The sequence below is a fragment of the Triticum urartu genome, chromosome 6 (genome assembly GCF_003073215.2).
Source record: "Triticum urartu cultivar G1812 chromosome 6, Tu2.1, whole genome shotgun sequence".
Taxonomy (NCBI): Eukaryota; Viridiplantae; Streptophyta; class Magnoliopsida; order Poales; family Poaceae; genus Triticum; species Triticum urartu.
The window spans coordinates 487,200,793-487,271,837 of NC_053027.1; the positions used below are offsets into that span (position 1 = coordinate 487,200,793).

At 47.6% G+C, this 71,045-nt stretch overlaps 3 protein-coding genes across 4 annotated transcripts; 2 read left to right on the top strand and 1 right to left on the bottom strand.

Moving 5' to 3' along the window:
* The first annotated feature begins 27,983 nt into the window (after window positions 1-27,983).
* On the top strand, window positions 27,984-30,900 carry LOC125514444 (nucleotide-sugar uncharacterized transporter 2-like). The gene is made up of 7 exons (XM_048679783.1): window positions 27,984-28,422; window positions 29,097-29,248; window positions 29,353-29,561; window positions 29,639-29,732; window positions 29,987-30,153; window positions 30,228-30,398; window positions 30,498-30,900. Exons 1-7 carry the CDS (start codon window positions 28,287-28,289, stop codon window positions 30,766-30,768), a joined length of 1,200 nt encoding a protein of 399 aa, XP_048535740.1. The 5' UTR covers window positions 27,984-28,286; the 3' UTR covers window positions 30,769-30,900.
* A 1,651-nt stretch (window positions 30,901-32,551) lies between these two features.
* LOC125514443 (26S rRNA (cytosine-C(5))-methyltransferase NOP2B-like) lies at window positions 32,552-38,037 on the top strand. Of its 2 annotated transcripts, XM_048679782.1 has the most exons (17): window positions 32,552-32,973; window positions 33,167-33,330; window positions 33,438-33,501; window positions 33,877-34,010; window positions 34,194-34,277; window positions 34,407-34,481; window positions 34,565-34,636; window positions 34,727-34,800; window positions 34,999-35,051; window positions 35,174-35,283; window positions 35,585-35,653; window positions 35,786-35,860; window positions 36,341-36,433; window positions 36,504-36,583; window positions 36,663-36,762; window positions 37,039-37,706; window positions 37,791-38,037. In XM_048679782.1, exons 1-17 carry the CDS (start codon window positions 32,607-32,609, stop codon window positions 37,828-37,830), a joined length of 2,322 nt encoding a protein of 773 aa, XP_048535739.1. In that variant the 5' UTR covers window positions 32,552-32,606; the 3' UTR covers window positions 37,831-38,037. The 2 variants fall into 2 exon arrangements, with proteins under 2 accessions (XP_048535739.1, XP_048535738.1); XM_048679781.1 differs by having other exon boundaries at window positions 35,585-35,860.
* An 854-nt stretch (window positions 38,038-38,891) lies between these two features.
* Window positions 38,892-43,532, bottom strand: LOC125514445. The gene is made up of 5 exons (XM_048679784.1): window positions 43,118-43,532; window positions 41,034-41,119; window positions 40,607-40,912; window positions 40,390-40,476; window positions 38,892-39,619 (listed from the first exon to the last, which is right to left on the bottom strand). Exons 1-5 carry the CDS (start codon window positions 43,421-43,423, stop codon window positions 39,205-39,207), a joined length of 1,200 nt encoding a protein of 399 aa, XP_048535741.1. The 5' UTR covers window positions 43,424-43,532; the 3' UTR covers window positions 38,892-39,204.
* Window positions 43,533-71,045: the final 27,513 nt, after the last annotated feature.

Here is a 71,045-nt window from a genome sequence, read left to right on the forward strand (position 1 = left end):
AGTCCTCCGGCAAGGGAGAGTTCTCCGGCAAGGGACAGCACCGGCGTCCCCCGGTGGCGGAGACTATGACTGCCGAACCCAGTACAGGTAATCTTCCCTTCAAAGCTTCCCTTGGGTTCTTCTTCTTTTGGGGTATTTGCTTGACTTTTCTCCCTTTCCCGGCCGTCAGACCCATCTGCTGCGGAGCCGATGGAGACCGAGGTTGCCGCCGACGACGCCGCTGCCACCGAAGAAGCAGCCGGTGCTGACGATCCCGCCGGCGCAGGGGCCGCCAAAGCTGCCGCCGCAGAAGCAGGCGGGGGGTCTGGCGATCGCACTGACGGCCCTGAGGCCGCAGGAGCGCCAGGCGCTACGCCGACCGCCGATCCCTCCGTCGCTGTCGCAGCGTCAGGCTCTGAAGAGCCCCAGCCAGGCGTCTACTTGAAGGCCGGCGATGGCGTCTTCATCAACCTCCCCTGGGCGTCGAGCTCCAGGGAGCCGGTCGAAGGAGAGAGCTTCAACGGAGAGGTGCTCGCCTCCACTGGGCTGACGCTGGTTGACGCGCCGAGTAGTAGCAGCAGCAAGCCTGAGGAGGAGCGGCTGCTGCGGAAGCTGGTGTCGCTCTATCGTGCCCGGCAAGCCAAGCTGGAATCCCGCGAGGCACTTGTTGCGAAGGCGGGAGTGGACATCGAAAAGCGCGCGGAGGAGCTCCGGGGTCTCAACCAAGAAGCTCTCCGGTCCCTGGCAGAGGAGCGGGAGCAACTCGCCGAGGAGCAGAAGGCCTTCCTTCTCGAGAAGGCTGAAGTCGAAGAGCAACAGCGGCATGCCGCTGAAAAGCTGTCTGCGCAGGAGGGCGAGCTGGTGCAGCGGAAGGTCAACCTTGACGCCCACGAGGAGGAGCTTGCCGCGCGTGAGCGGACATTCGGCGGAGCCCTCAAGCAAGCGGAGGATGCTGTCGCAGCCGCCGAGGCTGCCAAGAAGGAGCTGGAGACGAAGGTGGCGCAGCTGGAGGCCGATCTCAAGGCGAGTGGTGAAGAGCTTGCCGCCGCCAAGGACTCCAACGCAGATCTTGAGTTGAAGCTGACCACTTTGACCAAGACGCTGGACGGCGCCAGGGAGCAGGAGGTGGCCTTGAAGGAGGAGATCAAGGCCGACAAGGCGCTGCTGGCGAGTGCTGCCGCCGCCCAGAATGCTTTTAGGGAGAATGTGGAGCACTGGACGGAGGGCCTCGTGAATGTTGCCGCAGACATTGACAGGGAGCTGGCGCAGCTGGGGATGGAGGATCTCGGGTATCCCTCCGACGAGAACCTCCAACCCAGTGCCAAGCTCATCTTGTTCTTCAAAGGCGTGGCGACGGCCCTCCAGCGACTCCGGGAGAGGATCCCAAAGCAGCTGGCCGACGAGTCGCGCAAGATCTGTGCGGGAGCTCTTCAAAAGGTGTTGGTGAAGGTGGCCTTCCGCAACCCGGGCCTCAACCTCACCAACGTCCTCAAGACCCTGCCGCCGGATGCTGATCTGGAGGCGCTCAAGACCCTTGTCGCACCCATTGTGGACAAGGTGAGCGGGATCAAGAGGATTGAGGGCGATCGCGTAGACTAGGCCGCCCGTTTTCTTCTTTTCTTGTCGTTGCTGGTCATGTTATGAGAACAATCTGTTAGAGCCGCGACAAGGTACCTTGTAATATAACTCTATTCCGGGTAATGATTGCAATGTTATTCCCTTTACTTGATTCCTCCCTTTGTATGTTTTTGCCCTACGCTTTTAGGGAACTTGCCGGTGCAGGCACCTTAGCCGCGAGCGCTGAGTGCGGGACGTCAGCAGCCTGCTGGCGGTGCCGCTACGACAAGAAACCTTGTCGCAACTAGTCGCAGCTCACTTAAGTTGTTGAGCGGACTCGAAACAAAGTAAGGGCGCAACTAGCTACGAGTTGGTTCCTCCGCGCACAGGTTTTCCATACAAAGTGCGGTCGTTCAAGGGAGATAACTTAAAAATTTTAAAAATCTGATTGCTCAAACTTTGGCAACTTAGCTTTTCTGTTGTTTGCTTCCCGGTAAGGCGAAACTTTCTTGAACGACGCCTGGTCCATACCGTTATCTTCTCCTTTCCCCCCGGCAAACTTGTGGGCGAGGGAAACTTCCTTTCCTTGAGAAAAATGAAAGAGGGAAAAATAAAGATATGGAGCCTTACGGCTCGTTATTGCTTACCGGGGAGTAGGTGCTGCACAAAGTGTCAGATCACATATGCAAAAAATAGAAAGCATGAAATTGACAAGATGTGCGGAGCATATGAGCTTTACTTATGCACGGGGTCTACGCCCGGCTTTGTACAAAGGATTACATGCAACAGCGGCAAGACTTGTACAAAAGGTGGTTGCCGGAACAGGTTCCGGCAACCGCGCCTTACGGGTAAAACTTACGAAGATGCTCAATGTTCCAGGAATTGCTCACCGGAATGCTGTCTTCGGTCTCAAGGCGGACAGCGCCAGGCCTAGTGACTCATTTCACCCGGTAAGGGCCTTCCCACTTCGGCGTCAACTTGTTGGAATTCTTGGCGGACTGAACACGCCGAAGAACAAGGTCGCCTTCCTCGAGACTTCTGGCGTTAACTTTGCGGCTATGGTAGCGGCGCAAAGCTTGCTGGTAGCGAGCAGCTCGTACAGCAGCCTGAAGACAGTCTTCCTCAAGGAGTAGCGCGTCATCTTGTCGCAGCTGCTCTTGCTCAAGCTCATCATAAGCGAGCACTCGAGGTGACCCGTATACGAGTTCCGTGGGGAGAACTGCCTCTGCTCCATAGACTAGAGCGAAAGGTGTCTGGCCAGTGGCTCGATTTGGCGTCGTCCTGATCGACCAAAGAACCACCGGCAGCTCCTCGATCCAGTTTCTTCCGCACTTGTGCAGCCTGTCGAAAGTCCTGGTCTTGAGCCCACGCAGCACTTCAGCATTTGCCCTCTCCGCTTGACCGTTGCTTCTCGGGTGAGCAACAGAAGCGAAGCAGACCTTGGCGCCAAGATCTTGGACGTACTGCATGAAGGTGCGGCTCGTGAATTGCGTACCGTTGTTGGTGATTATCCTGTTAGGGATCCCGAAGCGGCAAACAATCGACCTGAAGAACTTGACTGCTGACTGTGCTGTCACCTTCCTCGCTGCTTCCACTTCTGGCCACTTTGTGAACTTGTCGATTGCAACGTACAAGTACTCAAAGCCCCCGACTGCTCGGGGAAAGGGGCCGAGGATGTCGAGCCCCCAGACCGAAAATGGCCAGGATAAAGGGATCGTCTGGAGAGCTTGAGCTGGTTGGTGTATCTGCTTGGAATGGAACTGGCACGCTTCACACTTGGTTACTTGTGCAGTTGCATCCTGGAGGGCTGTCGGCCAAAAGAAACCTTGCCGGAATGCTTTGCCAGCAAGTGCTCTTGCGCCAATGTGGTGACCACATATGCCTCCATGTATCTCTGCCAACAGCTTTTGTCCGTCTTCCCGGTGAATACACTTCAATTTCACACCATTGAGTCTTCTTCTGTACAGTGTGTTGTCGACAAACTGGTACATACTTGACTGTCGGGCTACTCTTTCCGCTTCTTCTTGCTCTTCGGGAAGTTCTCCTGTCTAAAGGAAACGGACAATCTGCTGTGTCCATGCTGGAGCTTGTGGCTCGACAGCAAGGACTAAAGGCAAATCTGCTGTTGCGGGAACATCCGCTTCTACGGCGAGAACCTGCGGCTCTGCCGGAGCTTGACGTTCCCCGGCAAGCTTGCCGGAGCAAAACTTGTCGGGATTTTCTGCTTCAACGGAACAAACCCTAGGGCTTGCCGGAGCAGACTGCTCCTCAGTGCTCTTGGCGTTGATCTTGGGGACCTTCTTGGCGGTAGCTTCGGGAAGCTCTGCCGGAAAATAGTCACCAGAAATCAACTTCCTCTTCTTGCTCTGTCCAGTTGATGGCGTTACGGACGGTTGAGTCAGCTTGAGCACAAAGATCCCTGGTTCCACAGGTAACTTAAGTGCGGCGCACTTTGATAGGCCATCGGCAATGGCGTTCTGAGCTCTTGGAACATGCTCCATCTGTAGGCCATCAAAGTGCTCTTCTAGCTTTCTCACTTCGTCGACGTAGGCTTCCATCAACGGACTCTGATAGCTCTTGTTCACTTGGCGGACGACAAGCTGCGAGTCACCCCTGACAATGAGCTTCTTGATCCCAAGGTCTGCCGCGATCCTGAGACCGGCAAGCAAGCCTTCATACTCTGCAGTATTGTTTGTTGCTTGCTCCTTGGGAAAGTGCATTTGGACTACGTACTTGAGGTGCTCTCCGGTGGGTGCGACAAGCAGCACGCCAGCGCCGGCGCCTTGCAGCGAAAAGGCACCATCAAAGTACATCAGCCATTCTTTGCTTGCTTCCTCGACGGGGATGCTCGTTTCTAGAATTTCTTCATCTGGTGTTGGCGTCCATTCTGCTATGAATTCTGCCAATGCTCTGCTTTGGATAGTTGAAGTACTCTCAAACTTGAGGCCAAAGCTTGACAGTTCCAGTGCCCACTCAACAATCCTGCCTGTCGCTTCTGGATTCTGTAGTATCCTCTTCAGCGGAAAACGAGTGACAACTGTGATATCATGTGCTTGGAAGTAATGGCGCAGCTTTCTCGAGGCCATGAGAAGGCCGAAAAGCAATTTCTGCACGCCAGAGTACCTTGACCTAGCCCCCTGCAGAAGGGAACTGACAAAGTAAACTGGGCGCTGTACCATTCTCTTCTGTATCTCCTCGCGCGTCTGCGTAGATCCATCCTTGTCGGGACCAGAGCTTGTCGGGGAAGCCCCCTGCTTGTCGTTGGATGCGCCTGCCGTGGTTGCTGGCTCATCATCTGCCTCCCTCTCTGCTACTAACGCAGCACTAACCACTTGATTGGCTGCCGCTATATACAGCAGCAACTTCTCTTGTGGCTTAGGTGTGACAAGTGTTGGAGTGGAGGACAGGTATCTCTTCAAGTCTTGCAGTGCAGCCTCCGCTTCCGGAGTCCATTTCATTGGACCTGCCTTTTTCAATATTTTGAAAAATGGCAGGGTGCGCTTAGCAGACCTAGAGATAAACCTGCTGAGAGCAGCCACGCAACCGGCAAGTCTTTGTACATCCTTGACGCGCTTTGGTGCTTCAATCTGCTCAATGGCCTTGATCTTGTCGGGATTGGCTTCGATTCCCCGCTGAGACACGAAGAACCCGAGAAGCTTGCCGGAGGGGACTCCAAACACACACTTCTCGGGGTTGAGCTTGAGGCTGATCTTGCGCAGATTTGCAAAGGTCTCGTCTAAATCTTGAATCAGAGTTGCCTTGTCCTTACTCTTGACCACTATGTCATCCATGTAGGCTTCCACATTTCTGTGTATTTGTGGCTCAAGAGCGACATGGACTACCCTTGCAAATGTTGAACCAGCATTTTTTAAACCGAAAGGCATCCGTATGAAACAGTACGTGCCACATGGAGTGATGAATGCGGTCTTCTCCTCATCCTCTTCTGCCATGAAGATCTGATGGTATCCTGAGTATGCGTCAAGAAATGAAAGCAAGTCACATCCGGCCGTGGAGTCAACAATATGGTCAATGCGCGGCAAAGGAAATGGGTCTTTGGGACAAGCTTTGTTAACATCGGTAAAGTCGATACAAAGTCTCCATTTCCCGCTCGCCTTGCGCACGACTACAGGATTGGCCAACCACGTAGGATGGAGCACTCCTCTGACAAGGCCTGCTGCTTCCAACTTCTTGATCTCTTCTGCGATGAATTCTTGGCGCTCCACTGCTTGCTTCCTGACCTTCTGCTTGACGGGCCGCGCATGAGGACAAACGGCAAGATGGTGCTCAATTACTTTCCTGGGTACACCGGGGATGTCAGACGGTTGCCACGCAAACACGTCGACGTTCGCCCGCATGAAAGCAATGAGCGCGCTTTCCTATTTAGGGTCGAGAGTGGCACTGATGGTGAAGGTACCACCAGTGCCGTCCTCCTTGGCGGACACCTTCTTGGTCTCTGGCGGAGCTGCCATTGTCTTCTTACACTTGTCGGTGGAGCTCGATGGTGCGTCCTCGACGGCAGCGCAGCACTCCGAAGAGGTGCGCTTGCCGGAGTGGGTATCAGAACTCTTGCCGGACTTGGTCTTCTTCTTCCCCCCGGGAGCTTCAACGGCAGGTGACTTGCGATCTGTTGCGGCTGCCGCTTCCCGGTAGATCTTGTCGGCGCAGATAAGAGCATCCTTCTTGTCGCCAGGGACAGAGATGACGCTTATCGGGCCTGGCATCTTCAGCATGTTGTATGCGTAGTGAGAGGCTGCCATGAACTTGGCAAGTGCTGGACGGCCAAGTATCCCATTGTAAGGCAATGGGATATCGGCAACGTCAAAAGTGACCCTCTCAGTCCTGAAGTTCAACTCGCTGCCAAATGTTACTGGCAACATGACCTTCCCCTTCGGCTTGCTCCTTCCCGGGTTGATTCCTTGGAATGTGCCGGTCTCTTCAAGCTCGCTGTCAGGGATCTGGAGTTTCTGGAGTACAGCGGAGGAGATCAGGTTCAAGCCGGCCCCGCCGTCAACTAACATCTTAGTGACCTTGAGGTTGCAGATAGTTGGTGAAACCAACATCGGCAAGCACCCGACCGCAGTTGTGCGATCAGGGTGGTCCTCAATGTCAAAGATGATAGGCGTGCTGGACCATTTCAGAAGCTTGCGTGACTCGACAGGTGGTTCCGCCGCATTGACTTCCCGCACCCACTGCTTGAGTTGGCGGTGCGAAGTATGCAGAGAAGCACCGCCGTCAACGCACAAGACCTCTGTGGCTTTCTGGAACTCCTGCTCACTGGTCTCGACACCATCCATGTCTTCGTCGTCGTCGTCTTCATCCTTGTCGCGGTCGCGGGGAGGTCTGTCTCCTTGCCGCTGCTTGGCCTTGCCGTGGCGTCCTCCCCGGCCGGCGCGCTTCTTGCCGGATTCTCCAGCACCTCCTTGGGCCCTCTCCTTGTCGCGTCGCTCATATTCAGCCTTTTGCTGCTGGACAAGCTGTTCGACCTTCTTGCAGCTCTGGAGGTCATGGCCCTTGGTGCGGTGGATCTTGCAGTACTGCTTGTCGGTGCTGTCCTGCTTGTTGGCGACCGCCACAGCCTGGCAGTTGGTGCATGCGGCAATCTCCTTGCCGGAGCTACCAGCTTTGGCTTTCTTGGCGCCACCTTCGTTGCCGGACTGCTCAATGACTAGCACATCTTTGCCTTTCTTCTTCCTGTTGTTCCGCCGCCGGTTTTTTTTTGCCGGGGCAGCATCCTCGCTGTCAGATCCTCCTGCTCCTGTATTCTCTCCGGGGAGTTTCCTCCCTTCCTCAGCACGTGCACACTTGTCGGCCAGGGCATACAGCTCACTGACGTCTCTGATCTTGCACATCGCCAACTCCTCCCGCATCCTGCGGTTACGCACGTTCTGATGGAACGCGCTGATGACCGCGGCAGGGTGGACATCTGGGATGTTGTGTTGTACACGGCTGAATCTCTGAATGTACTTGCGCAGGGGTTCTCCTTCCTTCTGGGCGAGCAGATGAAGGTCACTCTCTTGGCCATGAGGTTTGTGGCCGCCTGTAAAGGCACCGACAAACTGATGGCATAGGTCTGCCCAGGAGGATATGGAGTTGTCCGGCAAGTGCATGAGCCAGGACCTGACGTTGGGCTTGAGCACCAGCGGGAAGTAGTTGGCAAGGATCTTGTCGTCCCGCCCCCCGGCAGCCTGCACCGCGATGGTGTAGATGCTGAGGAACTCCGACGGATGCGACTTGCCGTCGTAATTCTCTGGTACGTCTGGCTTGAAATTCTTCGTGCTGGGCCACTGGACTTGCCGCAGCTCACGAGTAAACACAGGGCAACCTCCCGCGTACGGCAAGTCGCCTGGTTCCCCTGGCGCATGCATGTCGACAGAGGGCCCAGCGCACTGGTCCGATTGACGTCGCGCTTCTCTTTGGCGCTCGATGCGAGTACGAGCGTCTTCTTGCTGCCATTCGTGAAGAACTTGGCGCTGATCGCGACGAGCTCGTGGATCCGATGACGCGGTGGAGTCGCTGTTGAGGTGGATCCGGCGAGTCGGCGATCTTGGCCTTCGGGGCGGAGAGTGCACAGTGGTTGCACCCCCACCGGTCTTGTCGCCACCGGCTCGTGCCTGGCTGACTTGCCGCGGCTGCGACGTGCTCGGCTGCCGTTGAGTGTCGCCGTTGGCGAAGCCGATGAGACTCTGAATGGTGGCCCTCCAGTCGTCGATCTTGTCTGCCGTTGGAGGGTAGTCCAGGAGCAGTTGAGCTCGCGCCAAAGCTTCTGCTGTAGTGGCGGGTGGCGGTGGCGAACGGTGCGAGGAGCGGGATATGCTCGGACTTCTAACTATGTTAGAAGGAGCAGTATCCCGTCCAGGCGACCGTGCCTCGCTCATGCCAGCATGTTGGCGTGCATGCTGGTCTTGAGCACTCCGAGATCCACCAGCTCGATCTTGGTCCAGCAAACGCATGGTACCGTGAGTACCATGACGCTGCCGGTCCCGCGCCTCCTGAGATGGGCGCGGTGCATGTACGGATGCCGAGGTCTTGGAGTGCGCCCGGTCGTTGTGGGAGCCGGCTACGCCGCCGATGGGCAGCGCAGCCTTGTCCTTGGACCTGGCAGCACCGTGAGCTCCCTCGTCGACGCCCGTTCTTCCGCCGGCGTCTGCCCCATCAGCCGTTTGCTCCGGCGGTGGTGGGTTCGGCGCGGACGGAGCAGCCGCCTCCGAAGCCTTCTTCTTCGGCGGCATGTCGATGAAGATGATGAAGATCTAGCTCGCGTGAACGCCGGATCTGGTTCACACAACCTCGACGCCCCCTACCTGGCGCGCCAAAGATGCCGGGGGACTAATCCACGAGCACCTATGGGACCGGCGGACCGAGTCCCTTTCGGTTCGGTGGGGGCGAGGGTCGCACGAAGAGCGGATCGAGGCGAAGCACACGAGCAGTTTACCCAGGTTCGGGCCGCACGGATGCGTAAAACCCTACTCCTGCTTTATGGTTTGTATTGAGTTCTTGCTCGGGAGCGCGGAGTGCTATAGTACACCCCAGCAGCTAACGAGACTGAGCGTGAGTGTTCTCTTTTTTTCCCTTCGTTGCGCATGGGCCTCCTTTTATATGCTCAAGGGGTCACCGACAGGTGGCAACGTAGACAAGGGTAAAAATGGAAAGGTGTTGCGGTTGGTACAGCTACCTGCTACAGTGTATCATACCTAACCCTGACGGCAGGGGACAAGGGCATTAAATGCCTGTCTGCGTCGCCTAAATAGTGCAAAAGGGACCGTCAGGGACGCCACCGCTCGCCATGATGGCAATCTTGTCAGCGCCGCTTGCCACCGCGCACTGCTGGCTGCACAGCCTCCCGCCACGTACGCCTGGAAGGGTCCCAGAGCGACACGTTGGTGGATGTGCTGGAGCGCGGGCACAGAGTGGTGGCTTGCCGCGGCAAGCGCCTTGCCGCGGTCGTTGTCTTGTCACGTCCGGGAGCTTGTCTCTCACCGGGCCTTGCCGGGACGCGTGGCGCGTCGCGGCAAGTTCCTTGAGATGCCTTGGTTGGCCTTCCCGGCAAGCTCCTCTTGCCGGGGTCTTGAGATGCCTTGGTTGGCCTTCCCGGCAAGCTCCTCTTGCCGGGGTCTTGTCTCCTTGGCTTGGATACTTTGTCCTTGAATGGCTCCAAAGGAACCACGGAGGACCTTGGCGGTCACCCGACAAGCCTTGCCGCGGGATGCTGCAACCGCCCGTGCACAAGTTCGGGATACTAGGGTACCCCTACTCTAGTACACCGACAAGAGGATAGATAAATTATTTATTACTAAACAGGAACAAAAAGCAAGGAATAAAAATAAAATTGGGTTGCCTCCCAACAAGCGCTATCGTTTAACGCCCCTAGCTAGGCATAAAAGCGAGGATAGATCTAGGTATTGCCATCTTTGGTAGGCAATCCATAAGTGGCTCTCATAATAGATTCATATGGTAATTTAATTTTATTTATAGGGAAGTGTTCCATGCCTTTCCTTAACGGAAATTGGAATTTAATATTCCCTTCCTTCATATCAATAATTGCACCAATCTTTCTAAGGAAGGGTCTACCAAGAATAATAGGACATGAAGGATTGCAATCTATATCAAGAACAATGAAATCTATGGGCACATAATTCCTATTTGCAACAATAAGAACATCATTATTTTTTCCCATAGGTTTCTTAATAGTGGAATCCGCAAGGTGCAAGTTTAAAGAACAATCATCAAATTCACGGAAACCTAGCAAATCACACAAAGTTTTTGGGATCGTGGAAACACTAGCACCCAAATCACACAAAGCATAGCATTCATGATCTTTAATTTTAATGTTAATTGTAGGTTCCCACTCATCATAAAGTTTTCTAGGGATAGAAACTTCCAACTCAAGTTTTTCTTCATAAGATTGCATCAAAGCATCAACGATATGTTTAGTAAAAGCTTTATTTTGACTATAAGCATGAGGAGAATTTAGCACGGATTGCATCAAGGAAATAAAAACTATCAAAGAGCAATTATCATAATTAAATTCCTTGAAATCCAAGATAGTGGGTTCATTGCTATTTAAAGTTTTGACCTCTTTTTTTTGAAAGCTCACTGACAGTAGGAGAGGCTCCTACTGACTTTTAAATTAACACAACACCTGGATCAGGGGAGGTGTGGCCCCATAAATACAAGATAAGCTCTGGGGTACAAAAGGCAAGTTACAACTACAACAAGAGGTAACAAAACAGACTAGAAGAAAAGATTAGGGAGGGGTAGAGGTCAGATGGCCGCCACCAATGACCTCTTCAATCCCATTTTTATCAATTTTTGCATCAAGATCTAAAAACTCTGAATCATTGGGACGCCTTCTAACTAAAGTTGACTCATCTACAGTCCCATCATTATCAAGATTCATATTGAAAAACAAGGATTTAATAGGGGACACATCAATCACTTTTAGATCTTCATCTTTATTATCATGAAAACTAGAAGAACACGCTTTCACAAAGCAATCTTTTTTAGCACGCATCCTAGCGGTTCTTTCCTTGCACTCATCAATGGAAATTCTCATGGCTTTGAGAGACTCATTGATATCATGCTTAGTTGGAATAGATCTAAGTTTCAAAGAATCAACATCAAGAGAAATTCTATCCACGTTCCTAGCCAATTCAACAATCTTAGACAATTTTTCTTCAATCAAAGCATTGAAACTCTTTTGCGAACTAATAAATTCTTTAATATTAGATTCAAAATCAGAGGGCATATTATTATAATTTCCATAGGAATTATTGTAGGAATTACCATAATTATTAGAGGAATTACTAGGAAACGGCCTAGGATTAAAATTACCTCTATACGCGGTGTTACCAAAATTGTTCCTACCAACAAAATTCACATCCATAGATTCATTATTATTCTCAATCAAAGTAGACAAAGGCATATCATTAGGATCAGTAGGAGCACTCTTATTAGCAAACAATTTCATAAGTTCATCCATCTTTCCACTTAAAACATTAATCTCTTCAATTGCATGCACCTTTTTACTAGTAGATCTTTCCGTGTGCCATTGAGAATAATTAACCATAATATTATCTAGGAGTTTGGTAGCTTCTCCTAAAGTGATTTCCATAGAAGTACCTCCCGCGGCCGAATCTAAAAGATTTCTAGAAGCAAAATTCAATCCGGCATAAATTTTTTGTATAATCATCCATAAATTCAAACCATGTGTAGGGCAATTACGTATCATTAATTTCATCTTCTCCCAAGATTGTGCAACTTGTTCATGATCAAGTTGCTTAAAATTCATAATATCGTTTCTAAGAGAGATTATCTTAGCGGGAGGAAAATACTTAGAGATAAAAACATCTTTGCACTTATTCCATGAATCAATACTATTTTTAGGCAAAGACAAAAACCAAGCTTTAGCACGATCTCTAAGCGAAAATGAAAATAGCTTAAGTTTAACAATATCATTATCCACATCTTTCTTATTTTGCATGTCACACAAATCAACAAAGTTGTTTAGATGGATAGCGACGTCTTCACTAGGAAGGCCAGAGAACGGATCTTTAATGACAAGATTGAGCAAAGCAGTATTAATCTCGAAGATTCAACATCGGTAAGAGGAGCAATCGGAGTGCTAATAAAATTATTATTGTTGGTATTGGCAAAGTCACACCATTTAGTATTATCTTGAGCCATCATGACATGAAAGTAATCCAACACACAAGCAAACAAGCGAAGAAAAGGCGAACGGAAAGAGATGGCGAAAGGAAAAGAGGGCGAATAAAACGGCAAGGGTGAAGTGGGGGAGAGGAAAACGAGAGGCAAATGGAAAATAATGTAATGCGAAGGATAAGAGTTGTGATGGGTACTTGGTATGTCTTGACTTGGCGTAGATCTCCCCGGCAACGGCGCCAGAAATCCTTCTTGCTACCTCTTGAGCACTGCGTTGGTTTTCCCTTGAAAAGGAAAGGGTGATGTAGCAAAGCAGCATAAGTATTTCCCTCAGTTTTTGAGAACTAAGGTATCAATCCAGTAGGAGACCACGCATGAGTCACCTCGTACCTACACAAACAAATAAGAACCTCGCAACCAACGCGATAAAGGGGTTGTCAATCCCTTCACGGCCACTTGCAAGAGTGAGATCTGATAGAGATAATAATACTAAGATAAATATTTTGGTATTTTTATGATATAGACTGAAAGTAAAGATTGCAAAATAAAAACTTGTATGATGGAGAATAGACCTGGGGGCCATAGGTTTCACTAGTGGCTTCTCTCAAGATAGCATAAGTATTACGGTGGGTGAACAAATTACTATCGAGCAATTGATAGAGAAGCGAATAATTATGAGAATATCTAGGCATGATCATGTATATAGGCATCACGTCTGTGACAAGTAGACCGACTCCTGCCTGCATCTACTACTATTACTCCACACATCAACCGCTATCCAGCATGCATCTAGAGTATTAAGTTCATAAGAATAGAGTAACGCCTTAAGCAAGATGACATGATGTAGAGGGATAAACTCATGCAATATGATATAAACCCCATCTTTTTATCCTCGATGGCAACAATACAATATGTGTTGTTTCCCTTTCTGTCACTGGGATCGAGCACCGCAAGATTGAACCCAAAGCTAAGCACTTCTCCCATTTCAAGAAAGATCAATCTAGTAGGCCAAACCAAACTGATAATTCGAAGAGACTTGCAAAGAAAACCAATCATACATAAAAGAATTCAGAGAAGATTCAAATATTGTTCATAGATAAATTTGATCATAAACCCACAATTCATTGGATCTCGACAAACACATGGCAAAAAGAGTTACATCGAATAGATCTCCAAGAGAATCGAGGAGAACTTTGTATTGAGATCCAAAGAGAGAGAAGAAGCCATCTAGCTACTAGCTATGGACCCGAAGGTCTGAAGTAAACTACTCACACATCATCGGAGAGGCCATGGAGTTGATGCAGAGGCCCTCCGTGATCAATGCCCCCTCCGTCGGAGCTCCGGAAAAGGCCCCAAGATGGGATCTCTTGGGTACATAAGGTTGCGGCGGTGGAATTAGGTTTTCGTGGTGCTCCTGGATGTTTGCGGGGTATGTAGATATATATAGGAGGAAGAAGTAGGTCGGTGGAGCAACGAGGGGCCCACGAGGGTGGAGGGCGCGCCCAGGGGGTAGGCGTGCCCCCTGCCTCGTGGCCTCCTCGATTGTTTCTTGACGTCCACTCCAAGTCCCCTGGATCACGTTTGTTCCAAAAAAACACTTTCGAAGGTTTCATTCTTTTTGGACTCCGTTTGATATTCCTTTCCGCTGAAATAGGCAAAAAACAACAATTTGGGCTGGGCCTCCGGTTAATAGGTTAGTCCCAAAAATAATATAAAAGTGTAAAATAAAGCCCATTAACATCCAAAACAGATAATATAATAGCATGGAGCAATCAAAAATTATAGATACGTTGGAGACGTATCACATGTCAGGCCCTGCCGCCATCAACTCCACCTCCGGTGCCCTCACCTCTCCCAACGTCGGCGTCCTCGCCACCGCTGCTACCTCCTCCGCTCCTGTCTTGGTCTCCTCGATCAGCAATCTCATCACAGTCCATCTCACAAGGGACAACTTTCTCCTCTGGAAGACGCAGGTTGTCCCGGCGCTCCACTCCCATGAACTCTTTGGCTACGTCGATGGCTCGGTGCAGCCACCGTCCTACACCATCACCACCGGCACCGGCGCCGATGCCAAGGAGGAGGCAAACCCGCTCTTCCTTCAGTGGTACCAGCAAGACCAGTTGGTGCTCATTGCACTGCTGGGCTCCATGATGGAGGATGTGCTCGGTCAGATGACACTCGTGACCACCTCCGCCGCCGTCTGGGCGGCCCTCCATGACATGTTCTCCTCGCAGAACAAGGCACGTCTCATGCAGATGCGTTTTCAGCTGTCGAACCTGAAGAAGAAGGACCTCACCGCTACTGAATACTTCAACAAGATGAAGGGCTTTGTTGATGCTATGGCGTCCATTGGCAAGCCTCTTAGCGATGACGAGATCCTCGGCTATAAGCTGGCCGGTCTTGGGTCTGAATTTGAACCTCTAGTGGCCTCCATCACCGCTCGCGAGGAGCCGATCAGCCTTGGCAGCTTTTACGCGTTCCTCACCAGCGCCGAGCTCTGCATGGAGCAGCAGGCATCCGTGGGCGAGCTCCACTCCTCCGCAAACTCTGCAGCACGCAACTCTGATGGCCAGTGCAATGGCGGGCGCGGTGGCCACGGAGGTCAAGTTGCAGGCCAAGGTGGTCAAGGCCGTGGCCGTGGCCAGGGGCGTGGTCGCGGCAAGTACATCAAGAGTCAGGTGTGTTCCAAGTTTGGCCATGATGCTCTGCACTGCAAGAACCGCTTCAACCATGCCTATCAGCCTGAAGACAACCGTGAGCGTTCCGACAACGCCGTGCACTCCGGCGGCGGCGAGTATCTGATGTCTACTACACAACCTTCTTCTTGTAGACGTTTTTGGGCCTCCAAGTGCAGAGGTTTGTAAGACAGTAGCAAATTTCCCTCAAGTAGATGACCTAAGGTTTATCAATCCGTGGGAGGCGTAGGATGAAGATGGTCTCTCTTAAGCGTGCAGCCAAATAACAAAGAGTCTCTTGTGTCCCCAACACACCCAATACAATGGTAAATTGTATAGGTGCACTAGTTCGGCGAAGAGATGGTGATACAAGTGCAATATGGATAGTAGATAATGGTTTTTCTAATTTGAAGATATAAAAACAGCAAGGTAGCAAGTGGTAAAAGTGAGCACAAACGGTATTGCAATGCTAGGAAACAAGGCCTAGGGTTCATACTTTCACTAGTCCAAGTTCTCTCAACAATAATAACATAATTGGATCATATAACTATCCCTCAACATGCAACAAAGAGTCACTCCAAAGTCACTAATAGCGGAGAACAAACGAAGAGATTATTGTAGGGTACGAAACCACATCAAAGTTATTCTTTCCGATTAATCCGTTGGGCTATTCCTATAAGTGTCACAAACAACCCTAGAGTTCGTAGTAAAATAACATCTTAAGACGCAAATCAACTAGAACCCTAATGTCACCTAGATACTCCAATGTCACCTCAAGTATCCGTGGGTATGATTATACGATATGCATCACACAATCTCAGATTCATCTATTCAACCAACACAAAGAACTTCAAAGAGTGCCACAAAGTTTCTACCGGAGAGTCAAGACGAAAACGTGTGCCAACCCCTATGCATAAGTTCACGAGGTCACGGAACTCGCAAGTTGATCACCAAAACATACATCAAGTGGATCACGTGATATCCCATTGTCACCACAGATAAGCACATGCAAGACATATATCAAGTGTTCTCAAATCCTTAAAGACTCAATCTGATAAGATAACTTCAAAGGGAAAACTCAATTCATCACAAGAGAGTAGAGGGGGAGAAACATCATAAGATCCAACTATAATAGCAAAGCTCGCGATACATCAAGATCGTACCACCTCAAGAACACGAGAGAGAGAGAGATCAAACACATAGCTACTGGTACATACCCTCAGCCCCGAGGGTGAACTACTCCCTCCTCGTCATGGAGAGCACCGGGATGATGAAGATGGCCACCGGAGAGGGATTCCCCCCTCCGGCAGGGTGCCGGAACGGGTCTAGATTGGTTTTCGGTGGCTATTGAGGCTTCTGGCGGCGAAACTCTCGATCTAGGTTTCTTTCTGGAAGTTTTGGGTTATATAAGAGGTGTTGGAGTCGGGAACAAGGCAGGGGGTTTCCGGGCTGTCCACGAGGCAGGGAGGCGTGCCCAGGAGGGTGGGCGCGCCCCCGCCCTCGTGGGCAGCCCGGGACTCTTCTAGTCCATCTCCGATGCTCTGTGGGCTTCTTCTGGTCCAAAAATAAGATCCGTCAAGTTTCAGGTCAATTGGACTCCATTTGGTTTTCCTTTTCTGCGATACTCAAAAACAAGGAAAAAAAGAAAATGACACTAGGCTCTAGGTTAATGGGTTAGCCCCAAAAATCATATAAAATAGCATATAAATGCATATAAAACATCCAAGGTTGATAATATAATAGCATGGAACAATCAAAAATTATAGATACATTGGAGACGTATCAAGCATCCCCAAACTTAATTCCTGCTCGTAGGGGGATAGATTGGTAGGCAAAGACCATCGCTTGTCCCCGACCGCCACTCATAAGGAAGACAATAAAAAAATCATGCTCCGACTTCATCACATAATGGTTCACCATACGTGCATGCTACGGGAATCACAAACTTTAACACAAGTATCTCTCAAATTCACAACTACTCAACTAGCAAGACTCTAATATTACCATGTTCATATCTCAAAACAATCATCAAGTATCAAACTTCTTGATACGTCCATTTTGCATCATGCTTTTATATCGATATTTATTGCATTATGGGATGTTATTACACATTATGTCACAATACTTATGCCCATTCTCTCTTATTTTACAAGGTTTACATAAAGAGGGAGAATGCCGGCAGTTGGAATTCTGGGCAGGAAAAGGAGCAAATATTAGAAACCTATTCTACATAGCTACAAAAGTCCTAAAACTGCACGGGGGCTATTTCTAGAATATGTAAAAAATACTGAGCACAAGAAGTTCCAGAGGGGGGCACAACATGGCCATGAGGGTGGGGGCGCACCCTACCCCTGGGCGCGCCGCCTCCCTCATGGGCCCCCCTGGTGGCCCTCCGATGCCCATCTTCTGCTGTATGGAGTCTTTCGTCGAGAAAAAGTTCAGAAGCAAGCTTTCGAGATGAGACTCCGCCGCCACGAGGCGGAACCTTGGCAAAACCAATCTAGGGCTCTGGCGGAGCTGTTCTGCCGGGGAAACTTCCCTCCGAGAGGGGGAAATCATCACCATCATCATCACCAACGATCCTCTCATCGGGAGGGGGTCAATCTCCATCAACATCTTCACCAGCACCATCTCATCTCAAACCCTAATTCATCTCTTGTATCCAATCTTTGTATCCAAACCTCAGATTGGTACCTGTGGGTTGCTAGTAGTGTTGATTACTCCTTGTAGTTGATGCTAGTTGGTTTACTTGGTGGAAGATCATATGTTTAGATCCATTATGCATATTAGTACCCCTCTGATTATGAACATGAATATGCTTTGTGAGTAGTTACGTTTGTTCCTGAGGACATGGGAGAAGTCTTGCTACTAGTAGTCATGTGAATTTGGTATTCATTCGATATTTTGATGAGATGTATGTTGTCATCCCTCTAGTGGTGTCATGTGAACGTCGACTACAGACACTTCACCATTGTTTGGGCCTAGAGGGAGGCATTGGGAAGTAATAAGTAGATGATGGGTTGCTAGAGTGACAGAAGCTTAAACCCTAGTTTATGCGTTGCTTCGTAAGGGGTTGATTTGGATCCATATGTTTCATGCTATGGCTAGGTTTACCTTAATACTTCTGTTGTAGTTGTGGATGCTTGCAATAGGGGTTAACCATAAGTGGGATGCTTGTCCAAGTAAGGGCAGTACCCAAGCACCGGTCCACCCACATATTAGATTATCAAAGTACCTAACGCGAATCATATGATCGTGATGAAAACTAGCTAGACGATAATTCCCATGTGTCCTCGGGAGCGCTTTACAACATATAAGAGTTTGTCCAGGCTTGTCCTTTGCTACAAAAAGGACTGAGCCATCTTGCTGCACCTTATTTACTTTTATTACTTGCTACTCGTTACCAATTACCTTATCACAAAACTATCTGTTACCGATAATTTCAGTGCTTGCAGAGAATACCTTGCTGAAAACCGCTTATCATTTCCTTCTGCTCCTCGTTGGGTTCGACACTCTTACTTATCGAAAGGACTACGATAGATCCTCTATACTTATGGGTCATCACTTCTCGTAGTATTCAATGCACTTTTTATGAAAGTTTTTATTATACCCATCTTGGATGCCCATCATATTAGGACTAGATTCATAACCAAAGCAAACTACCATGCTGTTCTAAAGACTCTCAAAATAATATAAGTTAAGCACGAGAGTTCATCTATTTCTTCAAAATAAAACCACCGCCATGCTCTAAAAGATATAAGTGAAGCACTAGAGCAAATGACAAACTACTCCGAAAAATATAAGTGAAGCTCAATGAGTAGTCGAATAATTATGCAACTATGTGAAGACTCCCTAACATCTAAGAATTTCAGATATTGGTATTTTATTCAAACAGCAAGAAAAACAAAACAAAATAAAACAATGCTCCAAGCAAAACACATATCATGTGGTGAATACAAATATAGCTCCAAGTAAAGTTACCGATGAACGAAGACGAAAGAGGGGATGCCTTCCGGGGCATCCCCAAGCTTAGGCTCTTGGTTATCCTTGAATATTACCTTGGGGTGCCTTGGGTATCCCCAAGCTTAGGCTCTTGCCACTCCTTATTCCATATTCCATCAAATCTTTACCCAAAACTTGAAAACTTCACAACACAAAACTTAACAGAAAACTCGTAAGCTCTGTTAGTATAAGAAAATAAATCACCACTTAGGTACTATTGTGAACTCATCCTAAATTCATATTGGTGTAATATCTAATGTATTCCAACTCATCTATGGTTCATACCCTCCGATACTACTCATAGATTCATCAAAATAAGCAAACAACACATAGAAAACAGAATCTGTCAAAAACAGAACAATCTGTAGTAATTTGGATCAAACATATACTTCTGGAACGCCAAAAATTCTAAAATAAATTTCTGAACTTGAGTAATTTGTCTATTAATCATCTTAAAAAAGAATAAACCTAATCACACTCTCTAGTAAAAAATGGCAGCTAATCTCGTGAGCGCAAAAGTTTCTGTTTTTTACAGCAAGATCGCAAAGACTTCACCCAAGTCTTCCCAAAGGTTCTACTTGGCACAAACACTAATTAAAACATAAAACCACATATAAATAGAGGCTAGATGAATTATTATTACTAAAGAGGAGCAAAAAGCAAGGAACATAAATAAAATTGGGTTGCCTCCCAACAAGCGCTATCGTTTAACTCCCCTAGCTAGGCATGATGATTTCAATTATGCTCACATAAAAGATAAGAATTGTACCATAAAGAGAACATCATGAAGAATATGACTAGCACATTTAAGTCTAACCCACTTCCTATGCATAGGGATTTTGTGAGCAAACAACTTGTGGGAACCATAATCAACCAGCATAGGAGGGCAAAACAAGCATAACTTCAAAACTTTAAGCACATAGGGAGGAAACTCGATATTATTGCAATTCCTACAAGCATATGTTCCTCCCTCATAGTAATTTTTGGTATCATCATGAATGAATTCAACAATATAACCAGCACCTAAAGTATTCTTTTCATGATCTACAAGCATAGAAATTTTATTACTCTCCACATGAGCAAAATTCTTCTCATTCGGAATAGTGGGAGTATCATAAGAAACTCGAATACTACAAATTGTTTCCACATTAAAAGATTAATGTTCAGAAAAAGGGTAATCATAATCATGACAAGTTTTATAAATATAATCATCACTACTTTTTATAGCATAAGTATCATCACAATAATTATCATAAGTAGCAACTTTGTTCTCATCATAATCGATTGAAACCTCTTCCAAGATAGTGGAATCATTACTAAATAAAGTCATGACCTCTCCAAATCCACTTTCATAATTGTCAAAATAAGATTCAACATCCTCCAAAATAGTGGGATCATTACTTCCTAAAGTTGACACTCTTCCAAACCCACTTTCATCAATATAATCATCATAAGTAGGAGGCATGCTATCATCATAATAAATTTGCATATCAAAACTTGGGAGACTAAAAATATCATCTTCATTAAACATAGCATCCCCAAGCTTGGTACAAACATTAATTGCAGCAAATACATTCTCAAACATGTCATCTTCATTAAACATAGCATCCTCAAGCTTGGCCCTTTTCATATCATAAGCATAATCACTCTCATCATTGATAGTATGGGTAGCACCAATAGTATAACAATTACCATCATCATAATGAGTAATAGGAGCAACATCATTTGGGAGGGATACCTCTTTACCTTTACTTCTCCGTCTTTTCTTTTTCTTCTTCACATTAAGTATGGGTTTATCCCTCCTTTTGGAGCTCCTTATTAATGAGGTTGGTTGAATAGAAGGCTCCTCATTGTTCCCTGATTCATCATAAGAAATAATAGGAGAATATTGGGAAGTCTCTTCCCTTTCATTAGTATTCTCTTCATCTTCTATTTGTTTTCTTGACTTTATGTAATTGGCAGTATAAGGATTTTCAATGCAATTCACCGCACAATACATAAAAATTTCTTCTAGATCAAAATCAAGAAATCTATCAACATTAAATTTTGGAATACCCTCAGTTATACATTTCATTTCTTCATACCCCAAAAGAATACTAAGCTCTTTATGATGCTCAAGGGTAATCAAGTTATCACAATTTTTGGACACGATTTGATCATGAAACAAATAGCATTGGAGCTTTAAATGACCATGTTCATTGCAAAGTTCACAAGGATGGTGATAAATATTAAATCTTTCAGCACAATCATCTAGCCTTTCTTGCAACCATTTAGTTTCCAAATACTTATGCCTCTTGCAAAATCTATCTTCCCTATTTGGTGTGTGCTTGCAAGCTCTATGTATTCCACAAAAGTTGACATGCTTATAAGAGACATTTTCATCATGACTAGTGCAATCATCATTAGTACTATGGATATTCAAAGAGTTCCTACTAATAACATTGCAATCATGCTCATCATTCAAAGATTTAGTGCCAAACATGCTAATGCATTCTTCTTATAACACTTTGGAACAATTATAGGAATCCTTATTTTCATGAAAGATATTAAAAAGATGAAGCATATGAGGCAACCTTAATTCCATTTTTTTGTAGTTTTCTTTTATAGACTAAACTAGTGATAAAACAAGAAACAAAAAGATTCGATTGCAAGATCTAAAGATATACCTTCAAGCGCTAACCTCCCCGGCAATGGCGCCAGAAAAGAGCTTGATGTCTACTACACAACCTTCTTCTTGTAGACGTTGTTGAGCCTCCAAGTGCAGAGGTTTGTAGGACAGTAGAAAATTTCCCTCAAGTGGATGACCTAAGGTTTATCAATCTGTGGGAGGCGTAGGATGAAGATGGTCTCTCTTAAGCGTGCAGCCAAATAACAAAGAGTCTCTTGTGTCCCCAACACACCTAATACAATGGTAAATTGTATAGGCGCACTAGTTCGGCGAAGAGATGGTGATACAAGTGCAATATGGATAGTAGATAATGGTTTTTGTAATCTGAAAATATAAAAACAGCAAGGTAGCAAGTGGTAAAAGTGAGCACAAACGGTATTGCAATGCTAGGAAACAAGGCCTAGGGTTCATACTTTCACTAGTGCAAGTTCTCTCAACAATAATAACATAATTGGATCATATAACTATCCCTCAACATGCAACAAAGAGTCACTCCAAAGTCACTAATAGCGGAGAACAAACGAAGAGATTATTGTAGGGTACGAAACCACCTCAAAGTTATTCTTTCCGATCAATCCGTTGGGCTATGCCTATAAGTGTCACAAACAACCCTAGAGTTCGTGGTAAAATAACACTTAAGATGCAAATCAACCAGAACCCTAATGTCACCTAGATACTCCAATGTCACCTCAATTATCCGTGGGTATGATTTACGATATGCATCACACAATCTCAGATTCATCTATTCAACCAACACAAAGAACTTCAAAGAGTGCCCCAAAGTTTCTACCGGAGAGTCAAGATGAAAATGTGTGCCAACCCCTATGCATAAGTTTACGAGGTCACGGAACTCGCATGTTGATCACCAAAACATACATCAAGTGGATCACATGATATCCCATTGTCACCACAGATAAGCACATGCAAGACATACATCAAGTGTTCTCAAATCCTTAAAGACTCGGTCTGATAAGATAACTTCAAAGGGAAAACTCAATTCATCACAAGAGAGTAGAGGGGAAGAAACATCATAAGATCCAACTATAATAGCAAAGCTCGCAATACATCAAGATCGTACCACCTCAAGAACACGAGAGAGAGAGAGAGAGAGATCAAACACATAGCTACTGGTACATACCCTCAGCCCCGAGGGTGAACTACTCCCTCATCATCATGGAGAGCGCCGGGATGATGAAGATGGCCACCGGAGAGGGATTCCCCCCTCCGGCAGGGTGCTGGAACGGGTATAGATTGGTTTTCGGTGGCTACGGAGGCTTCTGGCGACGGAACTCCCGATCTAGGTTTCTTTCTGGAAGTTTTGGGTTATATAAGAGGTGTTGGAGTCGGGAACAAGGCAGGGGGGTCTCCGGGCTGTCCACGGGGCAGGGAGGCGCGCCCAGGGGGTGGGCGTGCCCCCCGCCCTCGTGGGGAGCCCGGGACTCTTCTGGTCCAGCTCTGATGCTCCGTGGGCTTTTTCTGGTCCAAAAATAAGCTCCATCAAGTTTCAGGTCTATTGGACTCCGCTTGGTTTTCCTTTTCTGCGATACTCAAAAACAAGGAAAAAAACAGAAACTGACACTAGACTCTAGGTTAATAGGTTAGCCCCAAAAATCATATAAAATAGCATATAAATGCATATAAAACATCCAAGGTTGATAATATAATAGCATGGAACAATCAAAAATTATAGATACGTTGGAGACGTATCAGTATCCGAGCTGGTACATGGACTCGGGTGCCACCGATCATCTGATACGCGACCTCGACAGGCTCACCATCCAGGAGCGCTACAACGCCAAAGATCAAGTGCAAGTCGACAATCGTGCAGGTTTGTCTATTTCGCATATTGGTCAATCTGTTATTTCTGGCTCGTCACGCCCACTCTATCTTCGCAACATATTGCATGTTCCACATGTTAGCAAAGATCTTTTTATCCGTGCACAAGTTAACCTCTGATAATGATGCTATTGCTGAATTTCACCCTGATCGTTTCTATCTTAAGGACTGGGCAACGAGTGCAGTTCTTCTTCAAGGTAGATGTCGTGGCGGTCTCTACCCGGTGCCAAGCCTCAGGTTGTCCGTGTCCAGTCGTCGAGCGCTCTCCAGCATGAAGCTTTCTCATGATCTTTGGCATCGATGCTTAGGTCATCCCAGCAAAAGTGTCGTCGAGTCTGTTCTTAGGTTAAATGAATTTGCTTGTGCACCGTTTGTTGAATCTAGTGTCTGTGGTGCGTGTCAACGTGCTAAAGTCCATCAGTTGCCTTTTAGGGATTCTACTCATGTAACCCATGCACCTCTCAAACTTATTCATTCTGATGTATGGGGGCCAGCAACCACTTCGGTTGGGGTTTTTAAATATTATGTGAGTTTTCTTGATGATTATAGTCGCTTCACCTGGATATATCTTCTTAAACGCAAATCTGAAGTAGAGCAAATTTTCTACACTTTTCAGAAGCACGTTGAACGCATGTTAAACACCAAGATTAAAATAGTCCAGACCGATTGGGGTGGCGAGTACCGTCGTCTCTCTAAATATTTCCATCGTGAGGGAATCATCCATCGAGTAACTTGTCCACATACTTCCCAACAAAATGGCATCGCTGAACGGAAGCACCGCCACATCGTGGAAACCGGCATTGCTCTCCTTGCACACTCTTTTCTCCCTGTAAAATTCTGGGACGAAGCATTTGTGACTGCCTGTTATCTTATAAATCGCATGCCCACTCGTACACTGAAAAATTCTTCACCAGTCAAACGTCTCCTAAATGAACAGCCTGATTACACTTTCCTCCGTGCCTTCGGCCGTGGATGCTGGCCAAACTTGCGTCCATACAACAATAACAAGCTTGCATTCCGTTCTCGCCAATGTGTATTTCTTGGGTATAACTTCATGCACAAAGGCTATAAATGCTTAGATCGCTCGACGGGTCGTATCTACATTTATCGTGACGTTGTTTTCGACGAGCAAGTTTTTCCTTTTGCATGCACAACACCCACGCCACCACTCCTCCGCACGCCACCATCTATTTTTCCTCGTTCCGAGCCAGTTATTGCTAATGACCACATGCGGAATTATGACTTAACCTTTGCCTCCTGATGGTTCGTCTAGCCTTGATTCTTGTGCAGGTTCAGATCCCTTTGTCTCGTCTTCACCCTCGCGTGCAACGCCTGCAGCCAGCCGAGGGAAGAAAATCATGTACGACCAGGTTGCACATGCACAAACGGGAGACCCACCTCTCCATGCGACACGTGGCAAACCGAATCTCAAAGCAGCCATTAGTTCCTTTGCCAAATCCCAATTTGTAAAGATCAGACTCGATGTCCATCTCCAGCCGCCGCCGGTGTGATCCACCTCGGCTGCTCACCGCATCGTCGCCGGTGCGCTCCTCGAAGACAGGTGCAACTTCCTACCTCGGCGCGCTCCATCACCGCCGGCAACGTCCATGCTCGGCGACGGCGCAACTCGCGGCTTCGCCCCTGATGCTTTTCCCCGTCGGCGAGTTGTGCGCAGAGGACATCCGATGGGCAGGTTGTCATTTGTGTTCCTTGCTCCGGCGAATCGTTGCCGTTGTTGGGCTGTGCCAAATTCTGTGCCGTCGCCGGCAAGATGGGTAGAGATGACGATGGTTTGTCTGGTCGTGGAAGGTGGGCTGAAACTTGGAAACGATGAACGATGCTTTGTCTGCTCGTGGAAGGTGGGCTGAAACTTGGAAACGATGAACGATGCTTTGAGATTCGGTATGCCACGTGTCGCATGGAGAGGTGGATCTCCCGTTTGTGCATGTGCGACCTGGTCGTACATGATTTTCTTCCCCAGCCGAGGGACGTCCGCCACTGGATCAGCCTCGCCATGCACTCCACTTCAGTCACCTGCAGGCGGGTCGAGTCAGGACGATACGTCGCCAACCGAGCCCTCTGGTCGCTCCCTCGATTTTGGTCCGGCCTCCCTTGCATCTCCGGATGCGGCTGACGAGCCGACACAGGACTCAACTCCCATGGCGTCTCCTGAGCTACAGGCTGTTCAACGCCTGTGGCTGGTGCTCCTGCAGCTCCACATCGCATGCAGATGCGGCTTCGCGACAACATCGTCAAGAAGCTGGTGCCGACGGACAGCACTGTGCGCTACGATCCTCGGCGGCGCGCTTTTCATGTTGAACCACGGTCCTATCGACACGCGCTTGCCGACCACCAGTGGCGCGCCGCCATGGGAGCCCAATACTTTGCTCTCCAGCACAACCACACATGGACATTGGTTCCGCGTCCGCCTGGCAAGAATATCAATGGGTGCAAATGGGTGTTCAAAGTCAAGCATAAATCTGATGGATCGTTTGACAAGTTCAAGGCTCGCCTTGTCGCTCGTGGGTTTACTCAACAGTACATCATCGATTATTCAGATACTTTCTCTCCTGTTGTGAAGCCTGCTACAGTGCATTTGGTGCTCTTCCTGGCTGTTTCCCGTGGCTAGCAGCTTCGTCAAGTGGACATCAGCAACACATTTTTGTATGGAATTCTTGAGGAGGAGGCATACATGCAACAGCCACCGGGGTTCCAAGATCCGAGCCATCCGAACTATGTTTGCAAGCTTCAGAAGGCGTTGTATGGGTTGAAGCAGTCACCGCATGCTTGGTATGCTCGGCTTCATGATCGTCTTCAACAACTTGGTTTTGTGCCATCTGCAGCAGACACCTCGTTGTTCATCTTTCATGAAAATGGTGTCACTCTTTACATGCTGGTGTATGTTGACGACATGGTCATCGTTGGCTCTTCCACGAGGGCGGTTGAATGCCTGCTTCGCCAGCTCTCTGCTACCTTCCCTGTTAAGGATCTTGGTCCATTGAATTATTTCTTGGGCATTGAAGTGATCCGCAATTCCGGGGGAATCAACCTTGTTCAGAGAAGTATGCACTCGATCTACTGGAACGCTCAAACATGGCGAATTGCAGACCAGTTCCAACGCCGATGTGTACACATGAGAAGCTCACACATGAGTCTGGGCAAGCACTGAATGAGAATGATGCCTTCAAGTACAAGAGCACGGTAGGCGCGTTGCAATACTTGACACTGACAAGGCCAGACCTGTCGTTTGCAGTGAACAAAGTGTGCCAGTATTTGTCACGTCCCACTGATGTACATTGGGAAGCAGTGAAAAGAATCCTTCGCTTTGTTAGAGGAATAGTATTCATCGGCTTATCCATTCGGTGCTCACCATCAGTCCTCATGAGTGTGTTCACTGACGCGGATTGGGCCGGTTGCAGCGACGATCGTCGTTCCACGGGTGGCTTTGCGGTCTTCCTCAGGCAAAATCTTATATCTTGGAGCGCCAGAAAGCAACCAACGGTGTCTCGTTCCTCGACTGAAGCTGAATACAAGGCGCTGGCGAATGGCACCGCTGAAACTACATGGTTACAGTCTCTGCTGAAGGAGCTACAGGTAGCTCAGCCTCGACCTCCTGTACTATGATGTGACAATCTCGGGGAGACGTATCTCACTGCGAACCCAGTTTTTTATGCACGCACAAAGCATATAGAGGTGGACTTTCATTTTGTGCGAGAAAAGGTTGCCATGGGTGCTTTGGACGTTCGGTTCGTCTCTTCAGCAGATCAAGTTGCCGACGCCTTCACTAAACCTCTCACCAAGCAGACACTCGAGCGACTTCGTTCCAATCTCAACCTCTGTACCGGCTGAGATTGCGGGGGAATGTTAAACGAGTCTATAGCCTAACCATTGGTTGTTAGGACCAGCTCGTGTGCTGTATCGATAATGATCAAGTTAGGTTGTTGTAGATAAAATCCTAACAGAATTGTATCTATCTTGTACCCTGCCTGAGTATAAATGGAAGGCAAGGCCTGACGCATAAGTCACGGCAATTCATTCCTTTTGACTTTCGCTATAGTGAACAAAGGGATATTGGGCTCACACCCCAAGTAGCCGGCCGGGCTGTCTGGGCCTGCCTCCACCGCTGAATGACGGTAGTGGTTCGTTCGGTGGTCCAAGGACCTTAGTGTGATTTTTATATTAAAGATGCTACTACTGATGAACTTTTCAAAATAGACCCGGATCCTTTTACGCAAAAGGAAAAACGCTTCCTACGGCTCCTAGGGTAGAGAGGTTGGCTTCTCCATCCATCACTTGTCGCGGACGGACGACAGATGAATGTGGCGCAGTACGTGCAAGCATCGGGTGCAGTTACCTCACCGTCGTGCATACTACACCGAAAAGGTCTTTTTCCACAGGGTCTCTCCCTGCAAAAGGTTAATCTCCGGTACAAAATTAAAAGCCAACCTAACAGAACAACCCAACAGCTCCGGCGATCTTCCAAGTCAATCTCACTCCAAAACAAGACCAAAAACCTGCTCTCGGAAAGCGGCAGCACGAGCAGGCCAAGAAACCAACCACCTCACGTACGTAGGTACTGCCCACGACGACGCCACCACTAACTCGCCCCGTCCGTCCTCTCCCCCTACTCGCGGCTCGCGCCAGCTTCAATTCATCGCCACTCACCACCAGCCACCGGCCACCACCACCACCACCACCACCACATTCGCCCAGGCCGCTGCCTGCCCCGCAGTGGTACCCTCCCCCCCGCCCGTGTCCGCCCTCCTAAAACGAGCGTCGGCCCCGAAATAGCCCGGCACCACGAGCACCGCCCACCGGCCACTCATTGAATCCATGCTGCCCTTGTCGTCGTTAACTCCTCTGCCTCCTCGCCTTGCCCGGGAGTGAGCGAGCGAGCGAGCGAGAGCGGCATGATGAAGCTGCGGTGGTGGCGGGTCGACGCGTCGGAGGTGGCCGCCGTCACGGCCATGGGCGTCTGGGAGGCCGTCCTGGCTGGCGGCGGCCGGCGCTTCATCAAGCGCAAGGACAGCGACGCCGGCGAGACCGGTCGGTACCGTCGCCCTCTTCCTCCTCCCCCCTTTATCTGCATGCGCGGTTGCTCTTCTGTTCCGTTCGTGCCAGTTTTTTTGGTCCAGAACCAGAAGTCAGGTCAGGGAGATTCTCCAGGCCGAGGAGAACTGCTCCCGTTTTGTTGCGAAATTTCGGCAGATTTTGGTGCGGGGGAACGGCACGATAGCTGCGCCCTTTCGCGGTTTGTTGGGCGCCATTTCCCTGGGAACGGCAAGGCCGTTGCTGGCTGCTTGTTGCTCGGCATGCCCGCTCCGTTTGGATCCTTTTCCGGTGCGGGGCTCCAGGGCATCATCGCCAAAGTGTGACGCTTTCTTATCCCTTTCTTCACGTACCTCTGAAATCTTTACTTAGCAATTTCTGCATCAGTGAGATTAGCAAGTTAATTTCATCCGTGGTGCCATTACTCTGCGTAGCTAGTTTAGTGTATTATTGTGTTCTTTAGCCCTAGCATTCCTCCCCAATGGATTCCACAAAATAGATATGATCTCACCATGGTTGGTGTCCACCATGGTGCCCCAGTATCTGCACATGCTCCTGCTGCACTCAATCTCTCACGAAATCCTGTGGAGTTGCTCTGGAAATCAACGTGTGAAAAACCTGATCCAGTTTACATCCACTGACTTAATGTCGCCCCGTCGTCCTGCATACAGGTCGGGCGCTGGAGGAGCTGCGGAGCTCCCTGTACAACGAGATGCACAGCTCGGAGGGGGCCAAGCGCCAGCAGCAGCGGTTCTGCGGCCCGTCCGTCGCGCTCACCTTCAACTTCGCCGTCGCCGTTGGGATCATCGTGGCCAACAAAATGGTACGTACAATCCCCACATCATCCACCTACATATGCCGCCTTCGTTAGTCCACGTACGAGTTCGTAGCAAGATTTCATTTACTCACGGATGAATCGTCTTGTAGGTGATGGGGAGTGTCGGGTTCAAGTACCCGATCGCGCTGTCGCTGATCCACTACGCGGTCGCGCTGGTTCTCATGGCGATCCTCAAGGCGCTGTCCCTGCTGCCGGTTGCGCCGCCTTCCAAGTCGACGCCCTTCTCCTCTCTGTTCGCTCTGGGCGCCGTGATGTCTCTCTCCACCGGGCTCGCGAACGTGAGCTTGAAACACAATAGGTAAACCGGATTCTGTCTAGACTTACATATGTTCAGTGATGTTGCTCCATGTGTTTCTCAGTATCTTTGCCATTCAGTGTAGGTTTCTACCAAATGGCTAAGATTGCCGTGACTCCGACGATCGTCGCGGCGGAGTTCATGCTTTTTAAGAAGAAGGTTTCCTGTCAGAAGGTAGGTTTACCTCCATAGTTACTGATGAGCTGCACATGTCTTTCCTGTACGTTGAACACAACTGTTGTCATATTTCTTCAGAGGAAGAAAGCCCAACAAATTGTGCTCTAAATACATGTCTTGTCGTCTCTCCACCGGACTACCACTCATGCCATATGTGTGCATGTGTTTGTTTGTTGTTGATAGTGCAAACCTGTTACGCTGTCAAATTTATTCAGTTGGTTTTAACTGGAAATCCTGTTCAACATTTACAGGTTATCACACTGGCAACGGTGTCAATCGGAGTGGCTGTGGCCACAGTCACGGACCTAGAGTTCAACTTCTTCGGCGCCTGCGTAGCACTGGCATGGATCGTCCCTAGCGCGGTAAACAAGATCCTGTGGTCGAATCTGCAGCAGACCGGAAACTGGACCGCCCTCGCGTAAGTTCCAAGCTCTGCATTTCGATCCGCGCATTGTTTTTCGGTTAAGTGACACGGATTGTTCGATCAACCAGGCTGATGTGGAAGACGACCCCCGTCACCATATTCTTCTTGCTGGCGCTGATGCCTCTGCTGGATCCGCCGGGCCTGCTGCTGTTCAACTGGAATTTCAGAAACAGCTGCGCCATTGTCATCTCTGCTCTGTTCGGCTTCCTCCTCCAGTGGTCCGGCGCTTTGGCACTTGGGTGAGACCATGGTTCCTCTCTTCACAAGAACATTCTTCCTTCTGAAATTTCATGCTGCTAATTGACTCCGTGTTGATTTGTTTGTGGCGTGCATTGCAGCGCGACCTCGGCACTGTCGCACGTGGTGCTGGGGCAGTTCAAGACCATCGTCATCATGCTCTCCGGCTACCTCATCTTCCGCTCCGACCCCGGGGTCACCAGCATCTGCGGCGCCGTCGTGGCCCTCGGCGGCATGTCCTTCTACACCTACCTGGGCCTCAAGAAGGAGACGGCGGCGCCCGGCGGCAAGAAGCCGCCGTCCAGATCGAACTCCTTCCTGGGCAAGCCCGCCGGCGATGGGGGCAGCTCGGACTACGAGGACTCCGTGTGAGTTGGGAGTTTTGCTTGGGGTGACTTTGGTGGCCGGTTGTGTTGTAAACCTCGTGGTAGACTCTCACTTCATCTGTTGTACATAGAAGAACTTTCCTTTTCCCTTTTGCTAGGTGACTTCTCAATGATTTTACACTTGAAGCTTTCTTAGTGCAGCTCTAGCTGATCCAAAAATGGTTAGAGGAGTAAATTTTTGAGTTTACTCCTCTAACTGGCACCTAGCCAGACTTGTATAATGGCTAGAGGAGAAAAAAAAATCATACTCCTCAACGCCACGGAATCCTATATTTTCTCGTCCGACCACCTTCCCGAGTAAAAATTGCCCCTTCTCCCCTCGGTCGGACCCACCCCACCCTGCGCCGCATCTACTCCGGCGCCTCACTTCTTGCTTTCGCCGCCCACCATGCGCCACCGATGTCGCTTAAATCGACAGATATACGACCCTTGCCGCCGACGCCGGATTCAACGCAGCCAGACCTCCAACGTTGTCGCGTTTTGGATGGATTTGATAGGGACCGAACCGCGCAACCGCCTCAACCACTCTGTGCCGCATCTCGGTTTGTCATCCTCCTTTCGACGCTCGAATCTCACCCGACAAACTGATCAATGACACAACCACGTCCATCTGTCGGCTGGGCTCAGCACTAGCCCAGCGGTTTGTCTGCTCATCACTGTCGGTCCTCAAGTGTGACCACTGCCCGTGTTTGGTGCTGCGTCGAGTTTTGAGCACGCCAAAACATCTCGAATGGGTGTTCTTCAAGTGTGAAAAGGACGAGATGAGTGGCTATTTTTATGTCTTTCTTCGAATTCCTCGCAGTTGGAACTTATTGTTTGCTCTAAGTTGTGTGTAGGAAGGATGCAAATTTTTGTATTGGAAAGAAGGGTACATTGATCAATTGTTAGGGAGAAAATTGCTAGATATTCGTGCACTATGTGTTAGAGTTGAGACGAGAGATGACACAATGTCCAATTATGTGGAGGCGGAGAAGAACGAAATGTGCAAGCTCAAGAAGCCAACAGAGAAAAGGCAACAATGTTGACAATAAAGACATAGAGAATGTATTACTTGAACTAATGGGAGCAGTTAGGACACTTGTGTTTCTATTAATAAAGTATCTAATTGTTCTTGTAGTTTTCTCTGGATCAATTCTCTTAGCGAAGAATCGGTGAAGTATTTAACCATGATGTCGTTTAATAAAGTAATACAAGAGAGAAGTTTATTTCGGTGGCCCAAAATAAAATGAAATTTGATAATATTTTTTTACTCCGCTAAGTTTAGGGGGTTGGCTAGAAATGACCAAAATTTAAAAGTGTAAAAATACATGAATTTTTTTCTTGAATTGTGCAAAATTTCTTTTACATTTTATAAAAATAATTTTTAAATATCACGAACTGTTTTTTGAAACACGTGAGCATTTTTAAATGCATTTTTTAAATTACATTAACATTTTTCTAAAAGTTGCGTTAACATTTTTTTACACTGTATGTACATTTTTTTAACTGCATGATTTTTTAATAAATTTCACTAACGCATTTTATATTTCACGAACATTTCTTTTAAAACATGCGCGTTTTTTACACTAGAGATATATGTATAGAGAAAAAGAAAATAAAGTGTCGCCATCCAGAAGGAGACGCGCGGCTCTCTGGTCGTGTCCATCGCGCCGTAGAAAGATGGGCCCTTTGAAAAGCCTGTCTGACCGGCCTGTTATCTCAAGCCTGCCTAACCGGGGCAGCGCCCACGACCAGGCCCGTGTTAAAACCAGCGTGTCTTCTCTCGCTTAGGGTTTTAGGTTTTCGCCAGCCACCCCCTACCGTCCCTCCCGTTCCCCCCACCCCATGGCCCGGAAGGTCGCGCAGCGCAGGCCGGCGGCGCCTCCCGCGCCGCCCGCGGCCAAGAAGGTGGTCAAGGTTCCCTCGAGGGCGGCCAAGAGCGCGGCGCCGAAGAAGCAGAAGCTTCCCGAGCCCTCCTCCGACGACGACTCCGAGGCGGAGCAGCAGCCGCTCCACGAGGAGGAGGAGGAGGATTCAGACGTCGACGCCCCCTCCGACTCCGACGCCGATGAGCTCTCTGGCTCGGAAGCCGGTAGCAGCGAGGAAGAGGAGGACGACGACGAGGAGGAGGAGGAGGACGACGACGACGAAGAAGAAGAGGACGACGACCCCCTCGCCGGCGACTTCCTTGCCGGCAGTGACGACGACAGTGGTAACTCTTCGATTGCTTGACGAGTAGAAGCGTACTAGTATTGAGTGGAATTAGCTTCAGCAGCTTCAGTTTTCTCCATCAAGCCATCCCATTGTAGAGTTCATGGCCGCTAGTTCAGTGCACGGCTATGCAAATCAGTGCTATGTTTTCTATCCAGGGAATCGAAATTGATGGGCTTTGTTGTGTTTCTTAGACGAGGGGGCCGACTCTGGAGAGGAATCAGATGGGTCTGATGACCTCGAGGCAAAGTCAGCAGCTCTTGATCGACAGAAGGAGCAGATTGAAGAAGATGCAGCTGCGGACCTTGCACTCAACATAAGATCAGAATCTGATGAATTCCGGTTGCCCACCAAGGAGGTTGCTTTTCCTTCTTCTGTTCACATTTTTTCTTTCTCAGTATTGTTTATGTGCTGCACATTGTAGGCTGCATGGACTTACCATGGTTTATAATTTAAAATCTGCAGGAGTTGGAAGAAGAGGCACTTGGACCACCTAACCTTCCAAATCTTAAAAGGAGGATCTCGGAAAGTAAGTTTATCCAATATCTTGTACTCCCTCCGTAAAGAAATACAAGTACAGAGGGAGTATTTATTAAAGTTCAGAAACCTTCAAAGATAGGTAGATAGATAAAGCTGAAATGGTGTTGGCGCAAAATTGATTCATGCTTTTGTAATTGAGGTGCATTTCTTAGCTCGTATAAAATTGCAAAGTCAGATTGTAACAAGAGGAGTGCATAGAGACCATATGCAATCTACTGATTTTCTATTTTTTTCCCTTAGCAGATTGCTATGATCAGGAATACCATTCAGTATACATTGAATTGATTTTCTGTGTTTGATCCACTTCAATCTATAGACCTTTCTGAGCTTGGTTTCTCTGTCTATTTGTTGGTTTCCTGTCTAGTTGTACGGGTACTCTCAAACTTTAGCAAGCTGAGGCAAGAAAATGTTGCCAGAAAAGATTATGTTGATCAGTTCAAGATGGACGTGATGGCGTACTATGGATACAATGAATTTCTCATTGAAGCATTTGTTGAGGTAAGCTGCCTATCCCAGCCAGTGATTGTCTGATATATCCGCTACCAGTATTTCTTTCAGTTTGAGTTGTGGTGATCCAGCTGTCTGATATTAGTAGTTGCAAATTGTCTGTCTGGCACGATTATTAATTTTTATAATGATTTAGCTGCTGTTGTTGTGAACATTCTGTGTGCCACATTGCAGATGTTCCCAGCTGTTGAGGTTGTTGAGCTACTTGAATCATTTGAAAAAAGACCCCCTGAGTGCTTGCGTACAAATACACTAAAGGTAATAACATATTAGCTCAATTTCTTGATGTATGTGTATGTCACCAAAGATTCTATAGCTGTTAGTCTCTAACTGTAGATTTATCACTGCTTCATTAAGTATGTCTCTCTTATCTTTGTGGGTTTGCAGACCCGTAGGAGGGATCTTGCTGCTGCTCTTATTCCTAGAGGGTTTAATCTGGATCCGATTGGAAAATGGTCAAAGGTTTGCTTTCTTTCAACTTATTTTCTTTTACTACTAAATAATATGGAATATTAAAGCAAGCCTTGTGGTTTGGACAATTTCAGGTAGGATTAGTTGTGTACGACTCCACTGTTTCGTCTGGCGCCACTGTTGAATATATGGCAGGACATTACATGGTATCTTCCTCTCCCTATTATTTGTTAGATTGTTTTCCTCACTATCCATCTACCAGCAATTCATCTTATCTTTTAATACTGTGATTACAGAAACAAGGCGCGAGTTCCTTTTTGCCAGTGATGGCTCTTGCTCCACAGGAGAAGGAGCGAATAGTTGATATGGCGTAAGATTTCCCCCCACTCTCATAATCCTTTTGCAATAATTCATTTGAACTAGTTTATAACTGTGTTTGCATGTATGTAAGCCTTCATATGCTATCCTATTGTGTCACATGCTTGCTTCTGCATTTGATATTAACCTTTAACGAATTATTCATGTCAGTACTTCCAAAGATAGAAACTGATTTTCTTCTTGGTTCCAGAGCTGCCCCAGGTGGCAAGACCACATACATTGGAGCTCTGATGAAAAATACTGGTTAGTTCATTATGCCTGTTTTGCCTTTTGACTATGTGGTCCTTCCTTCAAAGTGCCTGTTCTTTCTTTTTAGTAGCTGTTGAATGATATAATTATCCTGTATTTTTCTTCCTGCCTTACAGGAATAATCTATGCAAATGAGCTTAACGAGAAAAGGTTGCATGGACTGTTGGGGAACATACATCGCCTGGGTGTGACAAATACCATAGTTTGTAATTATGACGGTAAAGAGGTAAGCAGAAAATACGACCATTGTATGTTCTCAGGGGCACAGAGCATTCTTTAGGCCAAAGAACCAAAGGATAGTCAACTAATTGTATGCAACAAGTTAGCATAATAAATCATTACCAATATAACATAATGCTTTGTAGAGAACTTTTAGTATGAAGGCATTTCAATGCCAAGCTAATATTATCTGGTCCATTTCAATCATAAGAAAATGAATTTGGAATCCTAGTAATTGTCAGACACTTCAGTTTATTGCATCGTGTGCTCAATTGACATCAATTATTTTATGATCCAATTTATTTCAGCTCCCCAAAGTACTTGGAATGAACTCAGTTGACAGAGTACTGTTGGATGCGCCCTGCACAGGCACCGGAGTTAGTATAATCCAATTCATATTATTCTTCTGTACTCATTATACATCGTCTTGGCTATTTCATCTGATATGTACTCATTATACATTGTCTTGCCTATTTCATCTGATAGTCAATCTCACTCTGTTTCTGCAGACCGTTTGGAAGGATGCACAAATAAAAACATCTAAGGACATCGATGACATCAGGAATTGTGCTTTCGTACAAAAGGTGCATTTTATTCACAATTCAAAAATAAATACACGTTCTCCAATTCAAACCCATTCCCACTTTAAAATTAACGACAGTTATTAACCCAGTAATTCTCCAAATTAAATCTACTCACCTCCACATGAATTTATTTTTTTAGTTGGTTTTGAAGCAATTAGTATCGCTGTGTCTCTTATCTCTTGTAAAGTTGTCGTGTAAGTAAGTATCATATATTGTTATGTTCTACTTATCTGCTTAGCTATTACTCCCTCCGTAAAGAAATATAAGAGTGTTTAGATCTAAACGCTCTTATGTTTCTTTACGGAGGGAGTATTTTCAAAGTTATGTCTTATTATAATTTAAACCTTTCAACTTTACGGTTTCCATTAGAAGTTCTTAGGCTCATGATATAGTATGGTTAAACTATATTCGCAGTATGAGCCTCAATTACCTTATTTTTTAGCATACCAACTCCGAGAAGCTGATAAACTTGTTTTGCAGCAATTGCTTCTGGCTGCTATTGATTTGGTTGACGCCAACTCCAAAACTGGTGGTTACATTGTTTACTCTACTTGTTCGATGATGATTCCAGAAGTAAGTACATTTTTCTTGTTTGCTGGATAATGATTGAACTTCAGTAACTGAACCCTCCAACTTTGTGTAGAATGAAGCAGTCATCGACTATGCCCTTAAAAAGAGAGATGTAAAGGTTGTTCCTTGTGGATTAGATTTTGGACGCCCAGGGTATGTTAATCTTACTACCGCCTTCTCCTCTTTTAAGATCTGGTACTTTACTTATGTTTCCCTGTTTATTATCGTACAGATTCATCCGGTTCCGGGAGCATCGCTTCCATACGTCTTTAGACAAAACAAGGAGGTTTTATCCTCATGTCAACAACATGGATGGCTTTTTCGTAGCCAAGGTACATTTTATGATGTTTGGATTATTTACCAGGAGTGACGATAACTGAACCATATGATCACATGTTAGCTTCTTGAGGTGTCTTATCTTTCATAGCATGAATTTTCATCCAGGAACTTTATGTGAAAATCTAACTTCTGTTGGCAAATAGTTTGATGATCTCATTTACACATTGGACTGTTTAGAATGTATTTAAGTTATCACGTATAGTTGATTCTATAAAAGTAAAACTGCAAAATATAAAATAAAATCTGATAGGGTATTTCATTTCATACAGCTGAAGAAGATGAGCAACACAATTCCAGCCTCGTCCGAGTCATCTAAAGAGCCCGAAGAAGCAGCGGAGGGCGTTGTTGATCCAAACCAGGATGAGGAAGATGAGAAAGATGTTCCTGATGGGCAATCCACCAAGTCGAAGAATCATAAACAGGGAAAGAAGAAAAATGAACAAGCAAGTATCCCTGAAGGGGAGGGGGACCAGAGCCAGGCACCTGAAAGACCAGCAAAGCACCCCAAGAGCAACAAAGGAGTGAAGAAAAGTAGTGGCCCTAAAAGTGCTGAAATGAACGGAGATAAGAAAGGAACACGCGATGAACAAACAGAGCATGTCAAGAGTCAGAAGGGTTCCAAGAAAAGTAAAGGCCCTAAAAATGCTGGAATGGATGTAGATGAGAAAGAAACACCCAGTGAGCAAACAGAGGAGGTCAAGAGCCACAAGGGTGCGAAGAGAAGTAGTGGACCTAAAAGTGCTGGAATAAATGGAGAGAAGAAAGATGTGCCCGAGGAACAAACAGAGCAGACCAGCCACAAAAAGAAGCATGTGTCTGATAAAATTAAGAAGTCTGGTTCCAAGAGCACCTCAGGGACCAAAGAGAAGAAACTGGTGTCCAATGAAGGAAGCAAGAAGAGGAAAAGGAAATGGCAATTCAAGCTGAGGCGGGACTGGTGAGAAGCTTATCTTTGGCCTATTGCCCGTTTTTTCTCTTGCTTTGTGTGATTATTCTTGATCAACAATTTTACTATTGACAGGGAGGCAAAACAGAAGTCGGAGAAGAGGACGAAGGTATAAGAATTGATGGTTCAAGAGAGAGCCACATTAGCCTTAGAAGAGGAGATTTAAAGTGAAACATTGATGTGCTATGTATGAAGAAATGTAAAAGGAACGACTGTACACTCAATTTTGGTCTACGGTACAAGTTTGTGGTGAAGCAAAATTTTGTTGTACGCTGGAAGTGATTGTGTAATCTAATCACTGATATTTTATTTTCTGTGTTTAGAGAGTGTGACCAGTCTATTCTAGTTTTTCTCAGTGAAGTCGTCATGGACACCGAGGCTCCTATTACTAAATGTTGTTCTGGGCAACCTACCGTGTTTGATCGGATCATTGTGTGTGGCTGTAGCTGAAGTTCTATTGATGCATTGGCAACCTAAGGCTTTCACCGTGTTTGACCGAATTGTTCTTTGTGGGCTGTAGCTTAAGTTCTATTGATATACATGAGCAATGCTCTTGTTTTTTTTTTTGCTTAGATAGATGAGGCGCCTACAACGCTCTTCACGTGTTCTAACATTTGGAAACGTCTGTGTTTGTCTCTTTTGCACGTACCAAACATGAATTTAACTGTGATACATGCGTAAGCTACAACTTTGTAATCATATACTTTGGGACAACAACGTCTGGTCTGAAGGTAAGAAGAGATTGCTCATTTCTCACTATGCCCTTGTCTAAGAGGCATAGATCAGGATTTGTGCTGCACACACGATCCAGAAGAGTCCTAACGCTTCTGTGGACCAAGGCGGACGCAAATTTGGTCCTCTAGACGCAACATAATCAAACAGCTTCCAAAACTGGATGAACTCGAGTTCTTTAGGATTAGACCCAATCTGTGATGACCATTGGTGGGTCTTGAACCAATGCCATAGCTAGTCATGTTAGTGTTTGCCAAGGGATCTACAATGCAATGTTTTTTAACAGCCACCAGGTATCTCGAAAGCACATCAAATAAAATAACATCGAGCTGCTAAATGCAACAATTAGCAGAGGAAGTTTATCGGGCAGTTGATTCCGCAAGTAGCAGATACAGCTTGAGAGAGATTTTGTGCTTCCAAAATGCAAATAGCAGAAATGCACAATTTTTCAAATGCACATCTTTAAAACCCACATGCTCCAGAACATCCCAAATTCCAACCAACCGAGCATAACATCGTCATGTAGAACACCAGGGCCATAGCCTTGCTACAACACATATAGCCAAGGCGTCAAAAACTTTAAAACCTAGGAGTTTCACATGAGGACATTACGCATAACAGATTTTCGTCGCCATCTCCAGATCAGCTACTTTTTAAGTTCTAGCATTACCACTATGGACAAGTAGTATATTACTTGAGGTAGACTCTCCTTGGTGCACAAAACCTGGCATTGTTTTGAGGATTTGCTTCGCAGGCTTCAGTTCATGGTCTTGTAGGCCCTGAAAGCGACGAACACCGTTGCAGCAGCTCCAACAACAGCAAGAGTGGTGTAGGTGTCGGACCTATCCCAGGTCTCGAACCAGGTGGGCATCCGGCAAATCTTCATGCGACCCTTGCTGGCGGCAACACTTTCTTTGACACTCTCTGTCTTGGAGATCCTGCGGTTCTGCTCAGCTGGAATGCTCTCATCCTGTTTTCCTTCTGGCAGATCACTTTGGCAGCAGCTAAGGCCTCCTCCATTGCCCTGGCAGCATCCACCTGCAGGTGCACTGTCAGTTCCATTTGCTTCAGGGGATTCTTTGGCGCTTGATTCTTCCCCAGCCACGCCATTCGTCATGTGCCTAAGCTCCAGAGCTTGCTTCTGCTGCTCTTCAGACATACCCAACTGACCCCTGTATAACAGGATAGCATGTGTAAGAATCACACTTGGAAGAGGGGTATTTGGCTGTGGAGCAAACATAGGGCAAAGGTTCAATGAAACATGAACAAGACATATCAGGGCTTAAACAACATTTGCAAAACAAGATTGCATATCCTTTATTATTGGTTTCCTTGCAATGAGATTGACCACAGAAAGGTCATTTTTCAATTTCTGAAGTCACCGCAAATAAACAAATCAAGGTTATTTGAAAGTACAACACAGTATCCTCACATGGCATCACACGAACAGAATAAGTCGTACAAATGAGTGCTTAAACATAATTGACGAAAACTACACAGGCAGTACAAACAACCTACAACATGCTGTCTAGATGCTTATAGTCACAGTAGTCTTACTTTGCTATAATGCTCAAGTAAAGAAGCATCAGTGACAGACTTCCATCCCAGTATCTTCCCTCAAATCAAGATTAGACTACTTGAAGTAATCAAATCATTTCGAAATAGATTAACCAGTGCTATAGGCATACAAGTACTAGAGCACACACCAGGCAGTTTTTATAATATTATCAGATTATTGATTTAGGCTCAGAATCTATGATGTATAAGCACGGCCAAGTCCAGATAGAACAGCAAGAGAAAAGGACACAGATCTGAAAATGCTAATAGTACTCAATGACATGACACTACAACACTGATACAAATGATTGGTGAAACACTAACTAGATATCCTCTTTAGTCAAAATCAACACATGGAATGGATTAATTAAAAGAGGAAGCATACCTCCATAGACGGTCCACAATCGCTCCTCTTTGTCCAATTTGTTTGTGCAGTAACTCAGGCACATCATCAGGGGCAACATAACCATACCTAGAATTACAAATACAGTAAGCAATGACTGGGTTTTGACAAAGTAAAATTAAAACAGATAGCGCTACAGGAAGGTATTGAGATTCCTAGGGCACAAGAAGGTAGATTTATGATAGTTCCTGGTACATACCAATTACCAGTCACTTCTCCCTTAGCATCTGGACTGAATATGATGACATTTCCTGCATACTTATGACCTCCCACATGTGAGCATGCACTAACAGCCACGTGACCATCAAGACCTTCTGCTTCAATCTCTTCCTTGAACCTTGTAATCAAAGCAGGACCGCAAACACCACACCTTTTATCCCTGCTTCCATGGCAGCAGACAAAAACATAGGAACCTCTTATAGCCTCAGGAGATCCAGGAAGCCATTCAGTATCTTTCACGAGTACTTCTTCAACAAAGTTGTCAACATCAAAGTGGGTCAGCCCTCTGCAAAGATTACACCACGTATTGAAGAAAACAATCAGTTGACTTATGTATTCCTACCTAATAAATACTAGTAGTAGAAATGGGAAGACTGAATGTTTATTTCTTTGCAGCTTTCAGCTACCTGTATCGGATCATATCAGGAAAGATCAACACGTCTCCAAGAGATGACTCAGTGCCATCTTCTCCTTCACAAATGGTCAGTTTGGTCTGAGAAAGTAGAACAGACCACTCATTACCAATAAAAAATAACACATGGGAAAGTCTTGTCTATTCATCTATCTAGACAGTAGACAATATAAGGTGGATTGTCTGTAAGCACAAATCACATTGCTATCAGGTCAGACACACATGCACATCACAAAACTAATAAAAAAAGGCAGGAAAGCGACATGAACTAACAAAAATAATATGACAAATTCCAACAATAGACTAATAATAATGACACCAATCAAAGAATACTTGCTTGAATTTAGATGTGAATATGAAGAAAAGAACATAAGGCATAACTTAGGAAGATTAATATCACTGAGCAGTAACACTAGATTGCCAGAAGCTGCAAAATGCTCAACAGTGACAGTACCCTCAGAGGAATTGTAACTGCCATGTACCAATATAATTACTCCCTCCGCTCCAAAATATAAGATGTTTTGGATATTTCAATATGGTCCACATACATACTTAAATGAGTGAACAAACACATTAGAACATGTCTATATACATCCGATTCACAAAAAGTTAGAACATCTTATAATTGTGAACATAGGGAACATATGGGGTAACTACATTTTTTTCTGTTGCTTAGATCCTCTTTTACCAAGGAGCAAGACGGCCAAAACCCACACAGAGAAACAAGGCAGAGGATCTTCTGCCCTCAAATGCACCAAACAAATCATGCAAGGACATCTATACAAAAACAGAAGGAACCCACAGTACTTTTCTGGTTCTATTAATAACAACTCTATATATCACACAATCAATGTCCCCTAGCATATACTCTGTAGATCACGTGCTCAATGTTTCATAATATCAACCCCATGTACTGCACTATGTGGATGAAGACAAAAGGAGCAAGCTCCTAGTCCTAAAGGGTGAATAGAGACATTAATGCACATACCACCATATGATTTCAAAGGTTCAAAGGTGCATTATAAATGCTAACCAATACAGACGGCAAGCAAAGGACGCAATAATCAAATAATGAGAAAAACATCTAAACATGAACAAACAGAGCCTGGATTTGAACCAAACTACATCCCCCACCCCTTCAAAGATAGAATAACAGGATGTGAGCAAACCCCCCAAAAAGTATAGTGTGTGGATTTAAACAAAACCATATTATCAGAGCCAGATGGACCAGAAAACCATATGAAACAGTTACAAGGAGTCAAGGAACTGTACATCATAAATAAACTGAGAACCCACCGACTATATTAGCACTGGAAATGGAGCAAAATCCATTGAATGGAGCGAGAATCCAGCAATTGGACGGTGTGAGCCAAATAATTGGTAGAGTAATCCAATTATACCCAAACAATACCAGACACGTCCAAAACATATAAACACCAAATAACCACCAGAATTCGACACGCATGGCCAATATACACACGCTAGAATGTGGGGATTCGACACCAGTTCAAACCCCAAGAGCACTATTTACATGTCCCGTTGAAAGTTGAAACAACAATAACCTTAAAGGAGAGCACCAAGCGACCAGATCTTGCGTGAAGAAGCACCAAAACAAAGTGCGAACAAAATTAAGTACAGAGACACCGACCAATCTACAGACATAATTGGCACCAAATAGCAAGCATATCAACACCACTGACCACCATAATTAAGCGAGATTCTACTGCCCAATCAGAAACAATAAACTGAAGCAAAAGCAATTGGAACTACATCGTCCCCCAACACTGATCGGATCGACTGATTATAATATTTAAGGGTCGCGATCTCCTGCAGGAACCCAGCACCACCATATGCAGACAACCAAATCGAACTACATAACATAGTACAGTAACTCGAGCAAGTCGAAAACTAGTCGTCAGCTAAATCGTAAGCTCGGAGCAACCAGCAAACAGTTTCCACTGCGAACAACCACATACTAAAACAACACTAGCATACCAGAAGCATACGGATACCACATCACAGCACCAAATCAGCCACTCACAAAGCGAACCGAGAGGGGGACGGAGAAGAGATGCTCACGCTCTTCTTCAGGTCGGGCTTGCGGGCCTTGATGGCGGCGGCGAGGAGGCGGGGGAGGCGGTCGGACTCGGTGGCCTCGAGGTGGGACGGCCACTCCTCGGGGCCCTTGTAGCAGAGGAACACGTGGCGCTCGTGGAAGCCCACCGTCCCGGCGAGCTTCTCCGTGTGGAGCTCCTCGCGCTGGAACCCGAACTCCTTGTCCAGATCGGCGGCCGCGTCGGGGAGGGGCGCCTCCGGCGCGTCCGAGGCCGGCGGCGGGAGGAGGGCGTCCCCGGCGGCGGGGGAGGAGTGGGAGGGGTCGGCCATGGGGAGGAGGAGGGGGAGGAGGCGGTGCTGCAGCAGTCGCCGACGGCCTGCGGCGTGCTGGGGAGGGAGGAGCGGCTGAAATGGAAATTGCTTGGAGAGTTTGGGGGAAATGGAAAGCGCCTCGGGTTTTATGGTTGGGGGCGGGCTGTTCTTGCGGGAGGGGGAAAGGAAGGCCCCACTGACGAGCGTTTTGCGTGGGCCCGGCTGTCAGTGAGGTTTGGGTTTCGTTGCTTGATGCCGTGGGACCCACGCTAGAGGGAGGTAGCGGTCAGCTAGACAGCTGGAGTTCCGTCTTCACCCTTGCAAGTGCTGTTTCGCCACTAGTGTTTGCGAGTGGGGCACACCCGTCAGCGAGCGAGGCTAGTTTCCTTTCGAGGATGACAGTTTTAATTGTTTTTTCTTGGCGAATACGCTGTAGATCTGGCCATTTTGGGGGAGGGGGGTTGTAGGTTATTTTAATGAGTAGACACCGATCAGGAGAAAGTGAGCACGAAGTGATTGCAGTTACCAATATTTTTCTATGCTCGTTTCAACAAGCTAGGATGCGTAGCGTTGAGAGATCTACACCCACCCACAGTACGCAAATCCAATCCAAAGGGACGACGTTTTTGTCCGCCTGTTGTTCGTTTTGGTCGACCGGCAGACACAAACATCTGCTATCGTGTTTGGGTCGACGAAAGTGCCAAACGTTAACCCGATCCATTTTTATTGACATGGAAAATAAAAAATGTTTGAGCATTTTAAAAATAAAACAAGCATTTAATTAAACATAAAAGCCGGTCAAGAAGGCCGGTGATAGTCCACATTACATTAATTAAATATATAAAACTAAAAACTAGAAGACGGCGCGCTGCCCTAGGCGTCCTTGTCCTCGTCGGCAGCGGCGTCTGCGTCGGGGCCGGTGAGGTCGATCAGCGTCGGCGCAGGGCCGACCCAGGGGAACGTCGTGTTCTAGAGGGCGGCGATGTCGGGCTATGCCACCGCGGGCTGCACGGCCGCTGCCTGGGCCTGGCGCGCCTCCTCCTCGACCTCGCGCTCGAGCAGCTGGAGGCGCTCGCCCTCCCGGCACTCCTCGGCCAGCCAAACGTTGCGCCAGTGGTTGAGGTAGGCCGACTCCCGTTCCTCCGTCGCCCCGAGCCAGATTGGCGGAGCGCTGACCCACTCGCGCACTACTCCGGTCCACGAGTAGCGCTCGAGGGGGGCGGCTCATCCGGCTCGGCTTTGGGCGGGAACGGCTGGGTCATTGGCAGCACGACACAGTCGCCCGCCGCGGAGAGGGCCATGGCCTCCGCCATAGCAGCTTGGAATGCCGCCTCCCTCCACCGCTCCTCCTCCTCGCTCTTAATGGCCGCCTGGTAGGCGCCTCGGCCTCATGATCCTCGTCGCAGACGACAAGCTGGGGCGGCGGCAGGTTGTGGTCGACGCCGCGTCGCCTTGCCTCCTCATGCTCGAAGGCAAACCAACAAGCCCAGTTCGGCGAGTTGAAGGCGTAGTCCGGGTCGGCGCGCTGCTTCGGTGTAAGCAACGCCCGTCGGCGCCGCACCTCCTTCGTATGGGCCCTCGCCGACCGCGGTGTGACCGGCACTAGGATCCTCTCCGGATCCAAATGCCAGTCATGCGATAGCATGGTGTTGGGGGGCAGAGGCGCGCGGTGCTGCCCCCCAACCCACACCCACTTGCCCCCCATCTCCAGCTACAGAAGCAGGGGTGGGCGTGGCGCTCATCCACCGGCACCATTGCCGGCGATGCACACGCCCGGCCATCTGCCGTCTCCCCCGGGGCTATAAGGCAGCCCCGACGCCCTCCTCTCTCCCTTGACGAACCCTAGATCGAGCCTGACCCACCTGGACATCACATTTCTCTCCCTCTCTCTCCTCGTCTTCTCTGCTTGCTCCCGAGTGGGGAGGTCGACGCGCCCCTGAAAGTGCGTTATATCGACTAGGGGGGGGGTGAATAGGCGATTTTTATGAAAGTCTTCAGAACATAGAAGTTTTGAAGACAAACGATAGAATTAAACCTATTACCATGCAGCGGAAGCTAGACTACACTAGGCAAACCATAGTCAAGTATTCAATGAAGTGAAAGCACAAAGACTAATAGCAGCTAGGTAGTAAGGATCGGGTAGGAAGTTATTGTGAAGCCAAACAGAACACGCAGTCACTCAGTGAAGACAAATGATAGTGCAAACATACAATGACTTCACAATGAGTAACAGTAAGTAAAGTGAAGTGAAGATGAAACCAGTGACTCGTTGAAGACAATGATTTGTTGGACCAGTTCCAGTTGCTGTGACAACTGTACGTCTGGTTGGAGCGGCTAGGTATTTAAACCTTAGGACACACAGTCCCGGACACCCAGTCCTGAACACGCAGCTCAGGACACCCAGTCCTCACCGTATTCTCCTTGAGCTAAGGTCACATAGACCTCGCCCAATCACTCTGGTAAGTTTTCAAGGTAGACTCCCAAACCTTCACAAACTTCGTTCACTGGCAATCCACAATGTCTCTTGGATGCTCAGAACGCGACGCCTAACCGGCTGGAGGATGCACAGTCCTCAAGTGTAATAAGTCTTCAGATCACACAGACAAGAAGACTTAAGTGATGCCCAATTCTCTCTGGCTCTGGTGGTTAGGGCTTTTATCCTTGCAAGGAATTCTCTCTCAAAGGCTTCGAGGTGAGTTGCTCTCAAACGACAAAAGCCGTACTATCAATCTGAGCAGCCAACCGTTTATGGTTGAAGGGGGTGGGCTATTTATAGCCACTTGGCAACCTGACCTGATTTATCCGAAATGACCCTGGGTCACTAAGGAACTGACACGTGTTCCAACGGTCAGATTTCAGATTCACACGGCAACTTTACTTGGGCTACAAGCAAAGCTGACTTGTCCGACTCTGGACAAGATTCGCTCTCATAGTCTTCACTCGAAGACATAGGTTTTTGGTTTAGGCATCACTTCAGTCATTCTGACTGGTTCTCTTGGACCCCACTTAACAGTACGGTGGTTCCTATGACTCAACACAAAAAAGAAAAAGAACTACGAAAGATCTAAGTCTTCGAGCTCCATAGGCTTAATATAGTGTCTTCTCTTGTCATAGTCTTCAATGTGAATATCTTCATATACCACCTTTGACTTCAATGTCTTCATACATTTTTAGGGGTCATCTCTGGTAGTAAAAACGAATCAATGAGGGACTTCTACCTGTGTTATCCTGCAATTCTCACAAACACATTAGTCCCTCAACTAGGTTTGTTGTCAATACTCCAAAACCAACTAGGGGTGGCACTAGATGCACTTACAATCTCCCCCTTTTTGGTGATTGATGACAAACTAGTTGAAGTTTTCAATGGGGAATATAATCTGTGAAATTGTAAAGGATAAGGAATTGTCTTCATAAGTTGCAAGAGCTCCCCCTGAAGATGTGCATATAAGTTAATTTTCTTTTGGAATGCAAATGCACATGGCAGGTTGTACTTGTGGAGATCCACTTCAACTTATGATGACAATCCACTATGCATGTGAAAGTATATGAAGATAATGACATGCATAATGGAAAATGGACGTCTGCAGAATGAGCTAAGTGCGGAATTTATCGTCGCACATGCGGAATTTATCTTCTCAAAACAAGGTGGCAAATAAGTAGCAGACGACCATCTAGTTTAAGTGTTACAACTCATAAGAACCAAATGTAGCAAAAACGAGAGTTGTAAGCACGAAGCAAAATATAAAGCACCCGCCCATATGGACCCGCTTGAAGACTATCAATCTCATATGCTTCTCCCCCTTTTGTCAGTAATGACCAAAAAGGTTTGAAGACATAGAGCCTCTACTCGTTCCCATGAGGAGTAGGTGAAGTAGCAGGGTTGTTGGTGTTGTTTGGCGGTGCAGAAGAGCTTGGAGGTACTGAAGGAGGTGGCGGTGAAGTAGCATCGTCTTCTTCCTCAATAATCCTGGCAGTCACTGTGGCAGCAGATGAAGAGAACTCAGAGTCTTCAAGGGATGGAGTTCCTAGCAGCACAGCCCTTCGAGGAGGTGTGGAGTCAAACTTGAATCTCTCAGAGAAGCCATCCTCTTGAAGATCAGCTTCAGAACACATCATCGTGAGCCCTTTCCATGTGCGGCGACAGGTTTCATGGGCAACGAAAGCATTCTTGGTGGCAAGATTTCGAGTGCGATTAACATCCACCAAGAGGCTTTTCATCTGACGCTTCAGCCAGTCATGATGCCTATCCTGTTTCTGATGTAGAGCCACATGAAGCTCTCGGTCATTGAGAACATGAGTGCGCTTCTTGGGTCTTGGAGCAGTGGCACTGTCAGTGGCTTCAGTGGAAGTAGGGTGTGGTGCACGTGTAGTGCCAGCCAAAGGATACACCCGAGAAACTGCTTCAATGCCTTCAACATTCTGAGTAAAACTCTGATGGTCTGCATTCTGAAGACTTAGAGGTTGCTTGGCAGGCTCAGAATATATGGCTTCAGTAGACATGTCCACGTCAGGCAAGAAGATCCGATGGTTGCGGGCAGAGGGCTGATATGAGATGGCAGAGTGTAGCTTGATCAGCCGCATGACCCAAGGGGCGTAGAACTTCAAACCAAACAGATCAATGCCTGATGCAGCAAGTTGGCGTATGAAGAAGTCCTATGCATTGAAGCATTTGCCATGAAGTATATAGAAGACCAAAGTCTTCATTGCATCCTGAAGCTTGGCATTTGGAGAGTGCCCTTTGATAGGCCAGAGAGTTCGCCTGATGATGTGATAGATGGTTCTGGGCAGGTACTCAAGGTCTTCAACGAAGAACTCTGTGGGATACGCAACATCTTGGGGCAATGGCTTCATCATGCTGAGCATTTGACTCATATCAGGTTCTGGCCGCTGAAAGATGCTCTCAATAGCTTCAGCATGCAGCTGACAGCCTTGCTCGAAGAGATCACCAGGAGTGGGCAAGCCAGTGAGCTCAATGATGTCAAATGCATTGGCTTCGTGATGAACGTTGCCAGTCATCCACTCCAGGACCCAAGTCTTCGGATCTCTGCTGTACCCTTTGATGTGAAGTGTGGTATAGAATTGTAGTAGCAGCTCTTCATTCCAATGCTCTTCAGCAGTAACAAACTGCAGCAGACCCACTTTCTTGAAGCAATCTAACGCTTCCTCTAGACAGGGCAGACCAGCTATAGCTTCAACGTCAAGGCGCTTGTGTGGGAAGATGCGACCTTGGTTGTAAAGAATGCAAGAGTAATAGCTTTGCTGAGGATAGCTCCAGAACCGATCAGATGATATCCTTTCCCTTGAGTAGGGGTTCCCGGAGCTATTGAAGAACATGTTGTCTGCCCTGAAGCCATTGATGTTGAAGGAGCCAGGTGCTGATGCGGGACCTGGAAACCTTGGCAGTCTTGGGATTGGCTTCTGGACCAGAGGCCTGTGCTCAACATGATAGTTGAATTAGGGACCGGCAGCAGACTCAGGAACAGAAGTGGCGGGATCAGTGGCTTCGCTGTCTTTTGAAGCTTTTGCTGGGGAGGGCTCCACATTAGCTTCATTGTTGGTTGTGGCAGCCTCAAGATTTTCATCCTCCACTTGACTAGCTGGAGGGTCGGTCACAGGCACGTTCTCCTGGAGAACTGCTTCTTGGTGGAACAGGGGAGTGGGATCTTGTGGTACTTCTTCTTCTGCGGCTGATGCAGCCGGAATGTCTTCAGCAGAGACTTGAGGCCTTGGACCTTTGTGAAGCCTGCGTAACGCAGACGATGCTTGTGGAGTTGGAGTGGGCTGGGCCTCATAGTATTCTTCCTCTTGTGGGCGATCCGCCCATGAAGCATCCTGTGCAATTGGCGTCAGTGGACGACCAATGCTGATGAGTTTGCTGTTTTCAAACTGAGGAAGGACTGCATCATCTTCTACATTGTCATGATGACCAATGTCTTTAGCAGCGATGGGATCAGCTGTTGGAATGTCTTCAGCTTTAGGAGCCTCTGTGGAAGCAGGCTCATGAACTGTCAGTTGACGTTCTGCGTCAGGATGAACCATAGAAATGGGTTCAACTATCAAGGGCTCTGTGGGAGCAGCCCGAGCTTTCTTGGTCTTTCTCTTTTTCTTAGTGGGGCAGTAGGAGAGGCTTCAGAGTGTTTCCTCTTCCTGGCTTCAGCCTCAGCAGTCCTTGTCTTCTTGAGCTCTGAAGCTGTTGACCGACTTTTTGGCTTCGAGCCAGTCAGTCTAGTTGGGAAGACAATCGGAACTGCTTCTTGCCTTGGTGCATCAGGTTCAGCCGTAGCAGGCTTCTTCTTCTTCTTTGCGGCCATCCTGGGGTCGATGCCAGGACGCTTTCTGGAGGTCTCACCAGGACGCTTTGCGGCCATCCTGGGGTCCACAGATCAGAACCGAAAGAACCGAAGGATTCCTCTTCTGGCAGATCTCTGGAGGTCTCACCACGACGCTTTCTGCCACCCTTCCTTGCTGCTTTCTCTGAAGCCATAAACTTTAACCTGAAAGGCTTCAAGACGTTCAAAGGCTTCAAAGGTTTTCGTTTGCTGGACCAACAGGAACTGGCTTCGGGAGAATTTATGTGATGCTGTAAGAATTCTGCAAATGAATGCAGACTATGAGAACCGAAGGATTCTCCCACGGACATGTACCTGTGACAGCATTAAGGTGCGAGGGAAGGGGAAGAGGTCATATGCATTCTCAGAAGATTTTGAAGATAAATCAGTTTAGAAGACATTGACCTCATCGTGCGAAGACATTCACTCACAGATAAGAAGTTGGTTCCAGATTTGTACGAATCCACAGATCAGTACAAGTGAGGAATCTAACTACTTTGTGAAGCACAAGTGAATATACTAGGCATGTTATGAGATGCAGTATGAGAGAGATCTAGCTTGTGTGAACAGAAACTGCTTGTGGTAGTAAGTGACAAATCCATAGGATCAATGGTGCTGTAAAAGAGGAAGTTTTATTTACCACACTAAGAACTGCTAGACGGAGTGTAAGATGAGGCCGAGCAGTTCGATCTTCCGTGCCCTAACTTGGCGACGGAGGACACCTACGGCGACGACGGAGAGGACGATGTCCGCGGTCGGCGTGAAGACGGCGTCGGAGAGGTTGCGGCAGCGAAGCGCTTCGTCGTCGGTGTCGTCGAGGGCTAGCGGTGGTGCTAGGGTTCGTGCGAGGGTGGAAGAAGAGATAATGACCGTTGTGAGTGTGTATTTATAGGCACAGGGGCGACACTGTGCTATTACACAGGTGCCCCTGGCGATTCGCATCTGAGGAACACGTGGCCATTATGCGGAATTTTGGGGTTTGTTCCACGTCCCACGCACGCCTGGATTGTCGGGTGGTCGTTCCTACTTCTCCGGATTTTATGTGGAGGAATGAGCATTGAAAACGGACTTAATGGTTGTCTCTGTATCTTCTGCTGACAAGGACGCAGAGAAGACATTCGACAGTTTCAATAGAATGCATATGACTTGGGGAGATAGAGTTTGAGATAGAAAGCATAGAGAGGTTAGGGTCCGATCACATTCACTTAGTTCAAAAGATTCAACACGAAGACATAGCTATAAGTGAATGTTGTAGAGGACAGAACACTAGTATATATATATATATATCTATAATCAACATAGTGAAGATAATCATGAATATATGTTGAGATCGAAGCCAAACCAAATGTGAAGACATTGCAAGGTAACGCCATGAGTGAAACACTTCAAAATAGAACGTTTGGTGGTGGCGTTACCCACCGTATAGGAAGTATTAGACCCAGACACGGCGCACAATTATCGTGACGCTCCGAAGTCAAATTCCACATTAGTGTATTCACACTTAGAATGTATGTCTTCATTGATTGAAGATATACTCTACTTCGTGTGTTGCACATCTAAGTCATCAATATGCATAAGGGTTAGGATGTGTGCCTGATCACAGGACATTTGAGGATTCCAGGATATTTAGCTCACACCGTAACTTGCAAAATCTCTTCTCATCCAAGGGCCTGCAAGGTTGTAGAAAGGACCGATGACATTTGGTTCTGCATCTCGTGTGCCATCTGCCCTTGGTGCTGAGGGACCAGGGTTCTTGTTCTGCTTCGCTGAGTTCTGGGCAAACTAGAAGTTACGCTTGAACAGATTTTCGTCACGACACCATAGTAGTGACGATGGGTGTGCATCATCAGGCTGTGGTCCACAGACCATGCATGGATAGAAGCCTTGTTCAATGGCTTCATCTCTGGACCTGGGTAGAAGATTCTTGTATAGGATGTCTCCCCATGGTCTCTTGATGGCGTTTTTCTCAGCATATTCCTGGGTTACAAATCGGTATTTGAACCATTGTTCTGCCCAATATCTTCGAATCCATTGGATTCGGGTCTTGCGCTGACCGTAATCCTCTTCAGGATCTGTCTTGTACAGTTCTGAGAGTTCATCTGGCACATCTCTGGATGTTTCTCCACGACGCTTTCTGCCACCCTTCCTTGCTGCTTTCTCTGAAGCCATAAACTTTAACTTGAAAGGCTTCAACACGTTCAACGGCTTCAAAGGTTTTCGCTTGCTGGACCAACAGGAACTGGCTTCGGGAGAATTAATGTGATGTTGTAAGAATTTTGCAAATGAATGCAGACTATGAGAACCAAAGGATTCTCCCACGGACATGTACCTGTGACAGCATTAAGGTGCGAGGGAAGGGGAAGAGGTCATATGCATTCTCAGAAGATTTTGAAGATAAATCAGTTTAGAAGACATTGACCTCATCGTGCAAAGACATTCACTCATAGATAAGGAGTTGGTTCCAGATTTGTACGAATCCACAGATCAGTACAAGTGAGGAATCTAACTACTTTGTGAAGCACAAGTGAATATACTAGGCATGTTATGAGATGCAGTATGAGAAAGATCTAGCTTGTGTGAACAGAAACTGCTTGTGGTAGAAAGTGACAAATCCATAGGATCAACAGTGCTGTAAAAAGGAAGTTTTATTTACCACACTAAGAACTGCAAGATGGAGTGGAAGATGAGGCCGAGCAGTTCGATCTTCCGTGCCCTAACTTGACGACGGAGGACACCTACGGCAACGGCGGAAAGGACGATGTCCGCGGTCGGCGTGAAGACGGCGTCGGACAAGTTGCGGCAGCGAAGCGCTTCGTCGCTGGCGTCATCGAGGGCTACCGGTGGCGCTAGGGTTCGTGCGAGAGTGGAAGAAGATATAATGACCGCTATGAAGTGTGTATTTATAGGTACATGGGCGGCACTGTGCTATTACACAGGTGCCCCTGGCGATTCGCATCTGAGGAACACGTGGCCATTATGCGGAATTTTGGGGTTTGTTCCACGTCCCACGCACGCCTGGATTGTCGGGTGGTCGTTCCTACTTCTCCGGATTTTATGTGGAGGAATGAGCATTGAAAACGGACTTAATGGTTGTCTCTGTATCTTCTGCTGACAAGGACGCAGAGAAGACATTCGACAGTTTCAATAGAATGCATATGACTTGGAGAGATAGAATTTGAGATAGAAAGCATAAAGAGGTTAGGGTCCGATCACATTCACTTAGTTCAAAAGATTCAACAAGAAGACATAGCTATAAGTGAATGCTGTAGAGGACAGAACACTAGTAGATATATATATCTGTATAATCAACATAGTGAATATAATCATGAAGACATGTTGAGATTGAAGCCAAACCAAATGTGAAGACATAGCAAATGTAACGCCATGAGAGAAACACTTCAAAATAAAACATTTGGTGGTGGCATTACCCACCGTATAGGAAGTATTAGACCCAGACACGGCGCACAATTATCGTGGCGCTCCGAAGTCAAATTCCATATTAATGTATTCACACATAGAATGTATGTCTTCATTGATTGAAGAGATACTCTACTTCGTGTGTTGCACATCTAAGTCATCAATATGCATAAGGGTTAGGATGTGTGCCTGATCACAGGACATTTGAGGATTCCAGGATATTTAGCTCACACCGTAACTTGCAAAATCTCTTCTCATCCAAGGGCTTGGTGAAGATATCTGCCAATTGCTCTTCAGTGTTGACGTGTATGATATCAATATATTCCTTCACAACATGATCTCTGAGAAAGTGATGACGAATTTCAATGTGCTTTGTCTTCGAGTGCTGAACTGGGTTGTTGGCAATCTTGATGGCGCTTTCGTTGTCGCAGTAAAGTGGCACTTGCTTCAGATGAATGCCATAGTCCTTGAGTGTTTGCTTCATCCACAGAAGCTGAGCGCAGCAAGATCCAGCAGCAATGTATTCAGATTCAGCAGTGGAGAGAGATATACAGTTCTGCTTCTTTGAAGACCAACATACAAGTGATCGTCCCAGAAAGTGACATGTGCCTGATGTAGACTTGCGATCAACTTTGTCACCAGCATAATCAGCATCAGAGAATCCAACCAGATCAAACTCTGAGCCCTTTGGATACCATAATCCTAGAGTTGGGGTGTGAGCCAAATATCGAAGAATTCGCTTCACAGCCAAGTGATGCGACTCCTTTGGTGCCGCTTGAAATCGAGCACACATGCAAACACTAAGCATAATATCTGGCCTAGATGCACATAGATAAAGTAAAGAACCAATCATGGAGCGGTATACCTTTTGATCGAACTCTTTACCATTGTCGTCAGGACCCAGATGATGTTTGGCTGGCATTGGTGTTGTGAAGCCTTTGCAGTCTTGCATACCGAACTTCTTCAGGCAATCTTTGAGATACTTCTCTTGAGATATGGAGATGCCATTGCGTTGTTGTCGTATTTGAAGACCGAGGAAGAACTTCAGCTCCCCCATCATGGACATCTGATATTGCTCTTGCATCATATATCCAAACTCTTCACTGTACTTCTGATTGGTGCAGCCGAACATAATGTCATCCACATATATTTGGCACACAAACAGTTCACCATCATATGTCTTCGCGAAAAGAGTGGGATCTAGGGAACCAGGTATGAAGCCTTTGCTCTTCAGGAAGTATTTGAGTGTGTCATACCAGGCCCGAGGGGCTTGTTTGAGGCCATACAGTGCCTTGTTGAGCTTGTATACCATGTCAGGATGTTTTGGATCTTCAAAGCCAAGCGGTTGTGCAACATACACTTCTTCTTCAATCTTGCCATTGAGAAAGGCACTCTTCACATCCATTTGATATAGAAGTATGTTATGATGATTTGCATAGGCCAGCAGTATGCGTATGGCTTCAAGTCTAGCCACAGGAGCAAATGTTTCATCGAAGTCAATGCCTTCCACTTGAGTATATCCTTGAGCAACGAGACGAGCCTTGTTTCTGACAACTTGACCATGCTCATCTTGCTTTTTGCGGTATATCCATTTGGTGCCTATTATATTGTGCTTCCGTGGATCAGGACGCTTAACCAGTTCCCATACATTATTCAGCTCAAACTGTTGAAGCTCTTCTTGCATAGCTTGAATCCATTCAGGTTCCATGAAGGCTTCTTCAACTTTCTTGGATCCTGCTATTGAGATGAATGCGAAGTGCCCACAGAAATTTGCTAGCTGAGTTTCCCTTGAACGAGTGAGTGGACCAGGTGCATTGATGCTATCAATTATTCTTTCAATCTGCACTTCATTGGCAACGCGAGGATGTACAGGGTGAAGACTTTGCTCTTGCTGTTCATTGTCGTTGTTGGAAGGAATGTCTTCAGGCTGAGCATTGTCTTCATGTTGATCAGGTGCTGAAATGATAAGTTCCTCTTCAGGATGAGCTTCAGAAGGTATAATTTCTCCAGTTCCCATTAGCTTGATTGATTCACTGGATGGAACTTCATCTAGCACATTTGGCAGCTGCTCTCTTTGTGAACTGTTGGTCTCATCGAACCGCACAATCCACTGTTTCAACCACTTTGTAATGAAAGAGATTGAAGACTCTGTAGGAGTGCGAATCCTTTCCATATCCAAGTATAAAACCCTCATGTGCTTTTGGTGCAAATTTTGAGGTGTGATGTGGGTCCTTGATCCAACACCTTGCGCCAAATAGTCTGAAGTAACTGACATTTGGCTTCTTGACAGTAAGGAGATCATAAGATGTCTTGTTCAGTAGCTTGTGAAGATAAACACGATTGATTGTATGGCATGCAGTATCAATGGCTACGGGCCAGAATTTTCTTGGGGTCTTGTATTCATCTAACATCGTTCTGGCCATCTCAATTAGTGTTCTGTTCTTGCGTTCGACGATGCCATTCTGCTGTGGCGTGTACGGGGCTGAGAATTCATGTGTGATGCCCAAGGTATCAAGATATGTATCAAGGCCAGTGTTCTTGAATTCAGTGCCATTGTCACTTCTGATGTGCTTTATCTTGGCGCCAAAATTGTTCATAGCTCGATTGGCGAAGCGTCTGAAGACATCCTGCACTTCAGTCTTGTAAAGGATTATGTGCACCCAAGTATATCTAGAATAATCATCAACAATAACGAAGCCATAGAGGCAAGCAGTAGTAGTTAGAGTTGAGTAATGAGTGGGACCGAAAAGATCCATGTGAAGCAGTTCGAAGGGTCGAGTAGTGGTCATGATTGTCTTCGAGGGATGTTTGGCCCTCGTCATCTTCCCTGCTTCACAGGCACCGCATAAGTGGTATTTCTTGAACTTGATGCCCTCGATGCCTATGACATGCTTCTTCTTCGCAAGGGTGTGGAGGTTCCTCATGCCAGCATGTCCAGGCCTCCGATGCCAGAGCCAGCATTCTGAAGCCTTTGCTAGAAGACATACTGCAAGCTGTGGCCCTGCTGAGAAATCTACCACGTACAAATCATCTTTTCGATACCCTTCAAACACTAGAGACTTGTCAGATTCCATTAGTACAAGGCAACGATATTTTCAAACATTACGATCATGTTCAAATCGCAAAGCATTGAGACAGACATTAAGTTGAAGCCACGGGATTCAACAAGCATGACTTTATCCATGTGTTGATCCCTTGAGATTGCAACTCTACCTAGACCCAATACCTTACTTTTACCAGTGTCAGCAAATGTGATGTGGCTCTTGTCGGATGGACGTAAGGTTCAGTCCATAAGAAGACTTCTTTTGCCAGTCATGTGATTTGTACACCCACTGTCAATAATCCATTCTGAAGACGCTGGTGTCGTACCATACAGTGCAGTTAGGGGGATAGGCTTCACCAAGAGCATTGTGAAGCAAAAACATTTGACGAACCAGTGGGTTATGAAAGCTTAGATCCAGGTTAGGACTAATAGGGAGAGTAGCAAGCGATTCAAGTACGAAGTACATAGTAAGACCATTTGGGCATTTGATCTTGCGCCCTACAAGATGTTTAAGGTCCCCAGCAATAGCGTCAGACGATTTTGGTTTTCTGCTGGAGACCTTTCCCTGCAAAAGAGAGTTAAGCTTTCTTAGCCACCCACATCTTCAAGGATGGCTTAGAAGCAATAAGTCTAAGTGCAGCATCTGAGAATTTTGGCTTTAAAGCCTTAGCAAACTGTCTTGCAGGCGGACAATAGTACTCATAAGAATAATCAGAATAGTTCTTGGTCTTATGAACATGGCGGTTTGATGAACCGCTCTCATATTCATATGCCTTAGTATGGTTTCCCTGCAAAACATTTGCGTTAGTGCGACTCAGGTGAGTCCTCTGTCTGTATGAAGCCTTTGGACCGTATGATGCCTTTGGTCTGAGGTTTGTCTTCTTCACGTGAGGTGTCATGAAGACAATCACAGGAAGTTTTTACAGACACCTTTTTGGAACCCATATCTTCTTCATAGGCGGTCCATTCCTGCAGTTAGTACCAATGTACCTGGCAAACACTTCACCATTCTGATTCTTAAACAGTATATAGTTTGCATCAAAGGATTCATCAATGATAATGGGGTTAGCACAAGTGAAGCCAGTTAGATTGGATGGATCTGCTGAAGGTTCCTTTGCAGCAACCCACATGGTTTTGGGGTACTGCTCAGGTTTCCAGTAAGAGCCATCTGCATTCATTTTCCTTACTAACCCAACACCCTCTTTCCTAGGGTTTCGGTTCAGAATCTGCTTTTTGAGGACATCACATAGTGTCTGATGCCCTTGAAGACTTTTGTACATCCCTGTTTCAAGCAATGTCTTCAACCTAGCATTCTCATCAGCAATAGCGGTGGTATCCTCAGTAGAGGGGTTAGTTACCACATCAACAGTTGAAGATATTGCAACAGCAGTAGCAGTAGAACATTCAGCAACAGAAGTAGCATTATCACGCTCAATGCATTTAAGACATGGTGGTTCAAATCCTTCCTGAGCGGGACTGATCTGTTTGGCGCGAAGTGACTCGTTTTCCGTTTGAAGATCTTCATGAACCGCTCTCAATTTCTCAAGATCTTGCTTCCTTTGAAGATAATCATAGGAAAGCTTTTCATGAGTTGTTGAGAGAGTTTCATGACGACTTTCAAGTTCCTGATACTTAACGTGAAGATTTTTTATGTCTTCAATTAAGGATTCCGATCGAGTCATTTCAGCACCTAACAGATCATCGCTTCTGTCTAACAGTTTTTGAATATGTTCCATAGCTTTCTGTTGTTCAGTTGCAATTTTAGCAAGTGTTTTGTAGCTAGGTTTTGAACCACAATCAGAGTCATCGTCACTAGATGTTTGATAGTGAGTAGTGCGTGTGTTTACCTTGGCACCGCGTGCCATGAAGCAGTAGGTAGAAGCGGAGCAGTCCTTGTCATTTGCATCGGTGTCGGTGATGAAGTCATTGTCTTCAGTGTTGAAGATGGGCTTGGCAACGTATGCTGTAGCCAGACTTGCGACGCCTGAGTCGGATTCCTCCTCAGACTCCACCTCCGCCTCCTCAGACGCAGACTCCTCCTCTGAATCCATTTCCTTACCAACAAACGCACATGCCTTGCCAGATGAGCTCTTCTTGTGTGATGAAGACTTTGAGGAAGACTTGGAAGAAGACTTTGAGTATTTCTTCTTCTTCTTGTCGTCAGAGTCATATTCCTTGCTCTTCTTCTTCTTTTTGTTCTCATTGTCCCACTGTGGACACTCAGAGATGAAGTGGCCAAGTTTCTTGCACCTGTGACATGTTTTCCTCTTGTAGTCATGAGCAGGAGCTTCATCATTCCTTGAACTTGATCGGGAAGACTTTCTGAAGACTTTCTTCTTGGTGAATTTTTGGAACTTCTTGACAAGCATAGCAAGTTCCCTTCCAATGTCTTCAGGATCATCAGAACTGCTGTCAGATTCTTCTTCAGATGAGGAGACAGCTTTTGCCTTCAAGGCACGAGTTCGCTCATAGTTTGGACCGTAGATATCTCTTTTCTCCGAAAGCTGAAACTCATGTGTGTTGAGCCTCTCAAGTATGTCAGACGGATCGAGTGTCTTGAAATCAGGACGTTCTTGAATCATCAGGGCCAGGATGTCAAACGAACTATCAAGTGATCTCAGCAGCGTCTTGACGGCTTCATGTTTGGTAATCTCAGTGGCGCCGAGGGCTTGAAGCTCATTTGTGATATCAGTGAGTCGGTCAAATGTGTGCTGGACATTCTCATTGTCATTTCGCTTGAAGCGGTTGAAGAGGTTGCGAAGGACACTAATTCTCTGATCTCTGGGTTGAGATGCCTTCATTGACCTTGGAGAGCCAGTCCCAGACCAGCTTGGATGTCTTCAAAGCACTCACACGGCCATACTGTCCTTTGGTCAGATGACCACAGATGATATTCTTGGCAGTAGAGTCCAGTTGAACGAATTTCTTGACATCAGCAGCAGTGACACCTTCTCCAGCCTTGGGAACGCCGTTCTCGACGACATACCATAGGTCGACGTCAATGGCTTCAAGATGCATGCACATCTTATTCTTCTAGTAGGGATATTCAGTTCCATCGAAGACGGGGCACGCAGCGGAGACTTTAATTATCCCTGCAGTCGACATAGCTAAAACTCCAGGTGGTTAAACCGAATCACACAGAACAAGGGAGCACCTTGCTCTGATACCAATCGAAAGTGCATTATATCGACTAGAGGGGGGGGGGTGAATAGGCGATTTTTATGAAAGTCTTCAGAACATAGAAGTTTTGAAGACAAACGATAGAATTAAACCTATTACCATGCAGCGGAAGGTAGACTACACTAGGCAAACCATAGTCAAGTATTCAATGAAGTGAAAGCACAAAGACTAATAGCAGCTAGGTAGTAAGGATCAGGTAGGAAGTTATTGTGAAGCCAAACAGAACACGCAGTCACTCCAGTGAAGACAAATGATAGTGCAAACATACAATGACTTCACAATGAGTAACAATAAGTAAAGTGAAGTGAGAGAAACCAGTGACTCGTTGAAGACAATGATTTGTTGGACCAGTTCCAGTTGCTGTGACCAACTGTACGTCTGGTTGGAGCGGCTAGGTATTTAAACCTTAGGACACACAGTCCCGGACACCCAGTCCTGAACACGCAGCTCAAGACAACCAGTCCTCACCGTATTCTCCTTGAGCTAAGGTCACATAGACCTCGCCCAATCACTCTGGTAAGTCTTCAAGGTAGACTCCCAAACCTTCACAGACTTCGTTCACTGGCAATCCACAATGTCTCTTGGATGCTCAGAACGCAACGCCTAACCGGCTGGAGGATGCACAATCCTCAAGTGTAATAAGTCTTCAGATCACACAGACAAGAAGACTTAAGTGATGCCCAATTCTCTCTGGCTCTGGTGGTTAGGGCTTTTATCCTCGCAAGGAATTCTCTCTCAAAGGCTTCGAGGTGGGTTGCTCTCAAACGACAAAAGCCGTACTATCAATCTGAGCAGCCAACCGTTTATGGTTGAAGGGGGTGGGCTATTTATAGCCACTTGGCAACCCGACCTGATTTGTCCGAAATGACCCTGGGTCACTAAGGAACTGACACGTGTTCCAACGGTCAGATTTCAAACTCACACGGCAACTTTACTTGGGCTACAAGCAAAGCTGACTTGTCCGACTCTGGACAAGATTCGCTCTCATAGTCTTCACTTGAAGACATAGGTTTTTGGTTTAGGCATCACTTCAGTCATTCTGACTGGTTCTCTTGGACCCCACTTAACAGTACGGTGGTTCCTATGACTCAACACAAAAAAGAAAAAGAACTACGAAAGATCTAAGTCTTCGAGCTCCATAGGCTTCATATAGTGTCTTCTCTTGTCATAGTCTTCAATGTGAATATCTTCATATACCACCTTTGACTTCAATGTCTTCATACATTTTTAGGGGTCATCTCTGGTAGTAAAACCGAATCAATGAGGGACTTCTACCTGTGTTATCCTGCAATTCTCACAAACACATTAGTCCCTCAACTAGGTTTGTCGTCAATACTCCAAAACCAACTAGGGGTGGCACTAGATGCACTTACAGCCCCGCCGTCGGCGCACTCCAGCGCCACCCCGAACTACGCCACGACGTCCGGCTGCTCCGCCGCTGTCGTACACGTCTCCTCGTCCCGTTGGATGGAGTCGAGCCGCCTCATCGACGACGCCCACCTTCGTCTTCTTCCCCTACAGCCGTCGTCGAACGTCGCCTCGATTCGCCATCGTCGAGCCTCCCCAAGCACACTCTAGCACACCTACAGGACCGCGGTGAGCCCCCTCACGTCGATCCCCTCCTCTCCCTGCCCTTTGCCGCGCCTAAAACGCCATCATCATTGATGGCCGAGCTATGTTCTGCCGTGTCCGATGTCGATGTTTTAGCCAACCCCGAGACGCGCCCGTGCCACCGTTGAGTTTGTAGGGCCTCTAGGGCGTCGCTTGGCTTGTCAAACATCTCAATCCGTCCTTGCATCACCTGGCCGCGCTCGTCGCGAGCTCCTAGCCGCCACGGCCGCGCTCCCCTGCCACTCCCGCTGCTACTGTTGCTGCTACGTGCTACTGCTTTGTAACACCCCGGATGTAACTTTCCCAATTTGTACTCCAACTCTTGCCGTTTCTGGCGTTAAGTTATTTTATTTTCTCGGGTTCGGGTCTTTGTCTCCATGTGTTGTTGTCGTTGTCATGCATCTCATATCATGGCATCATGTGCATTGCATTTGCATACGTGTTCGTCTCATGCATTCGAGCATTTTCCCCGTTGTCCGTTTTGCATTCCGGCGCTTCGTCCTCCTCCGGTGGTCATTTCTAGCTTTCTTTCATGTGTGGGGATTAAACATTTCTGGATTGGACCGAGACTTGCCAAGCGGCCTTGGTTTACTACCGGTAGACCGCCTGTCAAGTTTCGTATCATTTGGACTTCGTTTGATACTCCAACGGTTAACCGAGGGACCGGAAATGCCTCGTGTGTGTTGCAGCCCAACACCCTTCCAATTTGGCCCAAAACCCACCTAAACCTTCTCCATCATCTAGATCGTTCGATCACGATTGCGTGGCCAAAAACCGCACCTCTTTTGGACTCTCCTAGCTTCCCCTATGCCTATATATAGATCTCCTTCCAAAAATCCTGGGTCTCCCCTTCCCCTAACCCTAGATCCACCCCTCGCGCGCGCCGAACATTGTCCGCCGGCGCCGGACACGCCGCCGCCAGCCACCCACGCGCCGCCACGTGTCCACGCCGCCGCCACTCCCACCGCGGCCCGCGGGAGCCCAGGGCAGGCCCCCAGGCCCGCGCGCGCCGCCCGCCTCGTCCGTCTGCCCCGCCGCCCGATCCACCGTGTCGCCGCCACCGCGCCGCCTCCGCCGCCGTCGCCGACTTCGCCGGCCGCCGCGCTACCGTACCGGCCCGACCACCAACCGCGCCGCCCCGACGCGCCCGGCCGCTTGCCGCCTCCTCAACGCCGCGCCCGCCGCCCCCGTCGCTCCGGCGACCCGCGCCGGCCGGAAGCCGCTCTGGAAGCCGCCTCCCCGCCGCCGCCTCGTTTCACGTGCCACCGAAACCCTAGATCCGGAGGTTGAAATTTCATCTAAGTCCCAAAATTCCAAGTCCAAATGCTCCTGTTCATAGCCTCGTAACTTTGCATCCGTAGTTCCGATTCATGCATATAGCATATCAAAATGTTCATCTCGGAGAGTACATCATTTCATTCCATTGCATCATTTTCATTTGAGTTCATCTTGATGCCCGAAATGCTGTTAGAAGAGGGCTACTTGAGATAATTGTCAGATCTGCTACTCCGATTAGCTTTTTGTCATTTTTGCCATGATTAATGTGTGCATGATATGCCCATGAGTTCTACATATGTTTTGTTAAGGGTTTTGCCATCTTTCCAGAGGTGCAACCCATGTATTTTTGTGATGTGTGTGGTGACTAGTACAAGCATGCAAAATGGTGCACTTGTTAATTCTGTTTTCAGGGACTTAACAATTCCACTAAGTCCTTGGGCTGTTTATCTCATATTGCCATATGTTCATGTTGTTTCCTAGTGATCCGTGCCTATTTTGAGGATGATCAGTAAGGATGTTTTGTTAATCTTGTAGTGATCTATCCATCCATGTCTTGTTTGCAATTATGGAGCACCCTAGCTCGAGTCAATCGAGCTCTACTTTTGCTACTTTGTGAATCTGGGCAGATTGTCAACTTGTTTGCAATTTTGCCGATGATGTTGTAGTTGATCCGTGCATGCTATGCTATTGTTCTTGCCATGTCTAGCTTGAATTTTGTGTGTTCTTGATGGATGTATGCTTAGATTTTCATGACTTGCCCCATAGTGAGTGCATGGAGCTCGTAAACATGCCTACTTGAGTTATGTTTCAGCGTGTGCCAGTTTTCACTGTCTGAAAACTGATTATGTTTTTGCTATGTTCACATGCTTGCAATTGTATTTTCTGATCCCTTTTGGCTCAAGGTCACTAAGGGACTTTTGTTAAGCTCTTTGAGTAGCTCCATGCCATGCTTTACTTTGCCATGTTCAGGTCCTGTAACATGTAGTTTTGTTGCTCCGAAGAGGGCTTCCTGATCTGAAATTCCAAACAAGTGTTAATTTCACTAAGTCTGAGATCTGTTTGTCATATGCATTTTTGCCATGCTTGTTTGAACCTGTTAATGGATGAATTGGCCGTAGCTCAGTGCTAGACTTTTGTTAAGCATCTTGTATGCATCCCTGCCATGTATTTTGTTGTCATGTTTGGGTGCTGTAGCATGTTCATCTCATTGCATTTAGAAGGCTACTTGCTGCAAATCGCAGAACGTGGTCATATTTGAATCGCTTGCCATTTCCAAACTGTAACTCCGATTCCGGCGTTCTTTATATCATTTTCGAGCGATTTCATCTCATCTTTCCAGTTGCTCCCTTGGATTTCCAAGTTGAGGCCAGGTTCATGCTTTCCCTGTCATATCTTGCATATGCATCCTGCATCGCATCCCGCATAGCATACCATCTTAGCATCATCTTTTTTGATCCTTGCACGTGGTTGATTGTGTCCTTGTTGCTTGTTTTTCTTGTTTAGGTAGAGCCGGGAGATGAGTTTGCTAACGAGGAGCCCGTTGAGTTTGCTTTCGAGGATCCAGTCAACTCTGACAACTGTGCAGGCAAGATGATCATACCCTCGAAATCACTACTATCTTTGCTATGCTAGTTTGCTCGCTCTTTTGCTATGCCAATGCTACGATGCCTACCACTTGCTTTCAAGCCTCCCAAATTGCCATGTCAAACCTCTAACCCACCATGTCCTAGAAAACCATTGATTGGCTATGTTACCGCTTTGCTCAGCCCCTCTTATAGCGTTGCTAGTTGCAGGTGAAGATTGGAGGCCGTTCCTTGTTGGAACATTTATTTACTTGTTGGGATATCATTATATTGCCATGTTATCTTAATGCATCTATATACTTGGTAAAGGGTGGAAGGCTCGGCCTCTCGCCTAGTGTTTTGTTCCACTCTTGCTGCCCTAGTTTCCGTCATATCGGTGTTATGTTCCCGGATTTTGCGTTCCTTACGCGGTTGGGTTATAATGGGAACCCCTTGATATTTCGCCTTGATTAAAGCTTTTCCAGCAATGCCCAACCTTGGTTTTACCTTTTGCCACCTAGCCTCTTTTTCCCTTGGGTTTCCGGAGCCCGAGGGTCATCTTATTTAAACCCCCCCGGGCCAGTGCTCCTCTGAGTGTTGGTCCACCTGTCAGCTGCCGGTGGCCACCAGGGGCAACTCTGGGCTGGCCTACCCGTACCTAAGACAATCTGAGTGTGCCCTGAGAAAGAGATATGTGCAGCTCCTATCGGGATTTGTCGGCACATTAGGGCGGTGTTGCTGGTCTTGTTTTAACCTGTCGAAGTGTCTTGAAGAACCGAGATACCGAGTCTGATCGGAACGTCTTGGGAGGAGGTCTATTCCTTCGTTGACCATGAGAGCTTGTCATGGGCTAAGTTGGGACTCCCCTGCAGGGATTTGAACTTTCGAAAGCCGTGCCCGCGGTTATGGGCAGATGGGAATTTTTTAATGTCCGGTTGTAGATAACATGAACCTTAATTAATTAAAATGAATCAACTAAGTGTGTAACCGTGATGGCCTCTTCTCGGCGGAGTCCGGGAAGTGGACACGGTGTTGGAGTAATGTTTGCGTAGGTTGTTCTCTAGTTTCTCGCTCGCGCTTTGCCTCCTCTTCTCGCTCTCTTTTGCGAACAGGATAGCCACCATATTTTGCTAGTCGCTTGCTGCAGCTCCACATATGTTTACCTTGCCTCACCTTTAAGCTTAAATAGTCTTGATCGCGAGGGTGCGAGATTGCTGAGTCCCTGTGGCTCACAGATTACTATTACACCAGATGCAGGGCCTGATGATTCCGCTCCAGCAGACGCGTATGAGCTCAAGTGGGAGTTCGACGAAGACTCTCAACGTTACTATGTTTCCTTTCCTGATGATCAGTAGTGGTGCCCAGTTGGGGGTGATCGGGACCGTGTCGCTTGTTGGGTTCTCTTTTATTTTGGCGCCGTAGTCGGGCCATGAGTGTTTGGATGATGTAATGTTATTTATGTACTTGATTGACGTGGCGAGTGTATGCCAACTATGTTATCTCCCCTTTATTATTATATTACATGGGATGTTGTGAAGATTGCCTACCTTGCGACATATGCCTTCAATGCGATTATGCCTCTAAGTCGTGCCTCGACACGTGGGAGATATAGTCGCATCGAGGGTGTTACATGCTTCTACTGCTACGTGCTACTGCTTCTACTGCTACGTGCTACTTCTTCTACTGTTAGCCTTTGTCATAAGCTCACGTCTACAGGCTAGATAGTTTTCCGTTTAAAATAATCGGTGCAGCTGGGTCGGATGTGACCCAGGCATGCACATTGGTTGTGGAGGCGCATGTACCGAGCCCTCCTCGTTTCCTTTCTGTTTTCTGTTACTCCCTCCTGGTCGCCCGGCTCTCGCTATGGACGTGATCGCGGGGCAGCGCGATCTACGCGGATCATGGCGGCCGGACCGGGAGGGCAGACTAGCGATTGTAATGAGATAATAAGGAAAGAGAAAAAACAGAAAAGCTACGCAGTTATGGCAGCACAAAATACCCTTCCAAGTTCGCCCGTGTTCATCTCGCCCTCAAGCTAGTTCCTCTCTCTCTCGTTCGATCGTTCAGCGACGACATTTGGCATCAGAGCCTGGTGTTTGATCCTGCTCCGGTGGCCGGCGGTGTTTGATCCGTGGTGGCGCACATGTCGGGCGACGAGTCAGATGGGAAGAACAAGAGCGGGACAAAGTCGCCGTCGAAGACGCCTTCATCCAAGGCGCCACTCGCGCGCCTCACCGGCAGCGGCAGCGGCGAGTACCGGGTGGTGGAGCGCGTCGTGCGAGAGGAGTTGGGGGCGTCCATGATGCTCACACGCACGAACTATCAGGAGTGGGCACTCGTGATGCAAGTCAAGCTGCAAGTCGCCCGCGTCTGGTCCGCGGTGACCGACGACACCGCTGACGAGAACGACGATCGGCACGCACTGCAGATCATTCTCACTGGCGTTCCGCCGGAGATGTTGCATGTGCTGGCTGCAAAGGACACGGCGAAGACGGCGTGGGAGACCATCAAGATGATGCGGATGGGCAGTGAGCGCGCCCGTGAAGCCAAGGCGCAGGTGCACCGGCGGGAGTTCGAGGATCTCCGTTTCAGAGATGGGGAGTCCGTCGAGGACTTCGGGCTGCGGCTCGCTGCCCTTGTCGCCAATCTGGAGCTGTACGATGACCCCGTCACCGAGCACAAGGCAGTCCAAATTTTTTTCCGAGTGGTGCCACGTCGGTACCGCCCAATGGCCATGGCAATCGAGTCCTTGCTTGATTTGAAAACCATATCCATCGAGGAGCTTGTCGGCCGCTTCTCTGCATGTGAGGATCACTACGACCTTGACGACGGCGCACATACCACCGGGCGCCTCCTGCTCACTCATGAGGAGTGGCTGGCCCGGGAGAAGCTGGGCGGCGGCGGCGGTTCATAGTCCAGTAGCGGCGGCGGCAAGAACAAGTCGCCGGGCAAGCCCAAACCTCATGGCAGCGGCGGTGGCAGACCTGTGCCGGGCAGCGGCGGCGTGGGAGGATCCGGCGGCTCAGGCGGCAAGAATAAAGGCAAATGCCATTATTGCGGCAAGGTCGGACACTGGAAAAAGGACTATTGGTCATGGCTGGAGAAGCAAAAGGAACAAGGGAAGAAGGAACAGGCTAACCTCGTCCGCGAAGATCGCGACGAACACGATCAGGGCCTGCTCATGGCCGTGGTCACCAACGTCTCTACACCTGAGCTAGTGGTGCCCCAAGCTGTGTTCTTGAATGAGGAGAAAGTAATTCCCGTGCCTTCACCCGATGGCCTTTGGTACTATGATACAGGGGCGTCCAGCCATATGACTGGGGAGAGGAACATGTTTTCCTCACTTGATGAAGGTGTACACGGCACAGTGAAATTCGGAGACGGCTCTCTGGTGGCTATCAAGGGCAGGGGCGCTGTTGTGTTTCGCTGCCAGAATGGTGATCAACGTGCTCTCTCTGAAGTCTATTTCATTCCCAGCTTACGCAGCAATATCATCTCAGTAGGGCAGTTGGATGAGGGTGGATGCAGGATAGGGATTGAAGATGGGATCATGACCATCCAAGATCCGGGCCGACGCATCCTGGCTCGCGTCAAACTGACGGCGAGCAGATTGTACACGGGCGTACTGAGCATTGACTCCCTGGCCTGTCTCCTCACCAAGACTGAAGATGTCACCTGGCGCTGGCATGCTAGGATGGGACACCTGCACTTCAGAGCTTTGCGAGCCATGTCTTCGAAGGAAATGGTACGTGGGATGCCGGTCATTGACCGCGTCGAGGAGTATTTGATGGTTGTGCATTGGGTAAACAACACCGTGCCCCTTTTCCTCAAGTGGCCGGATACAGAGCAGAGAAAGGCCTTGAGCTTGTTCATACAGACTTGTGTGGGCCAATCACACCAACCACACCGGGGGCAGTAAGTATTTCTTGCTGATAGTTGACGATTACAGTCGATACATGTGGTTGGAGTTACTGAAATCCAAGGATGAAGCTCATCAGAAGTTCAAGAAAGTGCAGGCAATGGCTGAGAACGAGGGAAAATGCAGGCTTCACGCATTCCGGTCTGACCGAGGCGGTGAGTTCAACTCCATTGAGTTCAGAGGATACTGCGAGCAGCTAGGCATCAAACACTACACGACCACCCCGTACTCCCCTCAGCAAAACAGAGTGGTTGAACGCCGGAATCAGACCATCATCGAGATGGCGCGTTGCCTGCTCAAAAGCATGGCCGTGCCGTCGTATTTCTGGGCTGAAGCAGTAAAGACTGCGGTGTACCTGCTCAACAGAGCTCCCACACGTAGCTTGGACGGGGTAACGCCGTATGAGGCTTGGCACGGCCACAAGCCAAGTGTGCTGCACCTACGTGTGTTTGGGTGTGTGGCGCATGTCAAGAAGCTTGGCCCTGGAGTGACTAAGCTCTCAAATCGATCGACCCCAATGATCTTCATTGGCTACGAGGAAGGAACCAAAGGCTATCGTGTGTACAATCCGGCTACACAAAAGGTACAAGTCACACGTGATGTTTTATTTGAGGAGAGCAGGCCATGGACCTGGAATGCACAGGGCGCGGTCACGGCGCCCGCGCTGACGACGTTCACTGTGGTCTATGCAAATGACCATGGTGTGCACGAGCTGGACACGGGCTGCTCGCCTACGCCTGCATCGAGGAGCGCAGCACCACCACCCTCTACGCCACCATTGGGGTCGCCGCTGAACTCCATCGACACGCCGGCTGCATCGGCGCCCGGCATGTCGCGGACTGAGCCTTGCACGCCGGCTGTGGCGAGGGAGATGCGTTGGGCCACGCCGCCCACGCATGATGATGGGCGCGACGTTGACTCCGGACCTATACGGTACCGACGCCTCTCCGATGTTCTCGACGAGACAGAACATGAGGCTGTATGGGAGGAGCCCGACCAGTGCTTGCTCACGGCAGAGGAGCCACGCGACATCACTGAGGCGCTGAGCGACGAGGCCTGGAAGGCGGCAATGGATGCGGAGATGGACTCCATAGGCGAGAACAAGACCTGGGAGCTCGCCCACTTGCCGGCCGGCCACAAAGCCATTAGCTTGAAGTGGGTGTACCGCGTCCAGCGCGATCCTGACGGCAACATCGTCAAGTACAAGGCCCGCTTGGTGGCGAAAGGCTATGTTCAGCATGAAGGCGTGGACTTCGAGGAAGTTTTTGCGCCAGTGGCACGGATGAAGACCGTGCGGCTGCTTCTCGCGCTCGCCGCACACTCCGGCTGGGAGGTGCACCATATGGATGTAAAATCCGCCTTTCTCAATGGTGACCTCGCCGAGGAAGTGTACGTGGCGCAACCGCCGGGGTACGTCACCGTTGGCAAGGAGCAACAGGTTTTGCGGCTTCGGAAGGCGCTCTACGGGCTACGGCAAGCTCCGAGGGCCTGGTACGCGAAGCTGGCCGAGACCATGAGCACGCTGGGGTTCACGCGTAGCCCACTGGAGCATGCTGTGTATCGCCGCGGTGATGCACACTCATTTCTGCTAGTGGGTGTGTATGTAGACGACCTCATCATCACCCGCACCAGCAAGACTTCCATTGGCGAGTTCAAGAATCAAATGCAAGAGCTATTCAAAATGAGTGATCTCGGTCTCTTGAGCTACTATCTGGGCATCGAGGTAACTCAATCCAATGATTCTATAACCCTGTGTCAGAGGAGCTATGTAGAGAAAATTCTTGAAGCTGCTGGAATGGAAGGGTGCCATGGATGTCAGACACCAATGGAGTGTCGGCTCAAACTGAGGAAGAATGACGATGTAAAACTTGTCGACCCTTCTCTGTACCGCAGCATAATTGGTAGCCTAAGGTACCTGGTGCACTCAAGGCCGGACATCACTCATGCAGTTGGAATAGTGAGCAGATACATGGAAAGGCCTACAGTCACTCACTGGACAGCCGTGAAGGAGATACTTAGGTACGTGCGCAGTACTTTGAGCTATGTGTGCTGCTATGGGCGTGGTTCAGGGAAAAGTGAGCTGCTGGGCTATAGTGACAGTGACCACGCCGGCGACGTTGAGGATCGTAAGAGCACATCTGGTCAGATTTTCTTCCTGCAGTGTTGGAAATATGCCCTAGAGGCAATAATAAATTAGTTATTATTATATTTCCTTGTTCATGATAATCGTTTATTATCCATGCTAGAATTGTATTGATAGGAAACTCAGATACATGTGTGGATACATGGACAACACCATGTCCCTAGTAAGCCTCTAGTTGACTAGCTCGTTGATCAATAGATGGTTACGGTTTCCTGACCATGTGGACATTGGATGTCATTGATAACGGATCACGTCATTAGGAGAATGATGTGATGGACAAAGACCCAATCCTAAGCCTAGCACAAGATCATGTAGTTCGTATGCTAAAGCTTTTCTAATGTCAGTATCATTTCCTTAGACCATGAGATTGTGCAACTCCCAGATATCGTAGGAGTACTTTGGGTGTGCCAAACGTCACAACGTAACTGGGTGGCTATAAAGGTACACTACAGGTATCTCCGAAAGTGTCTGTTGGGTTGGCACGAATCGAGACTGGGATTTGTCACTCCGCGTAAACGGAGAGGTATCTCTGGGCCCACTCGGTAGGACATCATCATAATGTGCACAATGTAATCAAGGAGTTGATCACGGGATGATGTGTTACGAAACGAGTAAAGAGACTTGCCGGTAACGAGATTGAACAAGGTATCGGGATACCGACGATCGAATCTCGGGCAAGTATCGTACCGCTAGACAAAGGGAATTGTATACGGGATTGATTAAGTCCTTGACATCATGGTTCATCCGATGAGATCATCGTGGAACATGTGGGAGCCAACATGGGTATCCAGATCCCGCTGATGGTTATTGACCGGAGAGTCATCTCGGTCATGTCTGCATGTCTCCCGAACCCGTAGGGTCTACACACTTAAGGTTCGGTGACGCTAGGGTTATAGAGATATTAGTATGCGATAACCCGAAAGTTGTTCGGAGTCCCGGATGAGATCCCGGACGTCAGGAGGAGTTCCGGAATGGTCCGGAGGTAAAGATTTATATATGGGAAGTCTTGTTTTGGTCGCCGGAAATGTTTCGCGCATTATCGATATTGTACCGGGAGTGCCGAAAGGGGTCCGGGGGTCCACCTGCCCCGGGGGGCCACATGGGCTGTAGGGGTGTGCGCCTTGGCCTATATGGGCCAAGGGCACCAGCCCCAAGAGG

Coding starts and splice junctions, on each gene's coding strand:
- LOC125514444 (XM_048679783.1), top strand. CDS start 28,287: ATGATGAAGCTGCGGTGGTGGCGGGTCGACGCGTCGGAGGTGGCCGCC. Junction 29,733..29,986: donor AGAAGGTTTCCTGTCAGAAG/GTAGGTTTACCT, acceptor CAACATTTACAG/GTTATCACACTGGCAACGGT. Junction 30,399..30,497: donor TCCGGCGCTTTGGCACTTGG/GTGAGACCATGG, acceptor CGTGCATTGCAG/CGCGACCTCGGCACTGTCGC.
- LOC125514443 (XM_048679781.1), top strand. CDS start 32,607: ATGGCCCGGAAGGTCGCGCAGCGCAGGCCGGCGGCGCCTCCCGCGCCG. Junction 34,637..34,726: donor ATATGGCAGGACATTACATG/GTATCTTCCTCT, acceptor CTGTGATTACAG/AAACAAGGCGCGAGTTCCTT. Junction 35,284..35,584: donor GTAATTATGACGGTAAAGAG/GTAAGCAGAAAA, acceptor AATTTATTTCAG/CTCCCCAAAGTACTTGGAAT.
- LOC125514445 (XM_048679784.1), bottom strand. CDS start 43,423: ATGGCCGACCCCTCCCACTCCTCCCCCGCCGCCGGGGACGCCCTCCTC. Junction 41,120..43,117: donor AGCCCGACCTGAAGAAGAGC/GTGAGCATCTCT, acceptor CTACTTTCTCAG/ACCAAACTGACCATTTGTGA. Junction 39,620..40,389: donor ATTGTGGACCGTCTATGGAG/GTATGCTTCCTC, acceptor CCTGTTATACAG/GGGTCAGTTGGGTATGTCTG.